Source organism: Beta vulgaris, chromosome 2 (genome assembly GCF_026745355.1).
Source record: "Beta vulgaris subsp. vulgaris cultivar EL10 chromosome 2, EL10.2, whole genome shotgun sequence".
In the NCBI taxonomy this organism is placed as follows: domain Eukaryota; kingdom Viridiplantae; phylum Streptophyta; class Magnoliopsida; order Caryophyllales; family Amaranthaceae; genus Beta; species Beta vulgaris.
Genome location: NC_079203.1, coordinates 27,149,101 through 27,221,189, shown reverse-complemented (window position 1 = coordinate 27,221,189; position 72,089 = coordinate 27,149,101). Strand labels below are relative to the sequence as shown.

At 36.8% G+C, this 72,089-nt stretch overlaps 2 protein-coding genes and 1 long non-coding RNA gene across 4 annotated transcripts; 2 read left to right on the top strand and 1 right to left on the bottom strand.

The window, feature by feature from the left end:
• Positions 1-4,930: 4,930 nt before the first annotated feature.
• Positions 4,931-8,727, top strand: LOC104906126 (hypothetical protein). Of its 2 annotated transcripts, none has more exons than XR_007271189.2 (10): positions 4,931-5,487; positions 5,949-5,995; positions 6,132-6,207; positions 6,299-6,394; positions 6,527-6,607; positions 6,704-6,795; positions 6,934-7,029; positions 7,940-8,008; positions 8,113-8,311; positions 8,459-8,727. XR_007271189.2 is itself a non-coding variant. In XM_010694844.4 (10 exons), exons 1-9 carry the CDS (start codon positions 5,155-5,157, stop codon positions 8,249-8,251), a joined length of 1,029 nt encoding a protein of 342 aa, XP_010693146.1. In that variant the 5' UTR covers positions 4,931-5,154; the 3' UTR covers positions 8,252-8,280; positions 8,459-8,727. The 2 variants fall into 2 exon arrangements, 1 of the variants encoding a protein (XP_010693146.1); XM_010694844.4 differs by having other exon boundaries at positions 8,113-8,280.
• Positions 8,728-32,784: 24,057 nt separating this feature from the next.
• On the bottom strand, positions 32,785-35,073 carry LOC130590601 (uncharacterized). Its single transcript, XR_008968448.1, has 2 exons — positions 34,892-35,073; positions 32,785-33,016 (listed from the first exon to the last, which is right to left on the bottom strand). It is a non-coding gene; the product is annotated as an uncharacterized LOC130590601 (long non-coding RNA).
• Positions 35,074-67,012: 31,939 nt separating this feature from the next.
• On the top strand, positions 67,013-67,612 carry LOC104906143 (uncharacterized). The gene has a single exon (XM_010694859.1). The coding sequence runs from the start codon at positions 67,013-67,015 to the stop codon at positions 67,610-67,612; it is 600 nt and encodes a 199-aa protein (XP_010693161.1).
• The last annotated feature ends 4,477 nt before the right edge of the window (positions 67,613-72,089 follow it).

Sequence of the window (72,089 nt, the reverse complement as noted above, 5' to 3'; positions counted from 1 at the left end):
AAAACAATCAAATCATTTAAAACTGAATTATATTTAAATATAAATATATAAAAGCTAAAATATATTTGTAAAATCCTTTAAAATTATGGGAGATTACAAAGTTAGTACTAGAATTGGTGATGTCTCCTATGAAGTTACGTCCTTATTTGAATCTCATCCCATAATAGTGAAAACTAACTGTCCAATTAAGACTGTCTTATGAAAGCCATAGCTGACAGGTAGGATAATAAAATGGTCCATTCAACTTAGTGCCTGTGATATCCAATATGATCCCAGCTATCAAATCACAAGCCTTGGCTGACTTTGTGTCTGATTATACACCTGGCCCACAACCCCTTGCTCACAAAGAAGTCAACATGCTCCAAGATGACGGATCTAATCGCACATGGACACTTAATACCGATGGAGCCTCAAATGTCAGGGGCATTGGCCTAGGTATAATGTTCGTGTTCCCCAGAAGGAGATAAAATAGTCCAAGTTGTTCAGTGTGATTTTCGAGTCACCAATAACGAATTCGAGTACAAAGCATTACTTGTCGGAATACTGGCAGCTAGGGAACTCAAGGTAAAACGTCTCGACGTAAGATGTGACTCCTTACTCATAATTAGTCAAATTAATGGTGATTATGCTGCCAAAGACACAAAGATGAGCGCCTATTTAGAATTCTCAAGTCTAACAAAATCTTTTGAGTATTGCAAAACAAGTCAGGTACCCCAGGGAGCAGAATTCTCAAGTTGACGCGCTAGCTACCCCAGGATCTTCACTCAAAGGATCCAAGTTGATAAGTGTTCCCATAGTTCATTAAGCCTATCTAGCTATTATTGAACAAGATACTTTACAATTCAAAGTAGAGATGACGGAGCTTCAACGTCGGCAGCCCCATCTCCCAATGCATGATGGACCTTACCATTCACCTTTTGGCTAAAAAATGGCACCATCCCTCCTGACGAAGATGCCGGAGCATTTCAAATGAAAGCATCACGTTTTACACTAATTCAAGATGTCCTGTTTAAAGTGTCTGTTTTAGGTTTTTTTTAATCTTGGGTTCTTAAAAGATGAGGAAGCAAGACAAGTCATAGAAGAAACTCATTGTGGTGTTGGGGGCAACCATACTGCCAAACAAATTATGTCAACCAAAATTCATTTAATGGGGTACTGTTGGCCTACGATGCGCCAAGATGCTGTGGATGTAGCTAAAAGATGTGAAGCCTATCAACGACATGCTTCAGTTCAGCACCAACCCTCGGAGACCTTGCATCCCACTTTGATGCCATGGCCATTAATGAAGAGGGGCATAGGCAAACTACCCCAGGCACCTGGTCAAAAAGTCTTCATGCTAGCCATGACAGACTACTTCTCAAAGTGTAGAAGCATTCAAAGAGGTAACGGATAATGATGTGATTTCCTTCTTAAAACATAACATAGTACGTACGGTGTCCCTGCAGACATAGTATATGATAATGGCTCCCAGTTCATAAGCGATAACACCAAGAATTTTTGTACTAAATGGAAGATTGGACTGCACACATTCACTCCTAGATATCCACAAGCAAGTGGTCAGGTAGAATCCCACAACAAAATAGTGGTCAATCAGCTAAAGCGTCACCTAGAAGCTGCAAAAGGAAAATGGGTAAAACAACTCCCACTTGTCGTATGGGCAGAGCGGGCCACTCCAGAGAATGCTACTTGACACACTCATTTCTCTATCATATATGGATGTGAAGTTATAATAAGGTGTAGCACGCAACTACAACAAAAACGTACGGGTAAAGGTGTTTAAGGCAGGTGATTGGGTCCTTAGAAAAGTCTTCCAAAAATATAAGAGATCCTACTGATGGTAAGTTAGGTCCCACCTGAGAAGGACCATATAAGATAAGTAAGGTCGTTGGACAAGGGGTATATTCCCTTGTCAAGGAGGATGTGATACGTATCCCAAGAAGTTTATCTTTTATTCTTCAGTTTTAGGTTCAAACACTTAGTTTTCTCTCTAATTTTGTATTAACTCTTTGCTTTGAAGATTATTAAAGATTGTTGCTTTCACTTTCATTGTTCTTTAATCCATTGGTATTATTTATACTTTGTTTAATTGGATGAATTCTTCTATTTTCATTATATATATTGTGTTCTTCAATATCATGAGTGATTAGTTTTTTTTAGGGTTTAGTGAGGGAAGCCATGTTTATACCTATTTGATTATGATCTAAAGTTCTTCAATGATTGGATTGGATTAGAATAATTCTTATTGATTTGTTATATTTGTTTAATTCATGTAGTTTCGCATTATCATGAGTTATTATTTGCTGATAGGGGTTCGAATTGAAAGATCGTACTCATTAGAGGTTCGTTACAATTGGTAGATCAGATATGATTACGTTGAGCAACCGTACTAGCATATATTGATGGAATAGTATTAAGACTCGACCGTACGCTTAACAAAAGAATCTAATTACTCGACCATCAATTCAAGTATTTTTGAACTTTATGTATTGATTGAATTGGTATAAGCATAGTGGACTGAGTAAATTCCCTATGTTTTAATTATCTGATTTACTCCATTTGTGATCCAGTTTATTTTAGTTTAGTTATTACTCATTTAATCAATTTTTCTCTTGAAGTAGTTAAGTAATTGAACATCAATCTATAGAAATCCTCTCTCTGTGGATCGACCCGAATTTGCTAAGTTTCTTCTAACAACATATACCTTGCCCTTGCGGTACTATTTTAAAACCCATCATAACTTGAAGAGGGAATTTAATAATGTCAAATATAGTAGCATAAAAGGAACAATTTCTTCCTATTCAAAACAAAAAATGAAATGAATTGACCTCTTTAAGTTTACAATTCATATTATATATACTTCCAAATTTTGGTAAGTACTATTCACTAATAAAGATTCAATAAAACAAATAGATGATTTTATCTACATATGATAATAAGGATATATATCCTAATATATATTAAGGCTTGTTCTTCGCATCTTATATATTGCCTTTTATTTTAGGAAAATGAGTCTAAATGAATTATTTTGATGATTGATCACTATCAATAAAATCATTTAATGTAATAAATTAATTAAATTAATAAGTTTGGAAAAATTAAATTTAAAGGTAGTGCATTATGTTTACATAAGAACTTGGGTCAAAGGTTCATAAGATAGGTGGGTTTGGTTCTTGAGAGGAGATATAAGAACACCTTTTTAATTAAAAAGAACATAAAAATTAGAAGAACATACCCTTTAAGTTAAAAATAGCTTACCTATTGAAAAAGAACATATCTTTTAAATTAAAAGAGCAAATAGTTAAAAAAATAGCTTGAAATAATAACAATGACTTTTAATTTTATATATTTTATAAAAACAAAATAGCTTGAAATAATAATAATGATGACATTTATAATAGTAAAAATAATAACAATAACATTAATTACCAATATTAATAAATAGTAAGTATAAGAACAACAATATATAATAATCCTTTTGAACAAATGTACTAGTAAATAATAGTATTAATAGTTATAGAGATTGTATAAAGTAATAGTAATGATAGTAATAATAATAATAATAACAATAACAGTAACAATAATAATAATAGTATTATAGTACTAGTAATCATAATATCAAGATTAACAATAATTATAACAAGCATAATGAAATTAATCATAAAAAATCATAATACCAATGACAATGATAACAACAATATAGTAACAATAATAATGAAAAAAATAATAAGTTTTTGAATGTAAGTATGATTTAATTTATTTTTCTGATTCAATATGATTTTTTTTTCTGATGAGATTATATTTTATGATCTGATATGAAATAAGTAAAAATAAGGTGAACTAGACATATCCTAATTAGGAATTTAAATAAGTGCAATTTTTGAGAGAAATGAGGAAAACTTAGGCACAAATTAATGATGATAAAGGTAATTTGAGAACAAAGGACCGTTTATAAAAGAAAATAGGAAAAACAATAACAGTTTGGAACATTCAAATAAAATAAAAATGCTATAAATTAGGAGTCAGGACTAGGGGTGATAATGAGCCTGACAAACTCGCGAGCAGCTCGGGCTCGGCTCGGTCAAAGCTCGGCTCGTTGAAGTTCGACTCGAGCTCGCGCTCGGCTCGAGACTTAAACGAACCGAGCCAAGCTAGGCAAAACTCGGCTCGTAAAGCTCGTGAACAACTCGATTATTATTTTATACTAAAAAATATTTTATATTAAAAATATGTTTTATATTAAAAAATTGTTTATATATTAAAAAATTATTTGTATATATTAAAATTATATTAAGTATTTCTTTTAAGATATTAATTAAGGTATATGATAGAAGAAAGATAAAAAGAAAAGGTAAAAACAATTAAAAAGGGTATTTTCATTAAGGTGTGATCGTTTGATCATTCTCACACTTGAAATAGAAAGAGGAGTGAGAAAGAGAAAGTGGTAATAATTACTGAAGAGAAGGTTTTTTCTTGCATGGACAATGGACAACAATGTTGCAAGACGGAAGCAAGTGAGAAAGAAATTTGGCTTTCTAGAGTCCCACATCGGTGGAATAGGATGAGGGTGTGAGTTAGAGGCTTTATAAAAGAAAATTTTCACTTCCTAAATCTCTACCATTGGCCTGCTACTACTTGCTTGGCATGCAATAACAAGTGTTAGTTATTGGGCCTTCGAACTACTAAACGTTTGGACTTAATGAACTATGAGCATAGAGTTGCTTAGGGTTGAACCTTGAAATTATATTCGAGCAAATTGCAATTTTTGGACTCAAGCTCGAGCTGAGCCCAATTAAAATTATTCTTGATCCGAGACCAATTAAAATTGTTCTTGAGCCGAGTCGAACCTAGTCAGATTCGGTCTCGATTCGGCTCGTTAACGCCACGGAGGAAGTATACCATATTTGTACATGTTTTGAACAGAAATCGCTCTGAACATTTCGAAAGTAGGCACAGCAACTTTTTTCCCATTCCAATTGAAATGAGATCAAGAATGAGTGGATAGTAACTTAAGAACATCATCTCCAATTCTCCACTCCCCTCCCTCCCAAAAAAAAAGAAGATATTTTCACTCTCTAATATATAAACCAAATCTCCCTTCTCTTGTTCTGTGACACACAAACCAATTAACCAAGTAATAACCCAAAAAGAAAAACAATGGCAATCTTGAGTTACATGACAGTGAACTCAGGAACAACACCAATATCAAAAGACTCATCATTATCATCATCAAGTCCAGCAACAAATACAATGCCCACCAAAATCATTCTCCCAAACAAGAAACAAGCTAAATGGTCAACCGGCACGGCACCCGGCGAATACGGTGGACCACCAATCACCACCAAACTCCGTAAGTACTGGGGAGGTGAGAAAGAGGATCCCATTACTTCATCTGATTTGATTTGGAACAGAGATTTTATGCCACAAATGGAGAAGTTACTTGTTCATGATCAACCTCAACTTTCTGCTCCTCCCTCTGACACTGTTGAGGTTATCACTTATCAATCCCACTTACTACTCATTCTTTGGTTATTTGTTTTAATCATATATTATTATTAGCGGATTAGTCCAAGTAGAGGAGAGTGTGCGGATAGTCCAAACTGTCAGATTATAATACATGGAGGAAGTATATTATACGACTTTTAAATACTAAGGCTACGTTTAATTGGATGTAAAACATTTTCAATGTAAAATAATTTGCTGCTTTTGCTGAAAACTTCGTGTTATGTTGTTAAAATTATTTATTGTTACTCACCTTATTCATCTGATAATCTAAGGTCTGCTTTTTATCTTTGTTCTTCTAATTTTGTTGTTGGGGCTGTAGTGAACCTAGGCGTTGGTAGAATTTGGAATTATAAGTCCTTGCCTTTTACCTTGTTTTTGATCTGACTGTTTGGTGGTAAGTTATATAAAAGCAGCAATAATGAGATTGCTGATTTCTGTGTGGACAGGAGTCGTCTGGATTTCTTAGCTTCAATCGAGTCATGAGTCTCGACAGGTATGCTATATTTCATGGCAAGTCTAGTCTGCCATTGTTTTTTTTTTATCTTTTTGCATTTAATGTTGCTAGTAGAAGCAGCCTGTGGTGAAGCAAAGTGTGGGGATGCTGACTACTGGTTAGCATATGAATGCAGTTTAGAAGTTGATCTCAGTGCTTCTCTTAAAGCAACTCCGAAGCCAGAATTAGTACAGCAAGTTTTAACACCCAAAGTATGCTTATTCACATTGTTCATTACTGTTGTGTAGCAATTATCTTCTCGAATGAAACTACTGCTTACGTTACATGAATCCCATCTTCCAGAATACGCAAGTTCCTACACGAAGATGGAAATTGGCACCTACTAAACGTGAGCAGGAGAAATGGGATAAAGCATACAAGGCTGCGACTGGGGGCACTGTAAGTCAGTCCTTTACTGACTCTTACTCTCACATAATTGTTCTCTATTAACTGTTCCTGATAACATGATTAGCTTTTCGGTGACTTTGTTTATCAATGGGGTGAGTTCTAAACCTCTGATCATCACTGTAGGATGTAATGCTGCGCGAGGTAAAAAAACCTCGGGGAGACCCAGAAGTTTTAGCTGCCGAATCAAGAGAGCAATATTATAAGGTCAAGTTGTAACAGCTGTTTTTCAATGGTGCATTGTTTTCATACTTCTGGTGACATAATAATGTGTTACTGAAGCTATTCTAGTGGCTTCTGCAGCTGAAGAACAAAATGCAAATTCTAACATTGGGAATAGGTGGTGTTGGCCTAGTTTCAGCTTATGTTTCTTACTCTCCAGAAATTGCAACAAGGTAAAGACTTGTGGGTTAAACTCCGTCTTCTGCCCTTATGGATCATGTCTACTTTGAGCCAGTCATAGCTGGGTCCTGATATTCTTAGATATAAGATGCTTTTACGTTTTGGCTAATGCAGTTCCCTTATACTTTCAGTTTTGGTGTTGGATTTCTTGGATCACTGGCCTACATACGGATGCTGGGTAATAGTGTGGACTCCATGGCCTCCACTGGAGCTAAGAGAATGATAAAGTGTGTGCAGTTTCTCTTCTTAAGTTTACCAGCTTTATTTATTTTTTCTATTCGATAGCCTTATACTCTGCATTGCTGTGACTTCTGATTCCGCTATATGATATCTACAGTCAGCTTCGATGCTTTGCATTAGGTTCTGAAGATCTGTACCGATTTAGATACTCCTATTTGAGGCTATCATTCACAGCACGGTTATAATTCAGTTTTGTGCTAGAAGTACCCGGAGGGGGGGGGGGGTTGATACTGAGATTAGTTGGCTTTGATCTACTTGAGCTCGATAGCAACTCGAGATATTGATCAGGAGCTAAGAGAGCTAAGCTTGACTTGTCAGGTTCATGAACAGGCTCTGAATAGCTTTAACTTTTTCTTTTCCTTACATTTTATAAAAACTTGTGGGTAGTGGTAAAGGTGTGAACAGTGCTTGTCAAGATTTCAGAACACTAGCAAAAATTCAGTAGACGAACTTTGTAGCCTAAGTAGTTATCTGGTTATAATATTGGAACTCAAACAAATTTCAAGCCAAGGTGAACTTGAAATTTGAGCTCAAAATAGTTCTAGATCTAATTTGTGCTTGGATGTGTGTTATGAGTGGAACCGGGCAATGCTAAGCTTGACGTCAGCTTCTTCGTTATCCAGCTTAGATAAAGTGTCCTCAGGCATATATAAGAGTGCAGAGTCCCAATTATATACCTGCTGCTGGAAGGACATAGTAATGTAAACTAGTGCCAAACTAATGGCCGCTGGTGTACATCATAAAGCTGGTAATCCGATAATAAGGCAGCAACTCCAGCTTGAAACTTGAGAATATAGAGCCATAAATTGCATGAATTGCTTGTAATGCGAGTTCTCTGGATTCGTTGTGCTCTCATTACACTGATTATTCGAATCTGCTTTATCTAACTGGTTGCAGGGCAGCAGTTGGGCAGCCTAGGCTATTGGTACCAGTTGTGTTAGTCATGGTTTACAATCGTTGGAACGGGTAAATATTACACGCTCATGTATCGTGATAGTATTATGCATGCATGATTGCAGTTCAATGCTTGTAATATTATTAAATTTTTTTCATTTGTCAATTGGATGAAGGATTGTGGTTCCTCAATATGGACTTATGCACCTGGACTTGATACCAATGCTAGTAGGGTTCTTCACCTACAAAATTGCTACTTTTGTCCAAGCGATCGAGGAAGCGCTGACTGTAGTGGGGAAGAAGTCAGAGATATGAGCTACTTCTCTCTTTACTTCAATTTTCAGGTCATTTGATGTTCCAATACAACTAATCCAAGTACGATTATATGCTTGATTTGAATCTGGCATGCATCTTTGAACATTGTTTTATCATTAAGTAAATCTAAAGTGAACTAGTTTATGTGGGAAAGCAAAATCCAGTTCTGATATAATGACTTGTGGTATTTTCTTTGTTGGCTTTCAGATTAAACAAGTGGCTTGAAGAGCGTACTCATCAAACAGGAAACAACATCATACTTTGAAAGATTTGACAGAATAGCAAGACCATGCTCAATGCTGACAGTTTGAGGAACATAAAGACGTCAGTATTTACATTCAAGTTATCAAAGTAATGGTATAATTATGTAATAAGTAGATCGATGTCACGGTCATTTTACACAAGATGTAGCTTTACTCCATTGTAAATGCAGGTTAATCTATGACAATACTCCCTCTGTCCCAATTTAGCTGTTATATTTGCTTTATTACAGTTTACGAGATGCAACTTCAAACACCAATACCTTGAGTTACATATATGAAAAAATTATAAAAATTATATATTTGGAAAATACAAATTGGGACGAATCAAACAAGATCCAACATGATCGTGTTTTTTCTTATGTATATGGAATAAAAGATAGTCAAAGTTATGACGTGAATAGTGCCTACGATCAAAATGTAGCAACTAAATTGGGACGGAGGGAGTATGATATTGATTGTGCTACCCAGGCAGTCATGCTTGCACTCTCAACTTCAACTCTCAGCTTCAACTTTACACACCAACTATATGCAATGGATGCCCACTTGACTTGGGATGGAATCCCGTCAACATCATTCTAAATTTATCTAAAATGTTTAATTTCATCTACATTATACCTCTGTGCCTCTCTACACTGAAAAATAGAAAAGGAGTAACATGCAAATTATATTTTCTTTCAATATATAATTATTTTCAAAATACCTTGTATATTTACAAAGTTATAATCTTCACATAGAGATGGAATTGCCACATGCTCTCGGGTTCACTGCGATGTAAGTTAAAGGATAATAATTGTGTTTTGGATGTACTATGATCATGGTAAAACTGGATGTATGATGAATATTTTGGTTATTCTCGTTTGTTCGCATATATAGGAGAATTTGGATGGAAAGAGAGGGCTAATTTATGTTTATTTGGATACAAACACGCGAGAAGAGAAAGTAACTAGAGCAAACCATTTTTCTTTGTCTCTTCATAAATTCTTCTAATATTAAAAAGATTTCGAAAAAAAATGCAATCTCATCATATATATTTTGTCCCTCTTTTTTCCTACTTGCCCCTTCTCTCTATCCAAAGAAAGTTTTTCTAGCAAGTTTAATTTGGTAATACAAGTATGGGTGCGTCCAGAGATCGGAGGGAGAACCACCTTTCTTTTGTACCAACGCCTGTAGGGATCTGGCGTGGTCCCGTCTAACCCTTCACTATTTTTTCTAATACCTCTAACTATCTGACTTTGTGCTCTTTATCGATGGATGCACTTAGAAACTGGTACGGGGTTAGGCCCTGCCCCGCCCAATCCATGATAAACCTCACAACAAAGAGTAAAATGCCGCCTAGTGATCCCTAGGTTGCAGCACGTCCGTTCGTTAACTCCTCAAGCTTGTGCTGCCAAGGGTGTCTAGGCTTCCTAGAAATAACTTCAAATTAGAAGGGCGATATGAAGGAATATATCTTCAAACACCCAAGTGATTACTAAATATAAATATAAATCAAATCATGAAGATAATAAAGTTCATTATTTTAGTAATTGTATTTTCTTGCTAGATAATAAATATAATTAGTAGGACAATATTGATTGTGATTATAACTAAATTATATTAATCCTATGAGGTCACACATTGTAGCACAAGTTGGACAATGCAATCCAAATCCATTTAGGATTGGGTTGGCTGGCCAAAAGGAAAAATGGGAGATGAGTTAATTCTCCTATGTTGTCTAGGATTCTTCTATTATATATAAGTTTTAATATTAGGGTTTAGGCATCACTTCACCAAGCAGTGTTTTTTCATAAAAGAAAGAGCTTGAAAAAACCTAAACACCTCCTCTAGTGACCAGCTCCCTTAGTTTTAAAAGGTGCAAGGTGCACTAAAGCGCAAGGCTTAAGGCGCGAGGCGCGAAGTGAAGGCGTACGCATCCTGCGAGAGAGGCACACATTTGGGGCCAAAAACCTTCAAAATTAATTACAGAATATATTTTATAATTAAAACTGCATAATAATTAAAAAATTATACGCTGCTATAATTTAAATTGAAATATGTGTCTTTCGAATTCTTGAATGTATAAATTTAACTTGATTTGAAAAAAAAACACAAGTTTTATTAAAAGAAAATAATTTGACTAGGTGGAGAACTACTAGTTGAACATAAGAAAAGGAAAGATAAGCTAAAAAAGAGAAAAGAAAAGAACACTTGAATGGCATAGAAAAGGAGAGGAAAAAAGAGAAAAGAAAAAGGAAAAAGGAAAACTCAAAACTACGTGAGTGTTAGAAGGAGAAGAACTGAATAAGGATCAAAGAGTGAGAAGGAGAAGAAATGAAGAAGACCAAAGAGAGAGAAGGAAATATGGCTGACCTATAAAGCTTTACGGGTGACAAGCCGGTAGATATGGGGCCGAAACCACCGGCCAGCTGTCTCTATCATACCCAGCTATCACAAATATTCCAAAATGCTTATAATTCACATATTAGGGTTTTTCGAAAGTTAAGGTTTTTAGTTTGGGACAAAAATTGAAGTAATTACATGCAATTAAGTGATGGTTTATGCTCGAATTTATGTCTTACATACTGGGAAAAAGGTACATCTGAAATTTTGTGCTTTTTTTTCTCTTGTTTCAAACTCGTATCTCCTCTTTCTCTTCCTTCTTAACCAAAGGAGACCGAGGTGGTGCGCCTTACGCCTTAGCAAAGGCGGCCTGAGGCGTGCGCCTATCGAGTCGTGCTTCGCCTAGTTTGCCAGAGGCATTTTGGCTTGCGTCTCTACCGCCTTGCGCCTAGTCGCGCCTTGAGCGAGCTTTCTAAAACTAAGTCGGTGTCTATACCACCTAAAAGCAAGAGAATTCTTCTTTTCCATTCTAGCAAACAGTGGTGTTCAACTGCTGCCGTGACTGATTAGAGGATTGATACTTGAGGCTCTTAGATCTTCGAAGCTTGTATACAATAGGGAAATCATGCTACAAAGGTTGTACATCTAATCCCTATTGAATGATTCATGTGTTTGATTATGTTTGCGATCCTATGATAGATGTTATGAAATTGTTGCCTAAAATTCCGCTATATATGCATCGATATGTTTCTATAGTGGTATCAGTTTTGCCTAATTCATAATATTCATATGATCATGTTATTGTATGTAAAATTCTTATTTTAGTCAATTAAATATTTATTCTATGTATTGTATTTGCATATGTAATATTTGATATTAACTTATTGGAATTAATAAATTTTAATTTCTATGTTTATTTTGCATAAGATAATTTATTCACTAAAGATCCGATGTTTTTAATAAACGAAAATAATTTTTAATCTCAATTAGTAATATAATTGGTAGATTTAAAATTATTGTGTGTTTAATTTGATTAATCATCAAAATAATTTGTTAACAATTAAATATTTGATTTTAAATTTCTCAAGTAAATCTAATGTTCATCACCAAAATAGATCTAAAATAATATGATGGAATAAAATTAATTTGATTATTTTTCTTACTATTTTTCTGATTTTTAATATTATTTGTGGACTTCAGTTAAATTTTATGTTTAATTTGATTATTCATAAAATTTAAGGATAAAAATTAAAATATTTAATTTTTATTTGTCATGATAATTTAGTGGATCACCATAAAAATAATTATTTTCAATTTTTTTGGAATTTAATTGTTAGTTTTCTGAATTTTTCGGATGAGGTTAACACCTTGTCAGAGGCGGGCCTACATGAAAATGCTCAGGATGCAGTGCATTCAATTCACGTACCTCCTACCGACCCACTTGGAGATACTATAATGTGGTGGAAACTTCTTTTGTTGTTCCTCAACGTAGGTCTCATAGGACAATCATTCCGCCAAAGAGATATATTGATTTCCTTTTTACTGAAAGTTCTGAAATAACGATTTTACAATTAGAATAACCTACTAGCTACAAAGATTCTCTGAAGATTCAAGAATCTCAAAGATGGCTTAAGGCCATAAAATCTAAAATGGATTCCATGTCTGAAAATTAAGTATGGGACATGGTTGATTCGCCTTATGGGGTAAAACCCTTTGGATGCAAATGGATTTTCAAGTTGAAAACAGACAAGCATGGGAACATTAGTTTTCTCAAAGCAAGGTTTGTGGCGAAAGGTTTCAAACAAATTCATGGTATTAACAATGACGAAACTTTCTCACCAGTAGCCATGCTTGCTGAAGTCCATTAGGATAATCTTTGAGATTGCTTCATCATGATTATAAAATATGGCAGATGAATGTCAAAACCGCTTTCTTGAATGGGTTTTTGAAAGATGATGTGTGCATTATACAACCTCAAGGTTTTGAAGATCCAACAAATCCAGTGAGGGTATGCAAGGTTAAGAGCAACTCCATCTATGGACTAAAGCAAGCATCAAGGAGTTGGAACCTCAGATTTGATGAGACAGTTAAGAAATTTGGCATTCTCAGAAATGAAGAAGAAAATCTTGGGTATACAAGAGGTTAAGTAGGAATACTATTACTTTGGTCTTGTATGTGGATGGCATACTTCTTGTAGGAAATGATAAAACCATGATTGAGTTAGTCAAAGAATGGCTTAAAAATTATTGTTTCTCTATGAAAGACCTAGGAGAGGCAAAGTACATCTTAGGAATCAAGATCTATGGAGATAGATTGAAAAGGCTGATTGAACTTAGTCAAGAGACTTATATTGATAAGGTTCTTGCAAGGTTCAAGTTGGAAAACTCCAAAAGAGGTTTCCTTCCATGCAACACGGCATAACACTTGGTAAGACATACACGGTGTCCTTCGAGTCCTGACGAGGTCAAGCGTCTGAGTAATGTTCCCTATGCTTCTGCAATAGGATCTATCATGTATGTCATGATATGCACTCGACCATATGTTGCATATGCTTTGAGTATATGTAGTAGATACCAGTCAATTCAAATAGATGCCCACGGATGACAGCGAAAAACATCCTTAAGTATTTGCGCAGAACGAAGGATATTTTTTTTAGTTTATGGTGGAGATGATGAGTTGGTTGTTATTGGATATAAACGATGCAAGCTTCCAGAGTGACAAGGATGATTTTCAATCCTAATTTGGTTTCATATTTTTTTCTCAATGGAGGAGTTATGAGCATGGAAGAGCTCTAAGCAAAGTACCATCACAGATTCTATAATAGAGGCTGAGTATATTGCAGCAGTAGATGCAGCATCAAAAGAAGCTATTTGGATTAAAAAAAATCATTAGTGAGCTTGGTGTAGTTCCTAGTATTAAGAATGACATTGAATTATAGTGTAACAACAATGTTGTCATTACTCAATCTAAGAAACCTATATCACATCAAAGGTATATATATATGCTTAGGAAATTTCATCTTATTCGAGAGATTGTTGAAAGAGAGGATGTAAAAGTAATCAAGGTTTATAATGAGTATAATGTAGCAAATCCTCTAACTAAACCACTTGCTCATTACCTAAGCATGAGTGTCATACTATGTCTATGGAGCTTGAACATATGAGAGAATGGCTTTAGGTTGTTTACTTCATGTTTACAATTGCAAAGACTTATTATGTTTTTGAATGTCTATCAATTAGAAAAATCATTTCTTATTTAATTATTTGGTGAAATATTAAATGAAATTTCCAAGTAATTTGTATTATAAAATCACTAGTGGACAAAACTTTATTTGTCACTTAGTAACAGATTCGATTTTTGTAAATCTACATCCGAAAATCAGCATAAAAAATGGAAGAGAAAGCTGAGAGGACAATCTGATGCGGTCCTTTTGTGGATCGGATCAGATTTTGGAAATTGATGCGGTTTTTTTTAATCTGATCTGGTTCAGAGAACCGCATTAGATTTTAGGTATTTTCCCCGCTTAAAAAACCTGCGTTTTCACAAAATGAAACACGAACATATGCAGCCCACGAAATAACTCAGGCCCAAATTATGAAACATGCGTACCTCTTGTCCTTTCTCTCATCACCCTAACCCTAATCCTCTATCGTTCCCTCTTCCCTCTTCTCTTCCCTCTTGTCCGCTCATCAACAAAATGGCGAAGGCAACTGGTTCCGTCTTCTCTCTTTCCTCAATTCTTTTCGTTCGTAATTCCCGTCTTCTTCATCATCATCTTTTTGTTCGTAATTGGTTCCCTCTCGAAGTACCATCTTCATCAACTTCACCTAATTCGAGAGTTGCGGCAACAAAACCCGTGACCTTCCGTCCTTGCCACCAAGTCCTGCACCGTCACTATGGCATGCGAACTAGGCCACCACAACTCCAATTTGCTCTCAGGTTCTTTCTCTCTCTCTTCTCTCATGTTTTCCTTTTGATTTAGGATTTAGGGTTTCTCAAAATTGAATTGATTGGTTTTTGGTGAGCCTGTAAATTTACTACATAAAGCAAATTGGCTGCAAATGAGACAAATAAGGTATTTTTCGTGCCCTAATTTTCTTCAACATATTACTAGAGAAATATTTAGAAAATTTCACTTTGTTTTTGGTCTAAATTTCGACTCTTAAAGTTGATTTAGCGATTAATTTCTATGCTTTTATTGCTAATTTTCTACTTGATTCATATAGTAGTATAATTTTCGACTCTGCATTGTGCTAGTGATTAGTAGATTATAGAACATGAAACTGAATTTCCGGATATCGAAGTACGAATTAGTTTAGCAATTATAGTGTAGTAGTAGTTGTAATAATTGCTGCTTTTTTTTTTGTAGACTTTACTTGTGTTTAGGTGAATTCTATTATGATATCAATACTTCTATTTTGCTCATGATATTAGTTTACTTTTGTGAAAATTATAGATGATATGAGAGCATAACTAAGTGTAATATCCCAAATTTTTATAACTAATTCTGAAATTTATTTTGTTATAATAAGATTTTATAAATATAAAATTCTGAAAAATAAATTATAGTTATAATAAATCAGATTATTTTTATTCAACTTGTTTTTTTTAACAAAGCAGATTTTTATCTATTAAAAAAATAAAATTTTCGTAATCAGAATTTTTTTTTTTGGTAAATCAAATTTTTCGTTCAAAAAGAAAGATAGAGAAATAGAAAAAAAAAATCTGAAATTTAACTTGAGTTGGTTTGGGAAAGTATTGAATCTCTAAATACTTATCTTTTAGTGAAAACCCTAGATTTACACACATATATATACCCCAAACACTTCAAAAAAATTCTCACGTAATTCACCTCCTTCATCTCTTTGGTAAGTTCCAATTTCAGATCTGAATTTCCCATCAGTGTTATTATTCGAGGTTCAAAAAAAAAAAAAAAAGGGGAACCAAAATCATCGGGGCTCCACCGGAGCACCGATGGACCACCATACCCAATCTACTTTATGCTTTCCTTCTTTATTCTTTCTTCTGGTTTCTTTTTCATTTACCTTTCTCTATTCCTACTTCCTATGCCGTGTGCAAAGTACATGAAAAATCCCTGACTTAATAAAGTTCTTGTTTAATTTTTCTTTTTGAAAAAAAAATATTTTCGTCCTTAGTGTAGTAAGTAGGAACATCTCGTATGTCCTTGTATGAAGTATGAGGAATTCATACGTTGAGTCACATGTTTGGCAAAAACAAATAAATAAACGGTTTTTTCACCAAATGCCCCCGAGTTTTCACAAAATTCACCGGGTTCCCCCGCACTTTTGAAAATACACGGGGTACCCCTCAGTTTCAACATAATACACCCAAATACCCCTAATGACTAACGACGTTAACTGCCGTTAGTGTTAACCCTAATTAAACTCTAATTAGCCCTAATTAACCTAACCTAACCCTAACTTCTATCCCTAAACCCTAACCACCCTCCCCACCACTCCATCCACCCACCACCCTCCCCAACCCCACCCTACCCACCACCCCCAGAAGACCCCTCCCCCAACCCCCGGCCGCCCGCTCTCCCACCCTCTGCAGCCCCTCCGTCCACCCTCTCACAGCCGCCCAACCCACCAATCCCCCCACTGGAATTTTGCTCCCCTCCCCTACCCCCGACGAGTCTCACTCCAATCCCTTCACCCTCGTTTAGTTTCAATCCCCTCCCCCCGTTCAGTTTCCAGTGTACGGCTGCAATGAGTGAAGGAGCGAAAATCAACGTCGAAACTTGACGAGGGTTGGGGGAGGGGAGTAAAACTCGTCGGAGGTGAGGGGGAGGGGATCGAAATTCGGGGGGGGGGGGCTCGCTGGGGTGGGCGGCTGCGAGAGGGTTAGGGAAAGGGTTGCGGGGGGTGGGGAAGGGGCGGCCGGTGGTTGGGGGAGGGGGTCTGCTGGGGTTATGTGTAGGGTGGGGTTGGGGAGGGGGGTCTGTTAGGGTGGGTGGTGGGGAGGGTGGTGGGGAAAGTGGTTAGGGTTTAGGGTTAAGGTTTAGAGTTAGGATTAGGGTTAGATTAATGGTTAATTAGGGTTGAAAATAACAAAATAAAGGTTAATGACTAACAACAATTAATGACAGTTAACGCCGTTAGTCATTAAGGGTATTTGGGTGTATTATGTTGAAACTGAGGAGTACCCGGTGTATTTTCAAAAGTGCGGGGGTACCCGGTGAATTTCGTGAAAACTTGGGGCATTTGGTGAAAAAACCGGTAAATAAATTTCTAAAGTTTTCTTATACCCTTTAATCTTGCAAATAATCTAATTCACTCCGTATTTGACTATTTGACTTTAGTAAATAAATATTTTCCTAAAGTTTTAAACTCCAGTTTATTTTTGGGAGGATATTATATTAAGTGACTAACTTTAGGTATTTTTTGTTGACGGAAACTTCGTAGGAGGCGAATTTTAGGTGATATTGCTACACTTGGGACGCGTTCGAGGTAATTCACAATGTCCATTAACAACTAGAATCCCGTTAGGAATTGTATGTGCTATGTGTAATACATGTGGTTATGTGATTCTATGTTTATGTTAGACATATATTATGTGACATGAATAGTATTAGTACTTGTTAGGACTAAAATTTATTATATTTATAGTACATACTATCCCTACGTATAATACATATGTATCTACTAGCATTTGTTATTACTTTTGAATTTATAATGTACATAGGTAACCATCATGCTAAAAATTATACTAATATTGATAATCTAACTTAATGGGTATAACTAGTGTGTTAATGATGTTACGAACGGTATTATAAGTTGATATATATTGTGACTCTACGAGGCTCTAATGATGAATGTATTGGTTACTATGAATTATGGACGTTGATTATTATAATTCTATAAAGTGGTTAAGTTGTGAAAAATATTTATTGAACTAAAGATGTTCCTGTTAATGTTAATGTGATATTTGATGTGTCACAACTTTTAAAATCTATTAATAACGTAAACTGAAAACATTATTGAGGGAATTATCCTATGGACTTAGATCCTCCATAGGTAATGAACAATACTTGATTTTATTATGTTATAACTCTTTATTGTCTTCCTCCTAATACTATTGGTGCGCATTGCGAATACCCATTAGATTTGTGAGGGGTGTGCACACTAGGGATGTTCTGCAAAAAGATATTGGCCATTACTCTTAATCTATTTGGGTGATCACCCATGTTGAAGTAGGTGGTTACTGGGATTAGTCTCGGCCTACTGATGTTCAAATTCCCTCTAATAATTAAGTTTGTTGTTGTATGACTCATATAAACTTGAAATAATTGAAATGGTTAATCGTATTATATACTTGTTTGTATTACGTTATACTTGTCTGTACTACGTTATACTTGTCTGTATTATGCTATAAAAATTATTTTCAAAATATAATAATAATTATTATTATTTTACAAGATGGAGTTGTAATTACTTAGCTTTCGCTAATTTTTGTGTTTTTGTTTTTCTTTGTTCTTTTCCTATTAATATTATGCAGGTTGGTTAAAGGGAATATGTTGCAGGAATGAGCGAATCTATAGTTTTTAGGTTCACCTAGTTTAATTAATATTATAGTACCTTTATTTGGGATTGCTTAATTTACTTTAAATTAGACAACTTAGTTGGTTATTTTGATACTTTGGTTTGTAAGTTGAATTTTTATTTTTAATAATTAGCCTTGCATTTATTTTTAACAATAGATGCGGCGGTAACACCCTAAACGTTTAGTCAGATATTTTATGAAAAGTGAATGTTTGTTGAACCCTAGTTTTGATAATGACAAAGAAACAAAGGAACAAACTAAGTAGTGAACTAATGAGTTATTTAAGTGTATGGTGTTTAAGGTATCAATAAAAGGAACTGGGAGAATACGAAGTCAATGAAGAAGTCAAGAGAGGATTTCAAAGGCTAAGTAAAGAAGTTTCTATGTTGATACTGGAGCAAGCATTGGATCAAGAATAATAGAAGCTAGGCGTTTTATTTTCTAGTTCCAATGTAAAGGAACAAAGAAAGAATGGTAAGGAACTGTGGCAGTCTATTTGAGAATGAGAGTTTGTTCCTTTGTAAGGAACAAACTAAGTGGCACTAAACAAATATGTTAAAGGAACTTAGTTAATAAAAGGAACTAGACTTAGCGTGCAACAATATAAACGGTTAAAAATATATTTGAGTAAGTCATGCCTAAATTATAGGAAATGTTATATCTAATTTCAAATGATAAAATCAGTTTTAAAAAGAAAATCTGTTTAAGAAAAAGATTTTATTTTTCGGAAAATTAAGAAAATAAATATCCGGTTGTTAGAAAGATTTTGTTTAAAAGATATTATTTTCTTAAAGATTAAAAATTCAGTTTTAAAGATAAAATATTTTTATAAAACTGATTTTCGGATAAAGCTCAAGGAACTCCTATTACTTAGGAGTAATGGCTGAAAAATATCCACGTTCATTTATAGTTCATGGGATCATGGGACATGATGTGAAAACGTGTTCCTTAGGGGAAGGAATATCATGGGTTAATGGACTAAACATGTACTCTAGTTTTAATCCCACGTTCTTCATGATTAACACTATAAATATAGAAGTCTAGATAAGTTCCAAATTGTGTCTGACTAAGTAATTAAGTGAGTTTAACTAATTAAGTGTCAGTGCCTTCATTCTCTCATAATAGCCATTTGTTCTTTGCCTTCTTACTCTAATTCCACTAAGCTTATTTCGATCAATTGTATTTTGGTTTTTGGGGTAAGGGAACTTTGAGTGAAGTTCTGTAAGAGAGAGGCTTGAGTGAAGCTTGTATGTGTGAGAAAACTTCGAGTGAAGTTGAGAGGAACTGCTGTTAAGGGAACAGTGGCTCAGGAACTTGAGTTTAGGAACTCAAGGTGTGGCTCGAGTTAGAATTAGGTTGTAACAAAGTTGTTTGGCCTAATTAGTGAAAGTGTTGAGTTTAAAACCCCTAGTGGTCGAGGTTGTTTCTTCTTGTTGGGCCCAAGAAGTTTTTCCTTGTAAAAATCCCTTGTGTTTCTTTAGCTTGTTTATTCGTTTAAGTTTTAATTTCCGCAAAAAGTTACGTTTATTTCTACACCTACAATTCACCCTCCCTCTTGTAGTGTTCCTAGGGAAATAACAATTGGTATCAGAGCCAGAAATCACGTAAGATAGGAAACCTTATTGAGACAAAGATCCAAGGAACAATGAATACCACCGAGAAACTTGAAGAAGGTTATTCCATTCAAAGGCCTCCTATGTTCAATGGGAAGTACTACAACTATTGGAAGAACCGCATGGAGATATTCATCAAAGCTGAAAACTATCAGGTATGGAGAGTCATTGAAGTAGGTGATTTCGAAGTCACAACTACAAATGACAAAAATGAGGTAACTCTAAAACCCCTCTCTGATTATGACAAATCTGATTTTGAAAAAATGGAAGTAAATGCCATGGCTATTAAATTGTTGCATTGTGGACTTGGACCCCATGAGCATAATAGGATCATGGGATGCAAATCCGCAAAGCAAATATGGGATTTACTAGAAGTAACCCACGAAGGAACTAATGAAGTTAAAAGATCGAAAATTGATTTACTTATGAATCAATATGAACTCTTCTGCATGAAATCCAAAGAAAGCATCCGAGACATGTTTACTCGTTTTACTAACATTATTAATGAGTTGGCTTCTCTTGGAAAGTTTATTTCATCTGAGGAACAGGTTCGAAAGGTTCTTAGGAGTCTTCCTAAGGACAGATGGATGGCTAAAGTCACTGCTCTTCAAGAAACAAAAGACTTCACTAAGTTCAACTTAGAACAGCTGGCAGGGTCACTTATGACTCATGAGCTTCACCTTGATACTGAATATGGTGAAAGCTCCAAATCAAAATCAATTGCTCTCAAAGCAGATGATGAAGATGATTCAGACTCAGAAGAAGAAGAAGCAACCCTCATGGTTCGAAAATTTCGAAAGATGTACAGGAACATGAAGAATGGAAACTTCAAAGGTAAAACTAAGAAATTTTCTAACAAAGCTGCGTGTCATAAATGTGGTAGTACAGATCACTTCATCAAGTAATGTCCTCTTTGGGAAAATGACAAAACCAAAGAAAGGAACAAGGAACGCTTTGCCGAAAGGAACAAAGAATCAAAAGCACCTTTCTCTAAGGCAAATGTGCGCAAAGCTATGATAGCTGCTTGGGGAGATTCAGAGACGGAAGAAGAAGAGGAACAACCAACTGAAGAAACAGCAAAACTTTGCCTCATGGCAAACACTGACGAAAAAGAAGATGAAGAAAAGGTTGAGGTAAGTCAACATGGTCTTGAGTCAGACTTAGATGGTAAAACTAGGCCTGAAATATATGATCTTCTTTATGATGCAATTCTTGAATGTAGAGATGAAAGTGAAAAATGTAAACAAACGGAACAAGCATTAAAAGTCTGCAAGGAACACATAGAATGGCTTAAGAAAATGAGAACAGATGTCGAAACAAGATTCTTTGATTTATTTGATAAAAACCTAAAAATCAAAGAATGTTATGAAAGTTTGAAAAATGAAAATTATCTAATTAAGTTAGAGATTTCACACTTGAAGGAATTTGTCCCTGTTCTGAGTTCCTTTGATATAAGATCAACCCCTTTGAAAGGATACAAATCTGAGATTGAAAAAATGAATAAAGAGAAAATTATTTTAAAGGAACAGATCTGTAATCTTAAAAAGGAACTGGTTGTCGCAAGGAACAGAGGCAAAATCATGAAAGTTCCTAAGTGGATTGAGAAACCACAGACCAAGAGGAAGGAAGGTCTTGGTTTTGAAAATTACAAGAAAAGGAACAAGACAAAGAAATATGTGGATCTACCTAGTGACAAGTTTTGTATGTATTGTGGCAAGGTAGGTCATTACATAAATCAATGTCAACTAAAATCTGAGATGATTGGGAAAAATGTGACAATAAGTAAGAAAAAATGGGTTGTCAAAACAAATCCTAGTCAAGAACAGGAACCCACGAAAAATAGGGTTCCTTCAACTAACAACTAGTTGATTTTTGCAGGTTGGAATGAGAGGGAACAACACATGGTATCTTGATAGTGGTTGTTCCAAGCACATGACAGGAGACAAAACTAAGTTTCTCTCACTCACAACCTATGAAGGTGGAAGTGTAACATTTGGTGATAATAAGAAAGGTAACATAGTTACTATGGGTAAGGTCGGTAAGTCACCATTACACTCCATTGAAAATGTATTTTTAGTTGAAGGTCTAAAACATAATCTATTAAGCAATTTCTCAATTATGTGACAAAGGAAATACTGTAAAATTTGATAAAGAAAAATGCTTGATCATCAACATTAAAACTAAGAAAGTTATCTTGGAAGGAACAAGGAAAGGGAACACATACATTGTGGATCTAGACCTTGTTCCTCAAATCAACTTAACTTTTCTTAGTGTTATTGAAGATGATTCACTTCTCTGGCACAAGCGTCTAGGACATGCTAGCTTTTCATTACTTGAGAAACTTAGATCAAAAGATCTCGTTTTAGGATTACCATCCATAAAATTTCATAATGATCAAGTTTGTGATGCATGTGCACGAGGTAAGCAAGTAAGATCCTCTTTCAAATCTAAAACGATTGTAAGTAACACTAAACCATTAGAATTAATTCATATGGACTTATGTGGACCCATGAGAATTCAAAGTAGAAGTGGAAAGAGGTATGTACTTGTAATTGTTGATGACTACTCTAGGTACACTTGGGTTATTTTTCTCACTAGTAAAGATGAAACTTACGATGAGTTCCTTGTCTTTGCTAAAAGAGTTCAAAACCTAAGTGGATATAAAATACGGTTTTTTCACCAAATACCCCTGACAAAAAAATTTATTCACCAAATACCCGAACTTTTTTCAAAATTCACCAGATACCCCTAACTTTTAAAAAAATTCACCAGATACCCCAAATTTTGAAAAAAATGACAAATAATGCCCTTAATGACTAACGGCGGTTAACTCCGTTAGTCATTAGAGTTAATTAACCCTAAAAAACCTAAAAAAACCCTAAAAAACCTAACTAATCTAACTCCCTCTCTCTCCCCTAACCCACCCCCCCACCCAGCCCCCTCCCCCACCCAGCCCCCCTCCCCCTCGCCGGCAACCCCCCCCCTCGCGCCAAGTTTTCCGGCAGCCCCCCTCCCTCACTCTCTTCGCGCCTCCCTCCCCCTCCTTCCTTCGCGCTCCTCTTTCCGGCAGCCCCCTCCCCCTCCCTCGCTCACTCTCGTCGCTCGTCGCGCGCGCCTCCCTCCCCCTTCGTCGCGCCTCCCTCCCCCTCCCTCGCTCTCGTCGCGCCTCCCCTCCCCCTCCCTCCCTCTCCCCCTCCCTCACTCTCGCCGGCCGCCGCTGCTGCTGTTGTTTTCGCTGCTGTTGAATCCTCTGCCGGAAAGAGAACCGCGAAGGAAGGAGGGAGGGGGAGGGGAGGCGCGACGAGAGTGAGGGAGGGGGAGGGGGCAAGCCGGAAAGGCGGCGTGAGGGGAGGGGCCGGCGAGGGGGAGGGGTGTGGCTGGGTTGGGTGGTGGGTCTAGGGTTTGGGGGTTGGGGTTGGGTTAGTTAGGTTAATTAGATTAATTAAGTTAATTAGGTTAATTAGGGCTTAATTAAGGCTAATTAGATTGACTTAGGGCTAATTAAATTGACTAATGGCAAACTTGTAAATATAAGCTAACGGAGCACTAACGTCCGTTAATAGTAAGGGTATCTGGTGAATTTTTTTAAAAGTTAGGGGTATCTGGTGAATTTTGAAAAAAGTTGGGGTATTTGGTGAATAAATTTTTTTGTCAGGGGTATTTGGTGAAAAAACCGTATAAAATAATGCACATTAGATCAGATCATGGCAAGGAATTCGAAAATTATAAATTTGATGACTTAAGCAGAGATAATGGCCTAGATCATAATTTTTCTGCCCCTAGAACACCACAACAAAATGGTGTTGTAGAAAGGAAAAATAGAACTTTGGAGGAAATGTCTAGAACCATGTTAATTGCTAGTGAACTTCCAAGGAACTTTTGGGCTGAAGCTGTTAATACTGCTTGTCACATAATAAATCGTGCCATGATGAGACCTATCATTAATAAAACTCCTTATGAACTTTATTTGGAAAGAAACCAAAATCATATATTTTAGAACATTTGGTGCAAATGTTATGTGCATAATAATGGAAAAGATAATCTTGGAAAATTTGATGCAAGGAGTGATGAAGCAACATTTTTAGGATACTCCTCACATAGTAAAGCTTATAGAGTATATAACAAAGAACTATGTGTGTTGAAGAAAGCATTCATGTAATCTTTGATGAATCTGACAAAATAATCCAAGCATACAGGTTGATGACTATGAGATAGGGTTAGCACAACCAAGTACAAGGAACCAAGATTCACAAGAAGAAGAAGAAGTGAAAGAGGAAAGGAACGAGGAATTTGAAAATAATGAATCAATGATGTTCCTGTTCCTCAAGGAGGAGAAGATGCTCCTGTTCCTCTAAATGAAGGAACTGAGTCCACGAGGCTAACAGAGGAACAACTGAGCAGAGTTCCTCATCTACTCAAGGAACTCATGAGGAACAACATGTTCCTATAAGAGAGTTTCAACCAAAACCTTGGAGATTACAAAAGTCACATCCTGTGGAACTCATAATCAGCGACATATCCAAAGGTACGCAAACTAGATCTCAGTTAAGGAACTTTTGTGCATTTCATGCGTTCCTATCAATGATGGAACCAAGAAATCATGAAGAAGCCTTAACTGACTCTGATTGGATTACTGCAATGCAAGCTGAATTAAATGAGTTTGAAAGAAACAAGGTATGGCATCTAGTTCCTCATCTAAACAACAAAAGTAATTGGCTTAAAATGGGTGTTTAGAAACAAACTAGATGAATATGGAACCATTGTAAGAAACAAAGCTAGACTTGTAGTAAAAGGTTATAACAACAAGAAGGAATTGATTATGAAGAAACCTTTGCTCCTGTAGCTAGATTAGAAGCCATTAGAATTTTAATTGCATTTGCTGCTTACATGGGATTAAATTATATCAAATGGATGTTAAGTGTGCATTTTTAAATGGCTATCTAAACGAAGATGTATATGTTGAACAACCCCCTGGTTTGAAAAATAATCTCCCAAATCATGTCTACAAGCTTGATAAAGCTCTTTATGGGTTAAAACAAGCACCTAGATCATGGTATGAGAGATTATCAAAGTTCCTTTTAGAAAACAATTTAAAAGAGGAAAGGTTGATAAAACCTTGTTCCTAAAATCTAAAGGAACTGATATTTTGCTTGTTCAAATATATGTTGATGACATCATATTCGGAGCTACTAATGAAACATTGTGCAAAGAATTCTCAAGTCTCATGAGCAATGAATTTGAAATGAGTATGATGGGTGAGTTAAATTTCTTTCTTGGACTACAAATCAAACAAACTGAAAAGGTATAATTGTTCACCAACAAAAATACATAAAGGAACTATTAAAGAAATATGGCCTCGAAAATTCAAAGATAAATCACACTCCTATGGGAACTTCAACTAGATTAGATGAAGACTCCATAGGAACAAGTGTTGATCAAACAAAATATAGAGGAATGATTGGTTCACTTTTGTATCTAACTGCTAGTCGTCCAGACATAGCTTTCAGTGTTGGTTTGTGTGCTAGATTTCAAGCAAATCCAAAGGAGTCTCACCTCACTGCTGTGAAGAGAATTCTTAGATATCTTAAAGGAACAGATGATCTTGGACTCTACTATCCAAGAAGTGATACATTCGAACTAAAAGGATATGCAGATGCAGATTATGCTGGAGATCTTGTAAATAGGAAAAGCACCTCAGGTATGGCACAATTCCTTGGTCATAGTTTAGTTTCTTGGAGTACCAAGAAACAAAACACAGTTGCTTTATCCACTGCTGAAGCAGAATATGTAGCAGCTGCTGCATGTTGCTCTCAAATGCTTTGGATAAAACAACAACTTAGTGACTATGGAATAAACTTTGAATGTGTTCCTATTTATTGTGACAATACAAGTGCTATAGTATATCTAAAGATCCAGTGCATCATTCTAGAGTAAAGCATATACATATAGACATCACTTTTTAAGAGAAAATGTTGAAAAAGGTTTGATTAAACTTGAGTTTTGTCAAACTGATTATCAGATTGCTGATATCTAACTAAGCCTTTGCAAAGATAGATATGAAAAATTAAGGCTTGAGTTAGGTTAATAAAAATTAAGTGATTGTTCCTATGTCATTCCCCCATGTTTGAATCAATTTGAGTGACTTTGTGTGCTAAAAATAATTGTGTTTAATTGCCTAAGACCATTGCAAATTGGAATGTTGCAAAACATAAACATGAATTCAAAGAAATTAAACAACTCACAAATGTCACATAATACTCCCCTTACTGTTCCTAAGGTACGAAACATGCATGATATGAAGGACATTGATATGTAGCATTAGTTGTTCCTATAGCACAAGTTCCTTAGCATTTATTTTCTTTCAAAAATTAAAATTCATAAAAATCCGAAAAATCCGAAATCCCAAAAATAAGGGGAACCAGTTTAAATTAAATCTTGGTTCTTATTTATCTTTTCGTTTTCTTTTTATTTTTATTTTTATTTTATTTTTCTTTATTTCTTTCCCGCGTGTCATAATTACTATTACATGCAAAACTTCCTTCTTTAATTCATCTAAGAAACCGTGTTCCTCTCAAATCTCTTCATCTTCACCATAGCCGAAACCTCATCACACCCTTTGATACTCCATAAAAACCTCCAAACCTTCACAAATCATGGCAAAAACTTCAAGAAACTCTTTTTTTCCCACATCAAAAACAACCGACACTTCAAAAATGGAAAATACTTCATTTCCAACAAAACCCTTGAAACCGACATAATTCAAGAAAACCCCATAGAGGAACAACAATTAGAATCTCCTAGAAGGAGTATGCGTAGAAGAAAGTTAATTGGGGAAGACGATGAAGAAGAAACCCCGGAACAATCTCAGGGGGAAGAAGAAGAAATCACCTGTTCCTTCCAAAGGAACTGTTTCTTCTCTTCCAAGAAAACGGGTCGAACGAAGTGAATCTAGGTATGTTTTGGGTTTTTGCGTCGATTTAGAATGGGCAATAAATGAATTCTAGAATTAACCTCCATTCTAAAGGAACAAGGCATGGAATTCTTGTTTGAATTCGCCTTTAATAATGCTCTTGTTCCTCTAGCTGATGAGTTTGTGCAAATTTGTTAATACTAATGGAACTTGCACAACTGAGGTTAGAGGAAAGAAAATAAGGTTTAATCAAGCACACTTTAAGCAAAGTATGGGAAGTTCCTTGCAAAGGAACTGATTTGTTTTAAACGGAAAGGAACTGTTTCCTTTCCGAATTTTCCTCAAGACAAAATCTTAGAATATTTTGGAGGAACAGCTGGCCAAAACAAACTTAACCATAACCTACTCTTCCCCTTCACAAAGTCTGTTTAATTGGTTTGGAGAGCACTCATTCCTCGAACTGAAAAGAGGAATGAAGTGGGTCTCTGGATATGTGTTACATGTTTTGCTTGGACCATCACATACAAATCAATTTCCCTTCCCTCTTCATTCAACACTTAACTCACTGTATTGAGAACAATTGTGTAATTGGGTACGGTGCTTTGATAACATCTTTACTTCATCACTTTAAAGTAAGACTTTGGTTGGACCACATAGGAGTCAAACAAGGGAACATCTTGAATGAGAAGACCCTAAATGGACTTGGCTTGTCTGTCCAAGAAGGTGTCTCATCAAGGAAGATGGCTCCAGTTCCTCAGAAAAAGAAAACTGCCTAAACTGACTTAGAAGAAGATAATGAGTTATCTTGGAAACCCTGTTCCTAACCGGAGGAACCGAAACCTAAGAGGCGCAAACACATTCCATAAGCCTAAACCTCTGTTCCTCGAGAGTGAGGAAGAGCACTCGTAGAAAATTGCTCAGTTCTCTGTTCCTTCCAACAAGGACTCTCCATTAGTCCTTTCGGATAATGAGGAACAGGTACCCTCACTCTCAAGGAACCTACTCCACCACCATCTCCAAACTCTCTGTTCCTTTCACAAATTCCCTCCATTTCACCTTCATCCTTCTCTGTTCCTTCCAGTTTTGAGCAGTTGAAGGATGAAATAAAAGGCCCAAATCCTTTTGCTTCCACCTCCACAACTCTTCCACCCACACCACCATTCTTCCTCCCATTTATCACCCTTCACCTTCTGTTTCCATTCCGGAACAGATGACCTTCCACTCAACCCCTCCAGTTCCTTCACAAAATCCCCATCTGCCTCAGTTCCAAGGGTAAGGAACAGGAACTCCGGATGATGCTAACTGGGTAAATGAGTTGTCTTCCTGCTCAACATATGATAAATTTTACTAATCATCTTCATTGGACTTTGGATGCCAAAACTGATACATGTAAGTCTTATGAAGAGCTTGAGTGATACAGTGGTTGCGCACAAAAGAAGATGGACTATATGGCTCGTGCCTTGGAGGAGTTGAAGGAACAGGTTGGACTCAATCATGGGGTGGTGATGAAGAAATTAGAGGATGTGGTTGAAGAAGAAGTTGTAGAGGAACACCATTCCCCTTCCCTTTCTTAGTTTTTTTGTTGTTCCTGTTTCTTTAATCAAGGAACACAACTTTTGTTTAATCCTTTTTCTTTTCTTTCTTTGTTTTGTTATGGAACAAGTGCTATATAATCAATGACTTTTGCTATAATGTCTATGTTTCTAAATGATTTGCATAATTTCTTCCTTGGAATGGCTAGTATTATTTAAGTGTATGGTGTTTAAGGTATCAATAAAAGGAACTGGGAGAATACGAAGTCAATGAAGAAGTCAAGAGAGGATTTCAAAGGCTAAGTAAAGAAGTTTCTATGTTGATACTGGAGCAAGCATTGGATCAAGAATAATAGAAGCTAGGCGTTTTATTTTCTAGTTCCAATGTAAAGGAACAAAGAAAGAATGGTAAGGAACTGTGGCAGTCTATTTGAGAATGAGAGTTTGTTCCTTTGTAAGGAACAAACTAAGTGGCACTAAACAAATATGTTAAAGGAACTTAGTTAATAAAAGGAACTAGACTTAGCGTGCAACAATATAAACGGTTAAAAATATATTTGAGTAAGTCATGCCTAAATTATAGGAAATTAGTTATATCTAATTTCAAATGATAAAATCAGTTTTAAAAAGAAAATCTGTTTAAGAAAAAGATTTTATTTTTCGGAAAATTAAGAAAATAAATATCCGGTTGTTAGAAAGATTTTGTTTAAAAGATATTATTTTCTTAAAGATTAAAAATTCAGTTTTAAAGATAAAAAGTATTTTTATAAAACTGATTTTCGGATAAAGCTCAAGGAACTCCTATTACTTAGGAGTAATGGCTGAAAAATATCCACGTTCATTTATAGTTCATGGGATCATGGAACATGATGTGAAAACGTGTTCCTTAGGGGAAGGAACATCATGGGTTAATGGACTAAACATGTACTCTAGTTTTAATCCCACGTTCTTCATGATTAACACTATAAATATAGAAGTCTAGATAAGTTCCAAATTGTGTCTGACTAAGTAATTAAGTGAGTTTAACTAATTAAGTGTCAGTGCCTTCATTCTCTCATAATAGCCATTTGTTCTTTGCCTTCTTACTCTAATTCCACTAAGCTTATTTCGATCAATTGTATTTTGGTTTTTGGGTAAGGGAACTTTGAGTGAAGTTCTGTAAGAGAGAGGCTTGAGTGAAGCTTGTATGTGTGAGAAAACATCGAGTGAAGTTGAGAGGAACTGCTGTTAAGGGAACAGTGGCTCAGGAACTTGAGTTTAGGAACTCAAGGTGTGGCTCGAGTTAGAATTAGGTTGTAACAAAGTTGTTTGGCCTAATTAGTGAAAGTTTGAGTTTAAAATCCCTAGTGGTCGAGGTTGTTTCTTCTTTTTTGGCCCAAGAAGTTTTTCCTCGTAAAAATCCCTTGTGTTCCTTTAGCTTGTTTATTCGTTTAAGTTTTAATTTCTACAAAAAGTTACGTTTATTTCTACACCTACAATTCACCCCCCCTCTTGTAGTGTTCCTAGGGAAATAACAATGTTTTATAAAGTTTTGAAACCAAAGTTTTGGGGTGTTACACTATGAGTGGAAATTCAAAAGATTTTTATTAAAAGATGTTATAGCTTCAAATATAGCTCTTTTGTACACTAATAGGTGGTTGGTTATGTAGTTTGCTGCTGTAGAAATTTAGTGAAAATGTCAGAACTGGACTATATTGGGAGATTGTTTTGAAGACCCATACTAGAATATTAAATGGAACTTTTAAGTTCTACCTCATAGTGTTGCAAATAAGGTCAATAGCTGTGGAAGTAACCTGACAAACTATATAAAATATGTTTTCATGGCTCATACATCTTTGTTTTACCTCTATATGTCCCGGGATTTGTCTGGAATTTATTGTCTTATCTATGTCCATATTGACCAACAAACTCACTTGAGTGAGTTTGGGTTTCCTTCTATGCTCTTACTGTTGTGACCTTAGTTTTTTTTCTCTTTTGTTTCCTTGTATGTTCTGTGGGCTTAAATCTACGAGTCAAACTCTTTCTTTTTTCCTTCTCTTCTTTAATCTTCTCTTATTTTGTGTTGACTCTTGCTCTACCTTTCTTCCATCATGTGTCGTAACTCCTCTTGCTCAGACTAAAATTGGAAGTTTTCATAATGCTTTTTCAATCTCTAAGTGGATTCCTGGTGCTGGTCCAATTGTGAAGTCTGGCCTTAATAGGGGTCGTCAACTTATCTCATATTAACAAAGACGCTTGAGTGGACCTTAAATTGGTGCATATTGCATAGTATGTTTGACATGTGAATTGTCCCTAGATCTAGTTTTATTTTTTACTTTAGTTTCATTTTTTTTTTTGTGGAACACTTTGTTATTATGTCTATTACTTTTCCACTTGTTTTCCCTTGATTATTGTAGGATCTTCTTCATTTGTGGGGTCTGTCCATACTGATTTCTTGTGCGCAAAGTTTTCATTTGATACAAAATCTGTAATTCAAATATTTTGTCTTTGTGCAGATACCTATTGGAACATCAGGAATTCGCTATGCAAGTGACACTCTCCCAGTTTTCATTTTGAACTCCAAAGCCCCTGAAAGAAAACTATGTCAGAAAGCGCACTACTTGTTTACCTATGCCAGATGAGACTAATTTTGGGATGCCAGGATCTAGACCTCTCCAGACCATCGTAGGTATATTTTAGTTTGATATTTTGGATGCTTATAGCAACTTGGTATTGTTAATTGAATTATGCTTCTTTTTGTTCATCCTGTTTGGAACGTTTTATTTTTTAATTTTTGAGCCAAAACGTTGACGTTAAATTATCATTAATGTATAAGAATAAACATACTCAAGTCATATCTTGTTTAATTTTACTCGTTGTGTACCAAACAGGAAGAACAATTTGAAACTAAGCCAGTAAGTTGTATCCTATATGTATATCTTCAAACAAGTGATGATTATTGCTTTGAATGTTATTCCAAGAGAAAAAAAAACAAATGATGTTTAGAGGTTGATATGGTATTCTGAGCATAGCTCCTTATTTGGGTTTCTTTTGAAGTTCTAAAACATATGGAGCACCATAGGTTAGTATTTTATTTGTTTGATTCAGCGATAGTCAAGCTTTTGTTGAAAGATTATTATGTTGCGCACATTGGGTATCTTTGAACAGTATATAAGCATTATTTTGGGGAACTAAAGAGCTTTTTATTTAATTTACACGCATAGGTCATGTGGGTTAGCTACGAGTTAGTGTTTGTTGATTAGTTGTGACTTGTGACGATTAGAATGATAATATGATATGCCTCTATATTACAGGTTCCATTATATATTGAAAAGAGAACTCCTAATAAAATTATGATAAAGCATGGAGTGGTTTTTATTGGTTTCTATAGAGCTATAGAAGAATATTTTGGGATGCATACTTAAAAGGAATGATCTGGAACTCTAATGCATCATATATTCTGCAACTCTCTATTTGAGTTGATGGATACTTTATTTCACTAATTGTGCATACTTCTCTTAGCACACTGGTAATACTTACTGCCCAAGGATCATTACTTATCTCAATAATGAAAAAGACTCCTCAATTAGAATGTGTACACACATTTTTTTTTTATCGTAAACAAGGTAGCAAGCAATTTGATTTTACACTTTTTTTTTTGAGAAGCAAGAAAGAGATATATTGCATTCAAACAAACATTTTACAACTCAAGCAAGCTAAGATAGGACTTAGCTACAAAACAACAGAGGAAAAAGCCTCAGAAAGCAAACTACAAGATATCAAACCATCTATGCTCTGTAGGGGTCATTCTCCTATACACTTGTATAACTCTATGCTTTACATTGAACTGAATCTGTTGGACAGTTGTCTTTATGGAAGGGACCTTGTTGTTCCATAAGGCATCATTCCTAGCTCTCCACACTTGATAAACAAGAGCAGCAAGGGCTATTATGATAACTTTTTTTCTTGAAACCACCATTTTTATGGTTCCTGATCATCCAGGTCATGTGTTGATATAAGCTGGCATCATGTCTTCTGACTCCTAGCCATATTTGAATTTGGCGCAAGCATCTCATACTAAATGCACATTCAAAGAAAAGGTGAGAGTGAGTCTAAATAGCAGCACCACAAATGCAGTAGTCAGTGCAATCAGTGATACCCATAGTAGCCAATCTCTCCTTAGTTAGCAATCTTTGCTTCAGGGCAAGCCATAGAATAAATCTATGTTTATGTAACAGCCCGTTTTCCCGAGCCGCTAGGTAAACACACATAAGATCCACTAACCACAATCAATGCTTAATAAGCCTCGAATAAAATATTTACTCGCAGCGGAAACATAACCTAGAAAACGATCTTGGACTTGTGGGTCATTGGCCCACAAAACAAAATCCTTTATATAAGACTTCAATTACACCGATATCTCGACTAATATTCCCAAATATTGTATACAACGAAATATATCAGAAACTATTCCTTAATTGACTATCTAAAATACAAACTCAATTCATAAGCTACGACGACATCTTTATCTTGCTTCACTTCTGAATCCTGAGCTCACAACACCAAACCTGCAACAATGTTTGACTCTGCCACCCACCAAGTGACAGGCCACAGAAATGACAACACCATCAGCAAAGCTGAGTACACACTGTGTAATAGAAAATACAAGTTTAGGTGTATTTTGAAAACTAACACATAGTTATAGTAACAGATAATCACACTCAACTTAGTTGATATATTTTCCAAAATCAGATCGTTTGGCATGAACGCGAGTGGAGAGGGGTACCACGCAGTACCAGCTGTCTCCAAACTATTGAGGGTCGTCACCCAGCCTTTTATTGTTATGCTTGCAAGACTTACCCGGACATGTCCTATAACGCCAGGAATTCGCCCCTCCTGGAAGGCAACAGCTAGGGACTCTACCCGCCCTAACTCGGGGTGCCTATTCATGCCTCACTTTCATATTTATAAAATAAGATATTTAATGATTCATACTTGAATCCTCAATACTCATAACATAACACCATATTCGACCTTATCTGGTCTTAACTCATATCTGAATCATTTCCTCATTATTATACCAAATCATATTTTGAGAAATATAGTATTTTCGAACGATTTCGATAATTGAACAAAATGATACTTTTATAACAATCCAATAGCAATTCAAACTAACTCATAGAGATGTATCTATAATCATGGCCATTACCACAAACGATATATGATATCCAAAATTCAATATAACGCCACGGGAGCATTTAAATATATTTTGCTGAACCAAAGGTTACCTCAACTCTATAACAATTATACGAAACCTCCAAGCATCATAACTTGATTTCCCATATCATCTTGAATTATATACGTCTACATAGCCATTCTCCAACAACCATCTCACGATAACATCAATAATCAATAACCAAACTTAAACTAATTCCCAATTCACAAATTATCAACCTTTAACATTCTAATTTCCTTAATCCTTAATTAATATCTATAACTTCGATGATATTAGCTACATCGACTTGCATCCCAATTCATAATCATAATTCCAAATTATATAACTAAACAAACTAAACATAACTCACAACTGTACCTAAATCAAGCACCTAATTGTGCTACCAACAATTATATTGAGAATATAAAGCTAGCTCGACTCGTAAATAAACCTCAATAAACTGATTTCTATGTTGCACTCAAATCCTTAACCAATATATCAATTCCAACATTATAATCTCCTTCATAATTCCGAATGATACTCCATTCCAAAATCATCCTCCAATAATCACCTCATAACAATAACAATAATCAACAACCAATCTTAACTATTCTAATTATCTTCTTCTAACGCAACCATTATGCTAATAAAACTGAATCCCGAAATAGAAATTAATGAAGTCATTCCCATAACTCATAACTCGACTTCATACATATCAACTCCAACTACAATAATTATAACAGTTTCCCAATTCTAAGATTAGGACTTCCCTCGCATCATCAACAACGACTATCCAATAAGAACGTACAACAACAACAATAGGCAACAGCTTCACAGCAACTCCACCACAACCACAATGACAGAACAACAATAACCCAACAACACTACTACAACAGAGCAACAACAACAATAGCAACTCCACAACAACTTCACCAAACCACCACAACAACTCACAACAACAATAACATAACAACTCCACCTTAATCATCATAATTACTCCACAAGTCCATGTACTAAACACATTCCATTAAGAAGCATAATCGTAATACTTAGTGTATAAGTGTTGTTTAGGTAAAAAACATCTCTAATGAACCTTAGCATTTATATCTATGTTATACTCAATATACACATAATAAATACACATCATAAGTAAATTCATTTCATAAACATGCTTTACACTAGAAAGAAACAATCACCTAACTATAGGTATGGAAATCTCTAGGGTAAAACCAAACTAAGTGTGTACCTTAACTAAGGATGCTTAAAGCCACGAAATTCCTTAATCCACTTGGTTAACTACTCCTACAGCTTCCCCTGAATGTATAAAATGCTAAAGATTAGTTTCAACAAGCTTATAGATATGAAAAACTAAGCTTAAATACAAGAGGTGTAAACTGTTGAACTTACAGCAACTTATGTGATCTTTCAGCAAGGTTTTCTATATGATTTTAGGTCTAAAGATTGGAACTAAAGCGTGAACTACTTTGTATGGATGTCTAGAAGAGTTATATGTAAGGAAAAATGGGTGTCCAAGAGGAAGAAATTAGAGAAAAGAGACGAAAATCCAGAACAGTCTTTTATAGGCTGTTCTGGCGGTACCCCCAGAGAGGGAAACCTCTTCTGGGCAAGGTCGGTTTCTTGGAGTTTTTGGGTGATTCTTGCTTGAGGTGTTAGCCTAAGGTGTTGGCTTTCATGCATAAAAAGTTCTTTGAGAGATCGACACTTAAGTAGCTGCTAAGCAGCTTTCTTTGAGGATAGGTCTGAGCTGTAATTTCAGCTGGCCAGGTTTTACTATGTAAGCAATTTACCTTATTAAGCCACGTAATTCTTGGGGATAAATGACCATTTTAACCTTAAGACATCCCAAGCATGTCATATATCAAGTTTGGTTGGGTTCCAGCTCGGATTCAATCCCAAATGGCTCTTTAACTGGAAGTTCATCGCTACCCGATAAAACAATCTCCAAACGATTTTCAAATCTTAATGTTTAAGGCTCTCAAGGACTTTCTAACTTATCTATTGGTTTCCAAAGCCTTCTTAGTAATAAGAATGATGGTTCTTATCCTCTTTGACCTTTCTTAACCACTAAGAATGATAATGCTTATCCACAAGCTTTCTTAACCACTAAGAATGATGATGCTTATCCACAAGCTTTCTTAACCATTAAGAATGATGATGCTTATCCACAAGCTTTCTTAACCATTAAGAATGATGATGCTTATCCACAAGCTTTCTTAACCATTAAGAATGATGATGCTTATCCACAAGCTTTCTTAACCATTAAGAATGATGATGCTTATCCACAAGCTTTCTTAACCATTAAGAATGATGATCTTATCCACTTTTAGCTTTTAAATAAAGGTTCTTAAAAACGGGCTATTACATACTACCACCCTTAAAATAAGTTTCGTCCTCGAAACTTCAAATCATAAACTCATATATCAACCTTAAGTGTCCATATATCAAGCACTATAGCCTCCGATAGTCTTTACTAAATTTCTATGAAAAAGCTCTGAATATTCCCAACAAATAGATTTTAAATATCCTCAAATTACAACTTTGAATGCCATACTCTTTTTCCCAAATATTTACACAAATCTAGACTCTTATTCTTATTTTGTAGCTCAAAACTTGAACTCTAATTACCTAAGTAACAAATACACATTCCCAACGATCTTTTACCCTCGCTATGTAGCCAACTCGGCATACGGTCGCAAGGTTGCTCTGATACCATTTGTAACAGCCCGTTTTCCCGAGCCGCTAGGTAAACACACATAAGATTCACTAATCACAATTAATGCTTAATAAGCCTCGAATTAAATATTTACTCGCAGCGGAAACATAACCTAGAAAACGATCCTGGACTTGTGGGTTATTGGCCCACAAAACAAAATCCTTTATATAAGACTTCAATTACACCGATATCTCGACTAATATTCCCAAATATTGTATACAACGAAATATATCAGAAACTATTCCTTAATTGACTATCTAAAATACAAACTCAATCCATAAGCTACGACGACATCTTTATCTTGCTTCACTTCAGAATCCTGAGCTCACAACACCAAACCTGCAACAATGTTTGACTCTGCCACCCACCAAGTGACAGGCCACAGAAATGACAACACCATCAGCAAAGCTGAGTACACACTGTGTAATAGAAAATACAAGTTTAGGTGTATTTTGAAAACTAACACATAGTTATAGTAACAGATAATCACACTCAACTTAGTTGATATATTTTCACAAAATCAGATCGTTTGGCATGAACGCGAGTGGGGAGGGGTACCACGCAGTACCAGCTGTCTCCAAACTATTGAGGGTCGTCACCCAGCCTTTTATTGTTATGCTTGCAAGACTTACCCGGACATGTCCTATAACGCCAGGAATTCGCCCCTCCTGGAAGGCAACAGCTAGGGACTCTACCCGCCCTAACTCGGGGTGCCTATTCATGCCTCACTTTCATATTTATAAAATAAGATATTTAATGATTCATACTTGAATCCTCAATACTCATAACATAACACCATATTCGACCTTATCTGGTCTTAACTCATATCTGAATCATTTCCTCATTATCATACCAAATCATATTTTGAGAAATATAGTATTTTCGAACGATTTCGATAATTGAACAAAATGATACTTTTATAACAATCCAATAGCAATTCACAACTAACTCACAGAGATGTATCTATAATCATGGCCATTACCACAAACGATATATGATATCCAAAATTCAATATAACGCCCACGGGAGCATTTAAATATATTTTGCTGAACCCAAAGGTTACCTCAACTCTATAACAATTATACGAAACCTCCAAGCATCATAACTTGATTTCCCATATCATCTTGAATTATATACGTCTACATAGCCATTCTCCAACAACCATCTCACGATAACATCAATAATCAATAACCAAACTTAAACTAATTCCCAATTCACAAATTATCAACCTTTAACATTCTAATTTCCTTAATCCTTAATTAATATCTATAACTTCGATGATATTAGCTACATCGACTTGCATCCCAATTCATAATCATAATTCCAAATTATATAACTAAACAAACTAAACATAACTCACAACTGTACCTAAATCAAGCACCTAATTGTGCTACCAACAATTATATTGAGAATATAAAGCTAGCTCGACTCGTAAATAAACCTCAATAAACTGATTTCTATGTTGCACTCAAATCCTTAACCAATATATCAATTCCAACATTATAATCTCCTTCATAATTCCGAATGATACTCCATTCCAAAATCATCCTCCAATAATCACCTCATAACAATAACAATAATCAACAACCAATCTTAACTATTCTAATTATCTTCTTCTAACGCAACCATTATGCTAATAAAACTGAATCCCGCAAATAGAAATTAATGAAGTCATTCCCATAACTCATAACTCGACTTCATACATATCAACTCCAACTACAATAATTATAACAGTTTCCCAATTCTAAGATTAGGACTTCCCTCGCATCATCAACAACGACTATCCAATAAGAACGTACAACAACAACAATAGGCAACAGCTTCACAGCAACTCCACCACAACCACAATGAAGAACAACAATAACCCAACAACACTACTACAACAGAGCAACAACAACAATAGCAACTCCACAACAAGTTCACCAAACCACACACAACTCACACAACAACAATAACATAACAACTCCACCTTAATCATCATAATTACTCCACAAGTTCATGTACTAAACACATTCCATTAAGAAGCATAATCGTAATCACTTAGTGTATAAGTGTTGTTTAGGTTAAATAAAACATCTCTAATGAACCTTAGCATTTATATCTATGTTGCATACTCAATATACACATAATAAAATACACATCATAAGTAAATTCATTTCATAAACATGCTTTACACTAGAAAGAAACAATCACCTAACTATAGGTATGGAAATCTCTAGGGTAAAACCAAACTAAGTGTGTACCTTAACTAAGGATGCTTAAAGCCACGAAATTCCTTAATCCACTTGGTTAACTACTCCTACAGCTTCCCCTGAATGTATAAAATGCTAAAGATTAGTTTCAACAAGCTTATAGATATGAAAAACTAAGCTTAAATACAAGAGGTGTAAACTGTTGAACTTACAGCAATATATGTGATCTTTCAGCAAGGTTTTCTATATGATTTTAAGGTCTAAAGATTGGAACTAAAGCGTGAACTACTTTGTATGGATGTCTAGAAGAGTTATATGTAAGGAAAAATGGGTGTCCAAGAGGAAGAAATTAGAGAAAAGAGACGAAAATCCAGAACAGTCTTTTATAGGCTGTTCTGGCGGTACCCCCAGAGGAGGGAAACCTCTTCTGGGCAAGGTCGGTTTCTTGGAGTTTTTGGGTGATTCTTGCTTGAGGTGTTAGCCTAAGGTGTTGGTTTCATGCATAAAAAGTTCTTTAAGAGATCGACACTTAAGTAGCTGCTAAGCAGCTTTCTTTGAGGATAGGTCTGAGCTGTAATTTCAGCTGGCCAGGTTTTACTATGTAAGCAATTTACCTTATTAAGCCACGTAATTCTTGGGGATAAATGACATTTTAACCTTAAGACATCCCAAGCATGTCATATATCAAGTTTGGTTGGGTTCCGAGCTCGGATTCAATCCCAAATGGCTCTTTAACTGGAAGTTCATCGCTACCCGATAAAACAATCTCCAAACGATTTTCATATCTTAATGTTTAAGGCTCTCAAGGACTTTCTAACTTATCTATTGGTTTCCAAAGCCTTCTTAGCTAATAAGAATGATGGTTCTTATCCTCTTTGACCTTTCTTAACCACTAAGAATGATAATGCTTATCCACAAGCTTTCTTAACCACTAAGAATGATGATGCTTATCCACAAGCTTTCTTAACCATTAAGAATGATGATGCTTATCCACAAGCTTTCTTAACCATTAAGAATGATGATGCTTATCCACAAGCTTTCTTAACCATTAAGAATGATGATGCTTATCCACAAGCTTTCTTAACCATTAAGAATGATGATCTTATCCACTTTTAGCTTTTAAATAAAGGTTCTTAAAAACTGGGCTATTATAGTTTAGGTATAGAAAACTTGTTCCAGACACCCTTTCTGTATCTCCAATTTTGCCCAGCAGGACGAAGAGCCTTGTAGGCCTTAACAATGCTAAACTGAAAGGAGCCAATTTGAGATATCATAGGCAGTGCTGATCTTTCACAATACAAGTACATTTTCATACCCAACTAGTACTAGAAGGAGGTTGATAACCCTCCCAGTTAGCCTCTTTTAAGTACACAGAATGAACCCATCTCACCCCACAACAAGAATGTCACCCTTTTTTGTCCGCCAAAATCGGACGCTAAAAACGCGGGATCGGACGCTAAAACAATTAGCGTCCGTCAACGAACGCTAAAAGGTTGATGCAAAACCCCTAGTCGCTAATTCTTTGTTTAGCGTCTGCAATTTCAAATTTAGCAGCCGACCTAAAATCGGACGCTAATTAACGTCCGTCTGTAAAGTCGGATGCTAATTAGCTAGAGTCGGATGCTAAATTTGAAATTTCAGACGATAATTCTCTTCTTTTTTTCAAATGTAATGTTCCAGGCTTGTATTTGTATGGTGCAATGTTGAAACTTGTCAGTAACCACTTTTCCTTGGTTGTTATGTTGGGTCAAACTTGTCACTATTAAATATAATAATGCAAATTTAGGGGAAAAATTATAATTACTATTATATGTAATAAAAGTAATTACAATATAAATAGAAATGATAAATCAAAATTTGTGAATAATTCACAACCTTACTTAAATAAATAATAACAAAAAATCTATCTAATACATTAGAAAGAAATCATTTCTTCTTCAATATACAAATCTTCAATCTTCAACCTTTCCAAAATCATCCTATCAAACTCAAACAAACCTGCAAAAGAAAAAAAATCACAATTAGTACAATATTTACTATATTAAAGTCATAAATATCCTCACATACTATTTCACAATGCTGAGCTCATTTTATACACATTAAGTTTGGGAACTTTTTTTTTATGCTCTGATTGAGATACTAATTTTTTGGCTATTAGACGATTTCTATCAATTTGCCTAACTTTGAATCATTATATAGATATAGATGGTAAAAAATATTAGTATGGTAGTTATTAGATCGTTTTTTTGCTTTTTTAGTCATAGTACATAATACATACACAAGAACAGAACTCGACACCAATTTTTAGTATTTACTAGATTTAACTTGCTCAACAATGAATGCAACCATGAAGGCATGAATTAAGCAACACCCATCAAATTGCAAAACTTAAATAACAAATTTCACGACCCCATGATATAATCAACCGAGCTACCAATCCAAATCTCATCCTCAAACCATTTTGATTCAAGCATTCAAGCAATATCAATATGACCTTTAATTTCTAAAGAGTCAGATCAAAATCAAGAGGAAGAATAATTCTCAATCAGAAATTTAGATCTATGATAGCAACAAAGAGATAGAATGACTGACATTCACAAAGAAGAGGTTGCCGAGGAAAACTGCACCGACGATGCCACCAGCGATCACCCCAGTGCTACTCAGCAGACTCCACTTTCTGTAAATCTTTCTGTTCTTCCTCCTTTGACACACTTTTTTATTTCTCACTTAAACTAAACTAGGTAGAAAGCAAGGGAAATCTATGAGTTTTAGTATAATGAGCAACACGTTTTTGCATAATAACAGTATGAAACAAAGAATAAAACATTCCCAGAAATAAATCAAAAACAACAAAAATAGGGCGTAAATGCGTAATTTCCACTTCTCATCAAAAATATTAAATACACAAAGGTTCAGATATAGTAATTAAACTTTTGAATCGCAGGAATAATTGTCTAACACATAATTATGCTACTTGCCCGAAAAAATTGAAAAAATTACCAGAAATTTGATGAAATTTAAATCGGTCTAAGACGAAATACTAATACTAATAGATGTTGCTAAACCACGCGTTTATTAATGGAGGAAAGATCAAAGTGAAGAACAATTACCAGAAATTTGATGAAGATGACAAGACAATGAAAAAAGTGAAACCCTAACCCCAAATACCCAAACCACCCACGAACCGGAAAGCACCACCCTCCCCGAACCCCCACATGAGTCGGAAAGCACCACCCTCCCCGAACAACCCCACGAACAGACCCACCAAACCAAAACAACAGATGCAAAAACCCAAACCAAAACAACAACGAAAACGAAGATCCAAAAACGAAAACTGAAAACAAAAATTCAAAAACTAAAAATTTAAAAAGCGATAATTAAAAAACTGAAAATTTAAAACCAAAAATGAAAATTCAAAAATTAAGAAACTGAAAATTTAAAAAGCGAAAATTAAAAAAATTGAAAATTGAAAAACGAAAATCCAAAAATGAAAATTCAGAAACGAAAATTGAAAAATGAAAATCCAAAAACTGAGAATTCAAAAACTGAAAATCCAAAAATGAAAATTCAAACGACAATTAAAAATAAAATAAAATATACCTGATAAAGAAGAGGCGGTGATGCTTGAAGACGGCGGTGATGCTCAGAGATAGAAGCGGCGATGATGCTAAGAGACAGAAGTGGAGATGATGCAACCGACTGAAAAAAACTCTAACCACAACCAACTGAACAAAAATACCAGATCTAAACGAGAGAAATAACAAAATACCAGATCTAAGCGGCGATGAATAGTTTGAGGGAGATGAAGAGTTAGAGAGAGGAAAGAATTGAGGTGAGAGAGAATTGAGTGAGAGAGAGCGGCGAGAGAGGATTTTATTTCTTATTTAGGACAATTGGACGGTTTGAGGGAGCGGTCGATTGATTTGGGTAAGACCAATAAATTAGCGTCTGCCAAACGGACGCTAATTTACTTAACGGACGCTAATTAGTGTCCGTTTTTGTAAACGGACACTAAAAAACAAGAAAGCTGACGCTAATCTGCGTCTGTTATATATCATATGCTAATTTTGAATTTACCGTCCACTTATACTGTCGGACGCTAAATTCAGACGCTAAAAAGGCGGTTTCTTGTTGTGCCCATAGGTTATCTTTTTTTATAAGAGACTGCCCATACATGCTTTATAACAACAACTTGATTCCACAAGAGAATATTTCGAACACCAAGCCCTCCATGAGACTTAGATATGCACACATTATCCCAAGCAATGTATCCAGGGCTATATATTACTGTCATATGAACCATAACATAGATAGTTTCTCCATATAGCATTGATTTTATGTAGCACAGTTTTGGGGAGAATGAATAGTTGTGTCCAGTATACACATATAGACATCAACACAGAGTTTACCAGCTGAAGTCTCCCACTATAGGATAAATTCCTGCTACACCAGAGTTTCACTCTCAGGCACATTTTATCAATGAGAGCCTCACAATCAGCCACTTTTAGTTTCTTAGTGCTCATAGGAACACCAAGATATCTAAATGGCAGGGACCCTATTCTGAAGCCTGTTACTTACCGGATTCTTCTTATCTCACTCTCTCCCATACCAGTAATAAATATTTCAGACTTCTTAGGGCTCATGTGAAGGTCTGAAGTCTCAGAGAACATCTACAAAGCACTGAATAACACACATACAAATTTATAATCACCTTTTGAGAAAAGTAGCAAATCATCTGCAAATACCAGATGATTAAGTTTCAATTGCTTGCATCTTGAGTGAAATTTAAATCCAGGAAGAGTGATGACTTTTGAGAGGATTCTGGAACAATATTCCATGCAAAGGGTAAAGAGCAAGGGGGGGTCCCCTTGTCTCAGACCTCTTTTAGGATAAATAACCTCACTAGGACTGCCATTAATCATCAGAGTATAGGAGGGGGTTGTCACACATGTCATGACAAGCCTCACAAAAGAAGCAGAAAAGTGTAATGCAACCAACATTTCTTCCACAAAAGGACATTCAATAGTGTCATAGGCCATTTTTATGTCAAGTTTCATAAGGCAACAAGCTTGCTTTTGAGAAGGCCTATACATCTTTACTAGGTCTTGACATAAGAGAACATTATGCATAATGTTCCTACCAGTGAGAAAAGCACCTTGTGTGGGGCTTATTATATCTGGTAAAACAGTATTAAGCTTGGCACAAATAAGCTTAGGCAAGCATTTGTATATGGTAGAGAAGCAAGCAATAGGCCTGAATTCACTCACTGTATTAGGAATCTTCACCTTAGGCACCAGTGTGAGTGTAGTGATGTTGAGTTTTCTAACCATCAACCCAGTTCTCAATACTTCCAAGATAGCCTGACTTACATCAGCACCAATAATATCCTAAGCAGCCTTAAAGAAAGCACTAGTGTACCCATTAAGACCTGGAGCCTTGTTGCTTGGAATAACATACAAACATGACCTTCTTGACATCTTTAGTAGTGAAATTAAAAACCAGACTATCACAATGAGCAATAGTTAGAGTAGGGCCAAACTGGATAATAGCAGGCAAGACAACACTCTTGTTGGGCATGCAATCACCAATTAACTATTTGTAGAACTCCATAAAAGCATTTATAATAGTTTCAGGGGAATCTCTCCATTGCCCATTCATACACTGAATAGCTTTAATAGTATTCTTCTTTTGTCTAGCTTCAATTCTATTAAAGAAATTTTTAGAGTTTTCATCACCTTCTTTGAGCCAGTGCAACTTGGCATTCTGTCGTAAGGCAGAGTGATAGTCTCTCCAAGCAACCTTGTACACTTCTTGGGCCTCTTTCTCTAGCTGAGCAAAGCTAGGGTCACCAGGGTGAGAGTGCAGCTCCTGTTGAATAGCCAAGACCTACTTTTTACTGCCTATTTAGCCTCCTCCAGTTCACATTGACCTCTTTTATCATGGATTTTGAGGTCCAGTTTGAGGAGCTTCAATTTTTTCAAGATCTGGAAAGTAGGAACCCCATGTACATGCCTTCTCCATCCTTCAGTAACTATTTCAGTGATGCTCTCATTGAAACACTAGTGATTAAAAACCTAAAAAGCTTCTTCCTATGATCCATAAAGCATGTCTTAATGAGCATTAGGTTATGATCAAACTCTCCTTCTGGCATGAAAAAGACCTTAGCATCAGGGAATTTAACATTCCATTCAGAGTTGCTTTAGATTCTTCAAACATCAAAGGGAGTAGGTTTTGCAGACATGTTATGGTAGAATTTGATTCTCATAATCTATAACAAAATCAACATTTAGTTGAAGAGATATTTTTGCTATAGTTACTGTTCTATTTCATCATATCCTATTTCTCCTATGCTTCATGATATGCATAATAGGGTCATGAACTCATAATTTGTAATCAACATTAACGAGCTGCTTTATGATCTGCATGATATATACTGCACAAATGATGTATACCTTGCTATTTTGCAGCGAGTCCTTTGTCATGGGTTGTCCCAGCTGACCCCATGCCCTTGTAGCTTAGTTGAGCTGACTTTTTTGTTGATGTTACTCAGCCAGCAAAAAGAAGGGTCGGCAATCCACCAAGCACACACACAGCAGTAGCCCATTGCATGCTTCTTATCACGTTTGAATCGAGTTAGATGATAGCTAACTGATATTCTAATTTTCATGATCTTTCAAGCAATGCGTATGTATCTATATAGTTGAGTATGATACTAAAAAATATAGTAAACATTCTTATGTATCTAATTGTTTATGTTTATGCTTCAATTCAGCATAATATGCTTATTAAAATGATTATTGATATATATTATGGATTTTGTATTGATTAATAATTAAAAAAAGAAAAAAAAAACTATTTTTGGGGAGCTCAACCGCTACGGTTTTGACCCAAAACCGCAGCATTTAATCATTTACCGCTGCGGTTTTCCTTTAGACTTGCATCAGTAAATAAATAGGATCTGCTGCGAGCCCACTTGTTGCGGACCAAAACCGCATCACTAAGCCCGATTTTGACCGCATCAGATGGGCTTTTTTCTACTAGTGAATATGATTATGGAAACATTTTGGCTGAAATCACAATATTTTTTTGAAGTCCTTAGTTTAAATCACTAAATTGGACATAAGTGATTTATTAAAATACTAGTATGTAATTAAATGGCAGCACAATTTCATGGGATATAGAGACATAGAGATGTATAATTTGATTATATGGATGTATATTTGATACAATAAGACTTGGCCAAATTAGATATAATCAAACTACCGTATTTAGTGGATTTCATATACATGAGTATGTCTTAATACGAACAATATAATTAGTTTAACCTTGATGTTGTTAAACGTCACGCAGTAAAAGTAGGTTATAAAGACAGTAACCAAGTGGGTTAAGAATTAAGTGGGAGTTATGGTCATACAAGAGTGAATAAGTTATCCTATTAAATAGGAATGGTGTCTTGGCCTCTTGATGAGCGAGAACTGAAAAATTACATAGCATGCAGAATAGGATTAAAGAGTTAATCCTTATTAGAACAGTTCGAGCTCAACAACAATCAAGGAGCAAAAATTTGAGAACAGTTGGAGTTATGGTCATACAAGAGTGAATAAGTTATCCTATTAAATAGGAATGGTGTCTTGGCCTCTTGATGAGCAAGAACTGAAAAATTGCATAGCATGCAGAATAGGATTAAAGAGTTAATCCTTCTTAGAACAGTTCGAGCTCAACAGCAATCAAGGAACAAAAAATTGAGAATAGTATTATTAATTTGGTATTAAACAACTTAAGGAATTTAACATTACGATCATGTCTTCAACAGAGATTAAAGGAATATGTTCTCAGACATCACGAGAATTACTAAATAGAAAGAGGAATTAAATTATGAAGATATAAAGTTATCTATTTTAATAATCGTATTTTCTTGGTATATAGAATAAAAATGATTAGTAGGACAATATTGATTCGGCCTACAACTAAATTATATTAATACTATGAGAGGTCACATATTGTAGCACAAGTTGGACAAAGCAATCTAAATTCATTTAAGGGCCTGTTCTCTTCGGCATAAAACAACTGAACTGAACTGCACTGAACTGATTGGAGGTGAACTGAACTGAACTGAACTAATAGGAGCTGAACTGAACTGAACTGAACTAAACTGAACTGAACTAAACTGAACTGAACTGAACTGAACTGAACTGAACTGAACTGAACTGAACTGAACTGAATTGAATTGAATTGAATTGAATTGAATTGAATTGAATTGAATTGAATTGAATTGAATGAATTGAATTGAATTGAATTGAATTGAATTGAATTGAATTGAATTGAATTGAATTGAATTGAATTGAATTGAATTGAATTGAATTGAATTGAATTAAATTAAATTAAATTGAATTAAACTGAATGTAATAAATATATAAATAATATTTAAACAATAATAATATGAATATTAAATAATAATTATAATGATAAGTAATAATAATGAAGAATAATAATAATAGTATTATGGATATTTTTAAATTATAGTTATAAATAAATAATATTAATAATCATAAATTATTAATAATAAAAATTAATGATAATGATGATAATTAATAATAATTATTTTATATTATTTGTATTAATATATTAATACTTGATGATGATATATAATAACAATAATATCTAAGAAGTAAATTAATATTACTATTTAATAATATACTATTTAGTAATTAAAATAATGATTGGGTTGGACCGCAAAAATTACATCATAAACCGTTTTGACGCGATTTGATTGGTTTATGAGCTAAAAACGCAGGTTTATTTGTGCTTTAACCTAAACCATGTTCCTCCTAATAATAATAGTAATAATAATGAGTAAAGCTATAATAAACAAAATAATATATAGAAACAACAACAACAACAACAACAACAACAACAACAACAACAATAATAATAATAATACTTAATAGTAATGATATAAAAATAAATAAATAAATAATAATAATAATAATAATAATAATAATAATAATAATAATAATAATAATAATAATAATAATAATAGTAATTAGTAAAATAATTATATCGACATAATAATAATATTTAACAAAATGGTTATAAAAGAATGGAGCTGAACTGAACTGATTGGAGCTGAACTGAACTGATTGGAGCTGAGCTGAACTGAACTGATTGGAGCTGAAATGAACTGAAAATAAGTTGGGGAGAACAGGCACTAAGATTGGGTTGGCTGGCCATGAGAGGAAATATTAGGGGAATTAATTCTTCTGACTTGCCTAAGATTCTTCAATTATGCATACGATATAATATTAAGGTTTAGAAATTACTTCATTAAGCAGTTTCTTTTCACAAAAGAGAAAATTTGAGAAACCCTAAACACCTCCTCTAGTGACCGGCGCCTATTAATAAGAGATTTTTAGTGTGTCGTTAGTTAAGGCATCAAAAATCGCTTTTCAAACAATATTTATAAAACCTAACAAGCAATTACTAAGAACATAGTAAAGGCAAGTCAAGGGTCGATACACAGGAAAAATGGGATTAATCAAAGTCTATCAAGTCTAAATTACCTAATTGAGGGATTTTTGGGGTTTTGAATGATTTTTGTAACAACAACGACTAGCTACTATCAAATATCTAGCAAATAATACGAGATGAAAATATCAACAAGGAAGACACTAGAGTTAAGGTTACTAGTATGGATCAAAGCGAATCAACGATCATTAATGCAATTGTGATTCAAAGGCGACTTTTATGCAAGGTTTAGTTTTCCTCTAAAACACTTGAGTCCTCTCTCGAATGGTCCTCAAGAAGAATCACTTAATCAACCAACTAAATTCTCTGTCAAATGGTTTTTAGTCAATCGATTAAGAGATTCTAGAAGTACGGAAAACCCTTAAAGGACCCCTTAATTTCTACCCAATATCTTGGCCTGGAAATTAAGTTGATTCATAGGGATGATAAAAGAGTTCAAAATTCGATTAAGAACATTTGAAATCAAAATACCAAAGCATAAATGTGATCAATATCTATTCCTAAGGCCTCAAGACACCAAGATAAATGTATAATCATCTTTAGATCATCACAATCACATTAACAATTCATTTAAACCCTAATCCATACTTTCACCCTAACCTTAGATAGAAAACTACTCACTAATCATGGATTCTAAGCATAAAAACATGAATTTTATAAGTAATCTAGGGCTTAACATGATCAAGGGACAATAATGCTAATAAAAAAGCAATTAAGAAACTACAATGATCTAATAATAAGGAAGAAAAAAGAATAACAAGAAAAGAGAGAATGAAAACTGAAAACTTTGAAACTAATTGAATAAAAAGTACCTTCAATGTGTAGAAATCACAAACTTTAATCTAGTTACTACAAAATTTAAACAAAACTAAGGTGTTTTTCTCTCTAATGTAAACCCTAATAATCCAAACATAAAATAAAGCATCCATTTTAAAACTAATCAACTCCTTTTAACTAGGCTCGAGCCTTAAAAAATTCTGACAGAAATAAGTGGTGCGGGCGCACCCTTGAAGTGGTGCAGGCGCACCAACGTTACTGTAGCATGGTGCAGGTGCACCGTTGAAATGGGTGCGGGCGCTCCTCAAATCTGTTGCGGGCGCTGCTCAGAGCTGTTGCAGGCACACCTTAGAGCTGGTGCGGGTGCACCTAGCTTTCTGATTTCTAGGAACTCAATCTACAGGGTGGTGCGGGCGCACCGAAGTCAGGTGCTGGCGCACTAATGTGTGCGGGCACTAAGGAAGTGCGGACGCACAAAGTTCTTAGTCACGCTTTCTTTCTGTTATGTTCCCTGTTTTGAGTTTTGAATGATGACAAACCACATTGAACTATTATATTGCATGCATGTTTCTGTTTACATGTATAGGTGCCAAAGTATGAGTTCAATGGATAGAAAGACGAAGCTAGTGAAGCCAAGTCTTGAAGAATTGCATGAAGACCAAGATCAAGTTGTAGCATTTAGGTCTTAGATGCAATGTAAGTGGTATAAAGGTTTGAATGCACTATAAGGTTTGAAACTAGAGAGATGAGCTAGTTGTGGATGACAAGAAATCTCGGTTACTTGTCATACACAACTACAAGTAAAACTTGGTTGATTGAAACAGTCTGGGAACAGATCTGAACCAGTCCTCAAGGTTTTACTTCATGCATTCGTATTTTAGGAAAGTTTTCTTTCCGCGCAAAATTAATTTTCAAAATACACGGATGCATGGTTTGTTGTGTGAGCAAGATTTCTTAATTATGGTAAGTGTGTTATATGATATTATACTGAGTATATTTTCCTTGGAATAATTTCCATATTTTCTAGGAAAATATACTCTCATAATATCATGTAAACATTTACTTACCAAAGGCTTATTTAAGGAGTTTTGCTAACACACAACCCTTAAGCTTTTGGACGCACATTTTCAAAATACTCCAAGCAAAAGCACTTCATCTCTTGAACTCTCAAATCTACGCAAAAAACCCGAATACCACATAGATCTTAATTCACTCTCATTCTAAGCGTGTAAGGCTGTTTGTTTTTGAGAGAAAAACCGATTGTATTTGAGCATTCTGCGAGTTCAGTTTGCTGGGGAAGTTGATCAGGGATCAACTTCATTTGAACCATCATAGGTGGTTGAGTGAACTTCCATAGGTGGAAGTTGGGGAATCATCTTGTGCATAGGTGCATAAGTGATTGAGTGTAATTCTTTTGTTATTCGAGTTGATTAATAAAAGAGTGAGTGAGTGAGTGGATGACGTAGACTTATTAGAAGTCGAACCTTGTTAAATCCTGTTGTTGATTATTCATTGCTTTTATTTCCGCTGCTAGAGAACTGTTCTTTTACTGTTCTTACTATAATCGAAAAAAGTTACAACATTCGGACAAACACTCAATTCACCCCCCTCTTGAGTGTCTCTTGCACTTCAATTGGTATCAGAGCCTAACTTCTTGAAAGGGTAACACCTAGAGAAGGAGGACATAATGACTACTCAAGAAATGACCAGTGGACCCGGAGGATCAAGGCTAACAAAGTTCAATGGAACCAACTACCTTGGTGGAAGAATTGCATGAGAAATCTGATCATTGGCACAGACTATGAGTGCTGGATGATCATCAGGAATGGACCAAGGAAGGTGGCTAACAATTCAGATGGAACAGAGAAGAAGGAGAGTGAGTACACTACTACAGATCTGAAGACCTTCGAGAAGAATGCAAAGGCCATGTCACTACTTCAACAAGGTATTGCTGATAATAGGTAAGCCGTATATTAGCATGCTCTACTGCTAAGGAAATATGGGAAACCTTAGAATTAGCCTATGAAGGCACTAGTGAAGTCAGGAGATCTAAAGTTGATATGCTTGTCTAAATATGAAACTTTTGATATGAACCGAGATGAAAATATAAGAGATATGTTTACTCGTTTCATGACAATTATCAATGAACTTAAATCTCTTGGAAAAGACTTTACTAATGAAGATTTGGTGAGAAAGATCTTGAGAAGTTTGACAGGTAAATGGCTGCCCAAGGTGACTGCCATGGAATAACTTATTGGGTCATTAATGACTCATGAGATGTTGGTGGATTCAAAGGAGGAAAGTACAACCAAAAGTCGTGGGTTAGCTTTGAAAGGTGAGGAAAATGATGAAGATCTCGATGAGATTGGCTCATGGCTAAGAGGTTTGAGAGGAGTTTAGAACGCAGTTCAAGGGGAAGTCTTGGAAGAACAAGGGCAACTTGAAGAAGACCAGTTCAGCACTGGTTGCTTCAAATGTGGAGAAACTGGACACATGATAAGGATTGTCCAGCATGGAAGAATGATAAAGGAGGACAAGAGAGAAGAAAATGACTAAGAGGGCTATGCTAGCCGCCTGGGGTGATTTGATTCAGGTGGTGAAAGCGAGGAAGATGAAGCCCTAATGTGTGTGACTGTGCTCTGATTGGAGACATAGACCAGAAGCAGACCAGTTTGGAGAAAAAGACACATGTGTGCTCATGGCAGGAAGCAGCTCTTCCGAGAAGAACAGTAACTATCTCTAATATGCAAGAACAAATGAGATATTGTGATAGAGATGAGTTACTAGGTTTTATTGATTCTGCTATTGAACAAAATGTTAAAGGAATGCTGCTTATAAAGCTAACAAAAAGAAGTTGAGAGAGTAACTCGAAACTTAGACCTAAGTGAAAGCCGTTCTGCTGAACTTGAACTTATTTGTACAGAACTGAAAGAAAAAATTTCAGAGCTTGAAATAAGTTTGGATCAGAAGAACATTGAGCTTGAGATGCTAAGACCTCAATCAGATTTTTAAAAACTGATTTTTATCAAAATAATGATAGAGGATTTAGTAAACTCAAGGAGGCTGAAGTTGAAGGTATAAATTTCGAGTTACTCAAACAGAAAAGCTTTACTTTAGAACATTCTGATTTAATTTTGGCTCATAACTATCTAATTGATGATGTGGAAGAATTGTTCAATGAGTATGTGGATTTGAAAGCTTCTTTTGCTAGCACAAGTGGTCCTAGTGTTAATGTCGAAGACTTATGTTTGGAATATGAGGGTAAGATCTGTGATCTTCAATCCGAATTATATGAACTAAGAAAAGGCAAGAACATTGCGACCACTTCTGAACCAGATCCAGAACTGGTTTCAAAACTTAAGGATGAGCTTCATAAGGCAAAGTTGGATCTTGCCATTGCTGCAGAATTTAATGAAGCTCAACTTAAGAAACTTGAAACCAAGGAACAGGATTTGAGTGACTGCTTGAGACAGATGAACAGGTTGCTCGATGCTCAGAGTACTTTAAACATTCTGACTCACAACCTGGTAATCGTCAGAGGTTTGGATTAGGGTATCTGGAACCAGTTCCCAACACCACCAAAGTTGGGAAGAGATGAGACTTGGATTTCTGAATTCAAGAGAGGTAAGTACGTGTTTGCAAAGGACATGCACGTATGTACCTACTGTGGTAAGAATGGTCATGTTATTAATACTTGTTGGACTAAGCAAAAACATGATAAAAGAAATCAGTCTCATGTTCACAATGCCTTTATCAGAAGGGTCACACACACAATTGGTCTAACAATGGAAAACATGATAAAACAAGAAGACCAATGTAAAACAAATCTGGGTTAGAAAGGACAGAGTCAAACCAGTTTCAAGGACAAGGAACCCAAGAAATCTGGGTTCCTAAAACTAAACCTTGATTTGTTTTGCAGGTTAGAGTGAGAGCAAACCATACTGGTATTTGGACAGTGGTTGCTCAAGACACATGTCAGGAGATAAAAGTCAATTTCTCTCACTCGTAGCCTATGAAGGAGGAAGTGTCACCTTTGGAGACAATAGCAAAGGTTTGATTAAAGGTATAGGTAAAGTTGGTAAGACACTTTCTCAAGCTATTAATGATGTTTACTATGTAGAAGGTTTGAAACATAACCTCTTGAGCATTTCTCAACTATGTGACAAAGGAAACCATGTTGAATTTGAAACCAATCTTTGTCATATAGTCAACACTGAAACAAGGGAACTGGTCTGCAAGGGATTTCGACATAACAATGTTTACATAACATTTTTAAGTCAGATTCCAAAGACCAGTGCCACTTGTCTTAGTGTTATAAAGGATGATCATTGGCTGTGGCATAAGAGACTTGGACATGTAAGTTTTTCTTTGCTAAATAAACTGAGATCTCAAGACTTGGTGACAGGTTTACCTAACATCAAGTTTGCTGCAGATCATATTTGTCATGAATGTGCTAAATGTAAACATGTCAAGTCCTCTTTTCAGCCAAAGAAGTTTGTAAGCACAACTAGACCTTTCGAACTTGTACACATGGACTTGTGTGGGCCCATGCGGTGCAAAGTCGAAATGGTCATAGTTATGTGTTTGTGTTAGTTGATGATTATTCTCGTTTCACTTGGACAATCTTTTTGAAGTTTAAAAATGAAACTTTTGAAGAATTTGAATTATCTGGTAAAACAAGTCCAAAACAAGATTAGTCATCAACTGGTCTCTATCCGGTCTGATCATGGTTCTGAATTTGACAATGTCAGCTTCGTAACCTACTGTAATGATCATGGTGTATCTCACAATTTTTCAGCTCCTAGAACTCCACAACAAAATGGAGTGGTTGAAAGGAAAAATCGCACTCTAGAAGAAATGGCAAGAACAATGCTTCTAGAGAGTGGTCTTCCTCGAAACTTCTGGGCTGAGGCTGTGAGTACTGCGTGTTATATTTTGAACATGAGTAATGTTGAGACCTTTACTGAAGAAAACACCTTATGAGCTCCTTAGGGGAAGAAAACCAAACATTACACATTTACGTATTTTTGGGTGCAAATGTTTTGTACACAACAATGGTAAATCAAGTTTGGACAAGTTTGATCCTAGGAGTGATGAGGCTGTTTTCGTTGGATACTCTTCACACAGCAAGGCATACAAAGTTTTCAATAAAAGAACCTTGTGTGTTGAAGAAAGTATCCATGTCTTGTTTGATGAGACTAACATGTTCAGCAAGCATGTGCAGGTTGAAGATGCTGATGAGTTCGAAATTGGTATGCTGAATTTACAGGGCTAAGGATGAAGAAGGTGCTAACCAGGCTCACCACACACTCTCATAGAGAGGAAGAGTCTGGTCCAGCACAGAATCAGGTAGCTCAAGAGGTAAGGGAAGGAGATAGTGACTCAGATGCTCATCCACATGAAGATGATGCAGATGAGACCACTATGGAAACTGGTTCACCTGCTCAAAACAACAATGAGACAGGGGGAACCAGTACAGGAACAGGTTCAACATTAGAAGGCACAAATGCAAATTTGATATGAACAAATCTTTTAAGTACAAGTCCTCTCACCCCACTGATCTAATCATTAGTGATATTAACAAGGGGGTGCAGACAAGGAACTCTACTTTGCAAAACTTTTGTGCATTCTATTCCTTCTTATCAAATGTTGAACCTACTGACTATAAGGTTGCTTTAACGGATCCAGATTGGGTTCTAGCCATGCAAGATGAACTCAATCCTTTAGAGAGAAATCAAGTATGGCATCTTGAACCCAGGACGGAGAACATGTCTGTTATTGGAACTAAATGGGTGTTCAGGAACAAATTGGACGATTCAGGAATTATAGTCAGAAACAAAGCTAGGCTAGTGGTTCAAGGGTTTAATCAACAAGAAGGAATTGATTATGATGAAACCTTTGCTCCAGTAGCCAGGCTTGAAGCTATCAGGATATTAATTGCATTTGCTGCTCAAATGAACTTTAAACTCTTTCAAATGGACGTTAAGACAGCCTTCTTAATAGTTATTTGAAAGAAGATGTTTATGTAAAGCAACCCCCTGGTTTTGAGGATAGTGACTTGCCAAATCATGTTTTTAAACTCGACAAAGCTCTTTATGGTCTCAAACAAGCTCCTAGAGCTTGGTATGAGAGACTTTCCAGTTTTCTTTTAGAAAATGGCTATAAGAGAGGATCAGTTGACAAGACACTATTCTTGAAAGAAAGGGAACTGATCTGTTAGTGGTCCAAATATATGTTGATGATATTTTGTTTGGAGCTACTAATCCTGATTTGTGTATGAGTTTGCAGATTTGATGAAGAGCGAATTTGAGATGAGTATGATGGGAGAACTTGGATTCTTCCTTGGCTTCAAATCAAGCAAACCAAAGATGGAATCATGATCCATCAACAGAAATACCTCAAGGAGCTGCTGAAGAGGTATGGTCTGCAAGATAGCAAGTCCTATGAAACACCTATTCCAACTTCTACAAAATTGAGCCTTGATGAGAAGGGAAAGGATGTTGAGGGCACGCTATACAGAGGTATGATTGGCTCATTGCTTTACTTAACAGCCAGTAGGCCAGATATAGTGTTTTCAGTAGGGTTGTGTGCGAGATTTCAAAGCAACCCTAAAGAATCTCACCTAAAGGCTGTTAAAAGGATTCTTAGATATCTCAATGGTACTGATGATTTGTGTTTGTGGTATCCAAAGGGCAGCAGCATGAGCCTCATTGGATACACAGATGCTGACTTTGCTGGTTTTATTGTGGACAGGAAGAATACTTCTGGAATGGCCCACTTCTTAGGTTCTTGTCTCATTTCATGGGGATCTAAGAAACAAAATTCTGTAGCATTATCCACAGCTGAGTCTGAGTACATTGTTGCTGCTTTGTCAGTGCTCAACTCTTGTGGATAAAGTCACAACTAAAGGATTTTGGGGTCTGTTTCGGAAGTGTTCCTATTTTATGTGATAACACAAGTGCAATCAATATTTCGAAAAATCCTGTCCAGCATTCTAAAACCAAGCATATTGAGATTAGGCATCATTTTCTAAGGGACAATGTTGAAAAAGGTAATGTTGAGTTGGAGTTTTGCAGGTCAGAAGATCAATAGCTGACATATTTACAAAACCTTTGAGCAGAGAAGTGTTCATCAAGCTTCGTACCTTGTTGGGTATGATTAAGATTAGACAATGAGCTCTTAGGTCTTGACTTGTCCCTTTGGCTAGTCAAATGATGTCAATTTGTGTATATATCTCTTTTTTTGTTACATTTTCTTTGTCTTTTAGGGCTTACAAAGTTCTTATGCGATGCTGAACTGATCATCTTAGTACTTGGGTACTTAAGCATAAGTCTTAAAAAGGTAAGTTGGCACAGACCAGTTGCAGACCACTTGGGAACCAGATTCTTGAGGCGGTTATTCTCTGAATATTGTTTATTTTTCAAATTTCAAATTAGGAAAATAAATGAAGTGACGGTTGTAATTAAGGCAACTGCAGTTTGCGAAGAACGGATATATCCGTTTGATTTTTTTTTCTTACCATCTTATATATATTCTTGCATGTGATCATACTTTCCTTATTTCTCTCTTATTCTCTTTGATCACATATTTTCTGATTTTTTTTCTTATTTTTTCTCTCGATCAAACCCTAATTTCTCTTCTATCTTTTCTTTCTCGAATTCTTGAAACACAAATTGTTCAAGTTTTTCTTCTCTTTTCTCAAGTCTCAAAACAGGGAATTCAGTCTCATCATGTCAAAAAGAAGAGTACTAGGTTGGTCGAAAAGGAGGTTGAAGAATCTCCTGAAATTGAACTAAAAAGCAAAGGAAGTGGCTGAACCTGGAGGATCCGATTGTGGAGGAGAGGTTGAAGATGAGGAAGAAGACCTTTAATACGAAGGAATCCAAGAAGCCAGCAACCACAAAATCCACCACTACAAAACAAACTACCCAAATCCACCACAAAATCTACCACCACAAAGCGGTAATTCCAAAATCAACCGCCAAAATCACCAAAACCGCCACTCCCAAAGTTACAAAAACCACCACTCCCAAAAAGCCTGTCCACCAAAATAAAGGCTCCCTCACCAAAACGGTTGAGGAGTCTAAGCCAGAGGAGTCGGAGAAGATGAGGAGTCAGAATCTGAAAAGGAGTCGGAGCCGGTGGGTGAGTCTGAACCGGAAAATCAAGATGGAGGAAGAAGTAATTGAGAAGGAGGAGGTTGTAGTTGAAAAGGCAAAGAAGGTTGCCGCCAAGAAACCGCCATCAAAAGCGGTTAAGTCTGTTGAGAAGACGGTTACCAAACCCATTCCCACAAAACAGCAGTCAAAACCACCAAGGCCAAAATCTCTACCCCTACAATCAAACCCAAACCAGTGGAGAAATTAAAGAAGAAGGAAGGTGCTGATGTTGAGGGGGAAGTTTCTAAGAAGGAGGTGTTAAGGCTGTGGCTAGCAAGGGCACAAGGATAAAGACGGTTGCTAGGAAGGGTGCTGAATCTTCCAAAGGCAAGGAGATTGTGTAGGAACCAGACCCAGAACTGTTCCCAGCCGACAAAAAGAGGAAGTTGCCTGCTATTGTTGCTGCCGAGGGTTCTAAACCCAAGAAAAGTAAGTCTATCACTCCCGAGCCTTTGTATAATTTAAGGGATAGGTCTATTCTGGTTGGTTTTTCTGTTGCAAAGAGTTGGGTTGCTCAGAAATTCTTGCATGAGGTTAAGGAAGCTTTAGACTTTCAGAAATGGTCTGTGTTATTTGCCAAAGAACTTGATGTGTTTATGCCTTTAGTTGAGGAATTTTATGAACATCTGCATACTAAGGACGATGGGTCCTATTTTGCTTTTGTTAAGGGCACTCCCATTAATCTATCTGAAAAGATTTTGGCTGAAATTCTGAAAGTCCCAAACAAGGGACTTGATGAGTACTCAAGGGAGAACTGGCCCACAGTTAACGGCCTCACAGCAGAACAGATCCAGACCAGGTTGTTCACTGGTCCACCTGACCCTAAGCAGGGGTACACCATTGACCACTTAAGGGACCCCATCATGAGAATCTTTCATACTATAGCCTCAAAGATTGTGTTTCCCAGAGCACAAGGCCGCATGAGTGTCCGGTTGATGGATAGTGTTCTCATATATTGTCTCATGGAACACATTCCAGCCAACCTCCCTGCTATGATATTGGGTCACATGATCTGCTGTGTGGGCTAAGCATGCACTGCCCTATGGAGGATGGCTGACCTTGGTATTCACTCATTGGAAAATTCGTATGGTGGGAGACTATGGCACCATGTCTCACCTTACGAATCAGATTATAGGTCAGAAGGGCATGTCATATGCAGGTGGTGTTCTAAAAATGAAAAGTGAAGCAAAGGGTGCTGCTGTTGGTGAAGGGACCAGTACGGAATTAGTTCAGGCTACTTATGCCTTGGTGAAACAGTTGAGTGACCAGAACTAGATGATGCAGAATATGCTGAATAGTGTTACTCAACTTTGCACTGCTCTTCAAGAATCCTACAGGAGAGTTGAGGTTCGCCTTGACAAAGATGTTATTAAGGGTCGAGAGGATTCTGAGGCAAAGGCAGAGTCATCCCATGCTGCTGGTGATGAAGATGATGATGAACTGGTTTCCGAGGAGAAAGAAGAAGAGGAGGAGGAAGAGAAAGAAGAAGAGGAGGAGGAAGAAAACGAAGAAGATGTTTCAGAGGAGGAGGAAGAAGATGATGGGACTGAAAACGACTCTGGAGCTGATTGATTTTTTCTTTTCTTATTCTATTTTGCTGCTAACCCCTCTCTTTTATTGAACTTTATCTCTGGTTGCCCCCTTTCCCAAATTACAAAAACATTTGATCGTATGTAATTTGGTCTACTACTGGTCTGTAATAACTCTTATTTAGGATAAGTAGCTTTTGGTACTCTGCAGGAACTGTGGTAGCATTAGCATCCCTAGAATGCTGTTAGAGCTGCCTATTTAGCTTGACTTAATAGTTATCTACTACTTGTGTTTTGTTCCTTTGATAGTACCCTTGATTTATTTTGATGATGCCAAAAAGGGGAAGCAGGTGTGAAGTTCTGTGATTTTTTTTTTCCACCGGCCTACTCTTAGGGGGGAAGCAGGTCTGGTGTTACAACCTGTGTGTGTTGCAGCAACTAGAACAAGGCTGAGTGCCTTGTTAGTGGTGACAGACCAGAAGTGGTTTGGATGTGAGTGTATTCAAAGCACTTTACTTCTTTTCACCCTAATGACTTAGAAAAAAGTCTGAACAACTACTGATGTTTTTCTTGCGAATGCATGTTTAAGTCTAAGAGCTCTGAGTCTAATCAATATTTTTCTTTTTTGGCAATTCAAAGTTGTTATTGATAACCAAAAAAAAAGGTACAACCAAAAGGAGCTACAAGGGCTTAACAAAAAAGAAAGGAAACTCCCCCACCTTCTAGTAAGGGTTTGGAGAAACCAATCATAATCCAGCCATACACATCATCTAAGCAATAAACTCATACAATAAGCATCTGCCTAAGAACATCATTACATCTAAAAGCTGCCTTAAATACAATCTGTTTAAAGCTTTGCCTAGGTGATAGGCAATCCTTCCCAAAAACAACTTGATTGCGTTGCTGCCATATATGATAAACTGTTTCTGCATAGAGCATCAGTAACAGTTGGTTGTGAGGTTTCTTTCTATGAGTAGCAGCAGCAAGGGCTTGGACCTATCCTGCTATTAATCTGAACTGATTAGCCATACCAATCTGATTGAGATACATTTGCCATAACTGATTGAAGGCTGGGCAATCAAAGAATAAATGAGAGCTAGTTTCACTAGCATTTGAACACATTACACATGTACTGTCTTCCAGCACCCCCCATTCACAAAGTCCGCTCTTAGTTGACAATCTACCATGAAGCATCAGCCAACTTATAAATAATGCCTTAGGACTAGCCCTGTTATCACAGATAACTCTTTTCCACTGAATTATAGGTTGCTCACCCCTCATAGTCTGATACAGCTTTTTGATGGAAAAGTGCTCAACAGTTAGAAATTGCTGAGGTTGGTGATCCATTAAGATGACTCTACTAGCCCAAATTTTCTTCAAAGCCCAAGAGAGCCTAGTAGGGATGGGCATAGTAAGCAGATTATTCTGCTTTATATAGTAGGCATGTATCCACTTAATCCATAGCCTATCTTGTTTCTTAGTGATAGCCCATAGATGCTTAGCCACTACTGCTTTGTTCCAAGTAACAAGGTCTTTTAAATTCCAGCCTCCACAAGCTTTCTTCATGCAAAGCTTATCCCAAGCAACAAGAGCTCTCCTGCCTTCACTCTGTCCACTCCACAAGTAATTTCTGCAAACACCTTGAATCTCTTTCAAGACCTTCTTAGGTAGGATAAAAATTTGGCACCAGTAAAGTTGGAAACCTTGTAAAACAGAGCTTACAAGTTGCAGCCTAGCAGCATATAAGATGTTTTTGACTGCCCAAGATCTGACTTTGGCAACAGTTTTTTCAATAAGTGGCTTGCACTCTTGATAATAGAATTTCCTGGTAGTGAGGGGAACCCCAAGATATTTAAAAGGGAAAGATCTCATAGGCATCTGAATAATAAGCTGCAAAGTACTCCTTTCTCCTTTTGTAACCCCTGCTATGTACATGTTACTTTTAACAAGGTTAGCTACCAATCCAGAAGCATGAGAGAATGAAGTGAAAGCATCAAACATTAGCTGCAAAGAGCTAGCATCTGCTCTAGCAAACATCAAGAGATCATCTACAAACATCAGATGAGTTATGTATAGTCTCTCACATCTAGGATGGAAATTGAAGTCTGGGATTTGTTTCAGATTACCCAGACATCTAGAGAGGTATTCCATGCCTATTGCAAATAGAAAGGGGGACATTGAATCCCCTTGTCTCAAGCCCTTCTTGGCTTTAAAAGGCTTACAAGGAACCCCATTGATCAAAATAGAGAAGGACACAGAAGATACACAAGCCATAACCCACTTGATGAATCTAGAAAGGAAACCTAGTTCATTCATCATCATTTGGAGAAAAGGCCACTCAATAGAATCATAGGCCTTCTTGAGGTCAACTTTCATCATACATCTGGGAGAGATATGTTTTGTTTTATACCCTTTGATAAGCTCAGTTGCCAGCAGAATGTTATCAGAGATATTTCTCCCTGGCATGAACCCAGCTTAGGCAAGATCAATCACCTCATTAATCATATTTTGTATTCTTCTTGTGAGAATCTTAGCAACGATCTTGTAAAGCACTGAACAGCAGGCAATAGGTCTGAAATCCTTCACATATGTAGGATTATGAACTTTGGGAACCAAACTTGTCATAGTGCAATTGATAGCAGAATAGAGCTCCCCAGTGTTAAAGAAATGAGTAATAACTTTGTAGATATCATGCCTAATAATATGGCAAGCTTTTTTGAAGAAAAAACTATTAAAGCCATCAATGTCAGGGGCTTTGTTATCATCGATTGAGCTCAAAGTATCATCAATGTCCTTAGGGGTAACATCTCTGATTAACTCCCTAGCAGGATTTTGTGAAACCTGCATTCCACTTCTCACCAAATTAACATCAATCTGGGGTAAAGAAGGATTTGAAGATCCAAGAAGTTGCTGATATAACCCAATAATTTCTTCTTGAATGTCACAAGATTTAATCAGCTGTCTTCCCTGAGAATCATAAAGAATGTCAATGCTATTTTGGTTATATCTTTCCTTCATAGCTTGAAAGAAAACCTAAGTCTTAGCATCCCCTTGTTGCAGCCAAGTTATTATAGATTTTTGTCTAATTGCTGATTCTTCAATAGACAAAAGCTTCTGGAGAGCAAGATAGTGAGTTTGCTCTAGAGCTGTAAGCTGATCATCAGATTGCTGAAGCTTTAAAGCATTTTGAGTGTCATTGAGATCTTGCCTAGCATGTTCAATTTGACTAGATAAGTGAGCAAAATCCCTTTTATGCAATCTCTTAATGTGAGTCTTAATTTCCTTAAGCCTCCTCCATATACTCTGCATCATCTTATCACCACTATAACTACCCCAATTTGTAACACTCCGAAATTTCTCTGAAATTTTCGCGTGTTAATTATTATTATCTGATGTGATAAATTATATTTCTATCAAATTATTTTTCGGAAAGTATATATATGTATATTTACACCTACATTATTTTAATTGACTTTGTGGAAAGGTTATAATGTGCGTCTTATTTATGTGGCATTGTGTTAGTCGTATTATGTAGTTGTCTGCATTGTTCTTATAAAACGGACAATGTAGTACTTTTGCGTGTGCCGAGTGTATACTGTGATAGTATATTACGTGTATATTTTTATTACGTTGGTAATAATAATTTTTAGTGTGGAAAACATATACTTATACATATTATTCTTGAACGTTTACGTGATGCCGGAAAATGTACATTGTACCACTAGTGGAAAAAAGCAGTAGGGCTGCGCTGAAAATGGCATGTAGGGCTGCGCTTTTTGAGGGCAGCCCTTTCCATCGCAGCCCTTCAGTATTCAAGTAGGGCTGCGCTAGAAAAGCGCAGCCCTTCACAAGGAAGGGCTGCGCTTTTTTGTAAAAAGCGCAGCCCTTCTAAGCTAGAAGGGCTGCGCCTTCTTCACAAGCGCAGCCCTTCTAAGAAGAAGGGCTGCGCTAGTGAAGAACTAGCGCAACCCTTCTTCTTAGAAGGGCTGCGCTAGTTTAAACTAGCGCAACCCTTCTTATTAGAAGGGCTGCGCTAGTTTAAACTAGCGCAGCCCTTCACTATAATTTTTTTTTTTTAGCGTGCACACAGCCTGCACATACACAGCAGCACAGCCTGCACCCACACACCAGCCCCACCCCCACCCAAAACCTCCCTTGGACAAAAAAAAATGCAAATTGCAATACGATAATATATGACAAGTGGAAAAGGTAATAATTAACTTCAAATATATTAATAATAATGTAAAAAGTGTACATAGGTGATAGAAACTAGTACATTGTTGGAGCTAAATCTCATCCTATGCAATCATCGGTAATGTGGACGCCAACTTATCCCGAACTTCGTCAATTTCTTCTTTGGTGAAGTTCCTCAAACGTGGTATGGAATCGCATAAACCTTGCAAAACAACCAAGGAATAAACATATACAAAAAGTCAATCATTTTACCGTAGTTAGTACTTCTAAAAATGACATATCTTCCCGAAATGGAATCAAAATCAAATGCAAGCCTAAAAGTCTACACACTAGTTATAATATATCTCATATAATCATGTTCAAGAGAATTTGGGTTAAATACTTAATAATACATTTTGGGAGCGAAAAAGGCCAAAATAGGCCGGAAATGGCCTTTTCGTTCCCGAAATGCAACCAACAACAAATTAAGCCTAAGAATCTACATACTAGTTATATTATCTCATATAATCATATTCAAAGAGAATTTGGGGTTAAATCACTTCATAAGTACATTTTGGGAGCGAAAAGGCCAAAAAAGGCCAAAATAGGCCGGAAATGGCCTTTTCGTTCCCGAAATGCAACCAACAACAAATTAAAGCCTAAGAATCTACATACTAGTTATAATATGCCTCATATAATCATGTTCAAAGAAATTTGGGTTAAATCACTTATAAGTACATTTTGGGAGCGAAAAAGCCAAAATAGGCCGGAAATGGCCTTTTCGTTCCCGAAATGCAACCAACAAAAATAAGCCTAAGAATCTACATACTAGTTATATATGCCTCATATAATCATGTTCAAAGAGAATTTGGGGTTAAATCACTTCATAAGTACATTTTGGGAGGAAAAGGCCAAAATAGGCCAAAATAGGCCGGAAATGGCCTTTTCGTTCCCGAAATGCAACCAACAACAAATTAAAGCCTAAGAATCTACATACTAGTTATAATATGCCTCATATAATCATGTTCAAAGAGAATTTGGGTTAAATCACTTCATAATACATTTTGGGAGCGAAAAGGCCAAAATAGGCCGGAAATGGCCTTTTCGTTCCCAAAATGCAACCAACAACAAATTAAAGCCTAAGAATCTACATACTAGTTATAATATGCCCCATATGATCATGTTCAAAGAGAAATTGAGGTTAAATCGCTTCATAACAACATTTTGGGAGCGAAAAGGCCAAAATAGGCCGGAAATACAACAAACAAGAATTGGAAACCTAAAAGTTACATACCTTTCCAAGATCAACAACATCTTTGCAACAGTTGATGATATCGAGCATGAACCTCATGACGTAATACCCACACGCAAGTCCACCTTCTTGTACCGGACACTAAAATTCACCAAAGATGCAATAAATTACATGTTAGATGTGTAATAATAATTTTTAGTGTGGAAAACATATACTTATACATATTAGTCTTGAACGTTTACGTGATGCCGGAAAATGTACATTGTACTATTGTTAGCGTTCGTACATTTTGTTATTTGTTTAGGGAGGTCCGAAAATTCTGATATAGCCATGTTATATGAAGAGCTTGGACAGATTTTTTAAGTTCCTCTTGTAACGTTGCGATAACCAAAGGTCATCTCTTCATTCACCCTTCTTATTGCCCTTTTAATCATCACCCTTTCACCTTCATTTTTCTGAAAATAAAATCAGCAACCCTTGGTCTTTGTGACTCCATTTCACACCCCATTCTCGTCCAACCATTAGAGAGGAAGAGAAAGAGTTCTTCTCTCTTCTCGGTTTTCGTCCATTTCTGCACACCCATTTTCTTTGCATCATATCTCCTTCGTTTCTTATCCGAATTGAGCGTGTGAGTAGTAAAAATCTATCTACTCGGAAAGATCTTGCTCGTGGTACAATTGTTTTTTGAAGAAAGGGGAAGACGAGACTGCAGTTTTCGTTGCAATCAGACGAGTCATCCGGTTTTGTTCCCTGTCGCACCTTTACGAAAATAACTGTAGCCGGAGAGCTAACCGTTGGATAGTCTTCAAATTTGGACATAACGTTTATGACATCCTGTTCTTTACTTTGAACAGAGCGATTTGGATTCCGAGCTTCTGATCACTGCGAATCAGAGTCGGAACAGAGCAGTGCAAAATAAGAGTCTTCAACATTCAAGGAAAAGGTAACTAGCGTTATTCTAGTTCGGTAGAGTATAGATATTGAGCTTAGGTTGTTAGAAATACGTTAGAGAATGTAGTATCATGTTAGGAAGAACTTAGAAGATTGTATGGTTAAAGTTCCATATTGTTATTGTTGTTATTTTGTTGTTGGATTTATTATTTGTCGTTGTTGTTATTGTGTTGTTATGTTGTTGTTATTGTCATTGTTGGTATTGGAGATTGTTGTCGTTGTTATTGTCGTTGTTGTGGGTGTTGGTGATGGAGTTATTGTTGTTGTCATTTTGTTGTTGATGGAGTTGTTGTTGTTGTTGGGTTGTTGTTGGTGAGTCATGGTCGTTACGAGGTTGTTTTGGTGTAAGTGTTGGTGTAAAGGGAGGCTGGAGTAGAAGGGGATGGCTGGAGCAAGCCTCGGAGGAGTTTCGGGGGCAAGCGAACGAAGCTCGCAAGCCACGGCAGAAGGCTGCTCGCGACTCGCGAGCCTCGTCGCGACTCGCGACGGCTGCCAGTCGCGACCCGCGAGCCTCGTCGCACCTCGCGACGGGTGGTCTGCCCTGGGTCGTGATATGGTGTCTTTATTTCTTGTTTTGGGTTTAGAGCTTGTGTGTCTTGGCTTGGTTGGTCTTAAGTAAGTTTGCTAAGGAAGTTTGAGTAGTATTTGGGTGGTTTAAGTATTACGTTAAGGGTATGTGTCCTCATGTGATGGGTAACCCTTGGTTTTGAGTCTTAAAACGTGCCGGTTGTTTGTGTTGGCTAAGCAAACTCGTTTGGGAACCTTGTTGGGTATGATTTGTTGAGTTACACTCATGTCTTGTTCTTATTGATGTTGGATTTGATTGATGTGTGCTTGTCTTGTATGATTGCACGTTGTTGATAAAGTAACTCTAGGAACGGTATGGTTCTAGAGGTCTTCATTAGGAAATCCTATGAACGGTATGGTTCAAGGAGTTTGAGTGGAATTGCTAAGGGCGGTATGGTCCTAGAAATTTATGCTCGATAACCTAAGGGCGTTATGGTCCTAGGATTTGGTTACTAAACCGTGGGCGGTATGGTCCATCGGTTACTACGGGTGGTATGATCCGTAGATTATAGCTATTCGAAAAGGGCGGTATGGTTCCTCTAATATGAAACGTAGGCCTTGGGCGGCATGGTCCAATGAGTCTACTCACAGGCGGTATGGTCTGTTATGCTTGAGCTTGTGGACCGCATTTGTTGCATTTGTTTGCAACGTTGACCGCATTTGTTACATGGTTGTCGTTGGTATCTTATAGCGAGTTGGTATTTGGTATTATGTTTTCTGATGTTGTTTCTAATTATTTAAGCTCTTATCTGTTTCTATTTGAGCTGGGAGAACTGCTAGTTACTCCCCACTGATTGTGGAAATTGTTGTATCTTTGTGCAGATGGTGACGCTGTTTAGAGTGGTTCTAGACTGGCTCGGGGGTGTGTGTGTTCCCCGTGTGAGCAAAGAAAGGGAGCTTGTCCTAGTGGATGAGTATTTCAATCTGGACTCAGGATTAGATACTTAGTTGGTTTAACTAGCTAATTCTAGTTTTGACTTATGTATTGGAACTATGGATTTCAGTTGTCTTAGTTTTGTTTACTCTATGATTTTAAGATTTTCTTGGTGGTGTTACGACTCTTTGAGACTTGTTGAAGAATGAGGGTATGGGACCTCATCTTCCCTTTTTATTATATGTACTGGAGTTGACTTTTACCTATGACGGCATTGTATTTTAGTTTTGTTCTACTCCATAGAGTGGCGTCTCCGTCTCTTTGAATTTCCGCTGCCATTATCTATACCTATTTCCTTATCTTAAGGCTATGTTCTTCTTGATTTTGGACGGGATGTTACAGTTGGTATCAGAGCAAAACGTTCCAGAAGCTCTGTTTAGGATGCTATTATTTTCCAGAAGTTGAGTAGACTTGTGACTAGGATTACTAGTGTCTTAGATTTCAAGTCTAGAGTGTATGAGAGTTACCTGGGTAGGAAGTAATCCTAGGGAAACATTTTGTTTACTATGTGTATTGATTTAATGCTTGTTTATGTGATTTTCATAGAGTAATGTGATAGTTTCTGTTTTGTAGTATGCCTCCACGACAACAGTTAGCCGCTAGAAAGGAAGCTGCGCGTCGTCGTCGTGTAAGCCTGGAAAATGCTTTCATCTCTCTGGCTAATAGGGCTGTTTCTTCGGGTAGTGGGCAGTCTGCTTTCGACCGGTTTGATCGTCACAGGCCCCCTACTTATGATGGTGTTGCTGATCCTGTGGCTCTGGAAAATTGGCTAAGGGAGATGGAGAAGATATTCACGGCAAGAAACTGCTCTGCTGCCAAAATGGAACCGATTTGGAAGTACTATCTGAAGAAAGAGGCGGATAATTGGTGGAGTACGGTGAAGGATGTGTGTATGGCTAAAGCTGGTTTTGGGTGGACTCAGTTCTCCGCCAAGCTGAAAGAGAGATTCGACCCTGATGAGTTGCGCTGGCAAAAGCAGGAAGAATTTCTATCTCTGACTCAACGGAGTATGGACATCCAGAAGTACACCGACCACTTTACGGAGCTGTCTGAATTTGCTGGTACTGTCACTCCCACCGAAGCTGAGAGGGTTAAGAGGTATATAAAGAAGATGAATCCGAGGGTAAGGACCTTGGTGCTGTGTTCGGGGGTTACCACTTTTCAAGCTGCTTAGGAGATGGCCCTCAGTGTTCATGCATCAGTGAGAGAGGAAGAAGCTGTTAAGGCCGCATCTATGAGGAAGCCTTTTCCGTCTGTTGCTCCTGGTCCGGCCAAGAAGCCGAGGTTTGAGCCGAGTTTCCATGGTGGATACCAAGGCTCCGGTTCTAGGTAGGGTTCTGATCCGTCCAAGTGTCGAAGGTGTGAGAAACCTTTACATCCGGGAAAGGATTGTGAGGGTGCTGCTATTGTTTGCTTCTATTGTAGAGAGGCGGGTCACAAGAGTTATGAGTGTCCCAAGAATCCGAGGGCTACAGCTAAGCCCCATTGTTCCTCCTAGTCAATCTGCTCCGCCAAAGAATCGGGTTTACAGTATGACTCATTCCAACGCCGATGTTCATCCCGACGTCATCTCTGGTACCTTTCTTGTTAATTCTGTTCCTGCTTCTGTATTGTTTGATTCTGGTGCTTTTGTGTCTTGTGTGTCTAAATCGTTTGCCAAGAAAGCTAATTTGACTTCGAGTTCTCCTATTCGAACTCTTATTTCTCTACCTTCCGGTGAGAATTACCCTTGTTTGGCCGAGTATTGTGGAGTGCCTATCTCTGTGTTGGGTATTGAGCTACCTGCCGATCTCAAGGCATTCTCCATGGTCGAGTTTGATGTTATTTTGGGCATGGATTGGTTGTTCAAGTATCGTGCTCAGATTCATTGCCGCGATCAAAAAGTGACTCTTCGTAGTCCTTGTGGCAAGCGTGTATCCTATAGTGGGGTGGTGTTGAAGAAGGGAGTAAAGATCGTTTATGCTCCCAAAATGCAAAGGCTCCGTCGGAAAGGGGAGCAAGTGTTCCTCTGTATGGTGAAATATTTGACCCAAGAGGTGAAATTAGAGGACATTCTTGTTGTCCGTGAGTATCCGGACATATTTCCTGATGAGTTACCGGGTATCCCTCCTGAAAGAGAAGTTGAGTTCAGCATTGACTTGACTCCTGGTACTGCTCCTCTGTCAAAGGCCCCGTATAGAATGGCGCCTGCTGAGTTGCAAGAGTTGAAGACTCAGTTGCAAGAATTGATTGATAAGGGATTTATTAGGCCAAGTGTCTCGCCGTGGGGTGCTCCTGTTCTGTTTGTCAAAAAGAAAGATGGGAGTATGCGGCTTTGCATCGATTATCGGGAATTGAACAAGGTGACTATCAAGAATCGGTATCCCTTGCCCCGCATTGAGGATCTGTTTGACCAGCTAAAGGGTGCAGGTGTATTTTCAAAGATTGACCTGAGGTCAGGTTATCACCAGATTCCGGTGAAGAAGGAGGATATTCCTAAGACCGCTTTCCGAACAAGATATGGGCACTATGAGTTTGTTGTCATGCCCTTCAGTCTGACTAATGCCCCTGCTGTATTTATGGATCAGATGAACCGCTCTTTCCATGAGTTCCTGGATTCGTGTGGAGTCGTTTTAATCGACGATATCTTGGTGTACTCTAAGAATGAAGAAGAGCATGACAGGCATCTGAGGTTGATCTTGGGTATTCTGAGGCAACAGAAATGGTTTGCAAAGTTCTCCAAGTGTGAGTTCTGGCTGAAGGAGGTGTCGTTCCTAGGCCATGTTATCAGTAAGGATGGAGTTATGGTAGATCCTTCTAAGGTTAGAGCTGTGGTGGAATGGGAGAGTCCTAAGAATATTTCCGAGATCCGGAGTTTCCTTGGTCTTGCTGGTTACTATCAAAGGTTTGTCAAGGACCTCTCAAGGATAGCTCAGCCGTTAACTAAATTGATGAAGAAGGAGAGTAAGTTCTTGTGGTCTGAAGAGTGTGAAAAAGCATTCTAAGAATTGAAGAAGTGCCTCACCACCGCTCCCGTTCTGACCTTGCCTACTGAAGGGGTTGGGTTTGAAGTATATAGTGACGCATCGAAGCTTGGATTGGGTTGTGTATGTTCTTATGCAACAAGGGAAGGTGGTGGCGTATGCATCTAGGCAGTTGAAGGTGAATGAAAAGAATTACCCTACTCATGATTTGGAGTTGGCTGCTGTGGTGTTCGCTCTTAAAATCTGGCGACACTATCTGTATGGGGTTTCGTGTAGGGTGTTTACCGACCACAAAAGTCTCAAGTATATCTTCACTCAAAGACACTTGAATATGAGGCAGAGAAGATGATTGGAGCTGATCAAGGATTACGATCTGCTGCTTGATTACCATGAGGGCAAAGCTAATGTGGTTGCAGAAGCTCTCAGCCGTAAGTCGAAGCATTCTCTTAATGCGGTTAGAGTTCCGCCGAGAGACTTATGTGATGAATTTCGGAAGCTTAAAAGCGAGGTGGTTCCTCGGGGTTCGGTGGAAACTCTCTGTGCTATGAGTGCCGAGCCTGCCTTGTTCCAAGAGTTGCGAGAGAAGCAAATCGATTCCGAGGGAGGTCTAAAGTTTATGAGTCGTTGGTGTGTGCCTAATGACTTGGAGCTTAAGAAGAAGATTCTCGAAGAAGCTCATTGTACTCCTACTTCATTCATCCTGGGGTGTGATAAGCTTTACATAGGATCTCAAGGCTAATTTCTGGTGGCTCTTGCATGAAGAGGAAGTGGCCGAATTTGTGGCCAGTGTCTGGTGTGTCAAAAGATTAAGATCGAGCATCAGAGACCGGGTCGTTTGCTACAACCATTGCCGATTCCCGCATGGAAATTCGATTCTATCTCGATGGACTTTTTTATGGGTCTTCCGAGAGCTGCTGGTGGTAAGAATGCGGTGTGGGTGATTGTGGACCGATTGACTAAGGTAGCTCGGTTTATTCCGATGAAGAATACTTGGTCTATGGAAGAGTTAGCGGAAGCCTAGGCTAATGAAATCATTCGGTTGCACGGTGTTCCGAAGGATATAGTATCTGATCGTGACCCTAGATTCTTGTCTCATTTCTGGATTGCTCTGCAAGAAGCATTTGGTACTAAGTTGAAATTGGGTACCGCTTTCCATGCTGCTACGGATGGGCAGACAGAGAGGACTTTCAGACTCTGGAGGATATTGCTCCGTGCTTGTGCTTTGGAATTTCAAGAGTCTTGGTTGAAGTCATTGAACTTGGTGGAGTTCTCTTACAACAACAGTTACCAGCTAGCATTCAGATGGCTCCTTATGAGGCCTTGTATGGGCGAAATGTCGTAGTCCACTTGTTGGAGCGACATAAGTGACTCGTTGGTGTTGGGACCAGACTTGATCCAAGATACTGTTGAGCAAGTAAAGGTGATTCAGGCTAGAATGAAGGCTGCTCAAGATAGGCAGAGGTCTTATGCAGACTTGCGTCGGAAGCCTATTTCTTTCACCGTTGGGGATAAGGTGCTGTTGAAGGTGTCTCCGATGAAGGGAGTGGCGAGATTTGGGCAAAAAGGCAAGTTAAGCCGAAGTATGTTGGCCCTTATGAGATTCTGAGAGGATTGGGGAGGTGGCTTACAGATTGGCTATGCCCCCTGAGTTGTCAGGGTGCACGATGTGTTCCAGTGTCGCAGTTGGGAGGTATCGCAGCGATCCGTCTCATGTCATTCCTATAGAGTCGGTCTCTATTGAGCCGAACATGACTTTTGAGGAGCGACCTGTTCAGATCTTGGACCGTCAGAATCGTGCCCTGAGAAGGAAGGTGATACCCTTGGTTAAGGTGCTCTGGAGAAGCCAAAAGTACTAGGAAGCCACTTGGGAGACGGAAGAGTCGATGAGGCTCAAGTATCCGCGAGCTTTTTGTCTCAGGTATTTCCTTGTTATTTTAAGTTCGAGGACGAACTTTTTCTTAAGGAGGGGAGATTGTAACACCCCGAAATTTCTCGAAATTTTCGCGTGTTAATTATTATTATCTGATGTGATAAATTATATTTCTATCAAATTATTTTCGGAAAGTAATATATATATATTATTTACACCTACATTATTTTAATTGACTTTGTGCAAAGGTTATAATGTGCGTCATATTTATGTGGCATTGTGTTAGTCGTATTATGTAGTTGTCTGCATTGTTCTTATAAAATGGACAATGTAGTACTTTTGCGTGTGCCGAGTGTATAATGTGATAGTATATTACGTGTATATTTTTATTACGTTGGTAATAATAATTTTAGGTGGAAAACATATACTTATACATATTAGTCTTGAACGTTTACGTGATGCCGGAAAATGTACATTGTACTAGTGTTAGCCTTCGTACATTTAGTTATTTGTTTAGGGAGGTCCAAAAATTCTGATATAGCCATGTTATATGAAGAGTTTGGACAGATTTTTTAAGTTCCTCTTGTAACGTTGCGATAACCAAAGGTCATCTCTTCATTCATACCTTCTTATTGCCTTTTAATCATCACCCTTTCACCTTCATTTTTCTGAAAATAAAATCAGCAACCCTTGGTCTTTGTGACTCCATTTCACACCCCATTCTCGTCCAACCATTAGAGAGGAAGAGAAAGAGTTCTTCTCTCTTCTCGGTTTTCGTCCATTTCTGCACGCCCATTTTCTTTGCATCATATCTCCTT

Coding starts and splice junctions, on each gene's coding strand:
- LOC104906143 (XM_010694859.1), top strand. CDS start 67,013: ATGCCTCCACGACAACAGTTAGCCGCTAGAAAGGAAGCTGCGCGTCGT.
- LOC104906126 (XM_010694844.4), top strand. CDS start 5,155: ATGGCAATCTTGAGTTACATGACAGTGAACTCAGGAACAACACCAATA. Junction 6,395..6,526: donor AGGCTGCGACTGGGGGCACT/GTAAGTCAGTCC, acceptor TCATCACTGTAG/GATGTAATGCTGCGCGAGGT. Junction 7,030..7,939: donor GGAGCTAAGAGAATGATAAA/GTGTGTGCAGTT, acceptor AACTGGTTGCAG/GGCAGCAGTTGGGCAGCCTA.